This window comes from Malaclemys terrapin, chromosome 1, assembly GCF_027887155.1.
Source record: "Malaclemys terrapin pileata isolate rMalTer1 chromosome 1, rMalTer1.hap1, whole genome shotgun sequence".
In the NCBI taxonomy this organism is placed as follows: domain Eukaryota; kingdom Metazoa; phylum Chordata; order Testudines; family Emydidae; genus Malaclemys; species Malaclemys terrapin.
The window spans coordinates 196,985,623-197,057,711 of NC_071505.1; the positions used below are offsets into that span (position 1 = coordinate 196,985,623).

The window sequence follows — 72,089 nt, forward strand, 5'->3', positions numbered from 1 at the left end:
GCGGTGGGTCCTGGAGCAAGTGAAGGACCCGCCGCTGAATTTCCGCCAAAGACCCGGAACGGAAGGACCTCCCGCCACCGAATTTCTGCTGAGGATGGCAAAATGCTGCCCCGCAAATCCTGCTGCCCTAGGCGACTGCCTAGGGTCACCTAGTGGAAGCGCCAGCCCTGCTTAAACCACCATAAAATTCCAAACATGCATCTGCTTCAATTCTCCTGTTCTCTCAGTCTTGCTCTGCTCTGCTCCTGCTGTACTTTCTAGCCTGCAATGCTGCAAGCTGAGGTGCGGAGAGCATCTCATTCATTATGTAAACCCATTGATGAAAACATTAAGTGCATTGTGCTGCTGAAACTTGCTGAGCTTGTTTGAATAAATGCCAGGGATTAACAGTGTGTAAATTCACCAGTGGTTCAACAACAATGACATTATGCACCCCAAACACTGATGGGATTTGTTCAGTGTTCAGGACATGGGCTCTGAGGTGGAAAAAAGGGATTGCTAGTAATTTTTTAAGCCTCTTTGGCTGCACTGAGGCAGACTGTTGACATTATATAAATTCTTTAGATTAAAAAAAATCTGACTTTGTGTGAGGAGAGCTGATATTTAGCTTTTCCAATGTACAGCTGATCTGTGAAGAGGTTTGAAAATAGACAGAGAGCTGTACAATAAAAAGAACCCCATGCATTTAAAATAAGGAGGAAGTGGATCTAGGAGTGGAACTCTGTCTGATGCTAAGGGCCAGGAATCAAGCACAGGGCATGACTCTAACTGAAGTGATTTTCCAGCCTTGTCTCAGATCCTCAAAGGTATTTAGGCTTCTAACATCCATTGATTTCATTAGAAAGATGAGAGGGGTGAGGTAATAGCTTTTATTGGACCAAACTTCTGTCTAATAAAAGATATTACCTCACGCCCCTGGTATCTCTAATATCCCAGGACCAACACAGCGACAATAACACTGCATACAACATTGAGTTCACTGCAAGTTAAGAGCCTAAATACCTTTGTGGCTCTGGGCCTCAGGCCTGCTCTACACCTAAAAATTAGACCAACCTGGCTACATTGCCCCTGTAGCTGTAGCGAGGTTGATGGAAGAATTATTCCATTGACCTAACTACCGCCTCTCAGAGAGGTGGATTACCTACATTGACAGAAAAAACCCTTCCGTCGATGTAGGAAGCACCTACACTACAGTGCTACAGCAGCACTCTGTAGTTGTGACACTCTAGCCACTGTAGTGTAGACATGGCCTCAGTAACTTCCCAACCAATCTTCCCACAGTCCTATCTTTATGGAGTAAAATCAACTGTGAATAAGATTGTGTTACAAGTGGCCCCTTTCCTATGATATAAGAGCTGATAGTGCACCAAGCAGAACGGTGGAAGGCAATGAGGGAGATGCTTGACTTTGCTATCCCACAGGTCTCTAGTGATCTGCATCACTGTGCAGGAAGCCCAGGATCAATTACCTGTCCTGTAGTTCCTCCAAGCCATCAGGGCTAGAGAGTGCAATAGAGGCAGAGGTCCGGATCCTCAAAGGTATTTAGCCAAGAGCCTGGGCTTGCTCTGTAGTGACCTCTGTGGCTGATGAAGTAGTGGGGTTGATAGAATCCAAAGAATCCCCCTTCCCATCTGAAAGGTTGGTGATTGCAAGGCAAAGCCTTGTAGGGAGGATTCAAGTAGGGAGGTGTGTGTGAATTTGTAGAGTGCTGTGGGGGACATGGAGATCTCTCTTACAAAGAAATGGAAACCAATTTAATAAAAAATTGGACCTTAATGTTATGCTCTTAAATCTATATTTAAGCATCTAAGTAAGTGGCCTGACTTTCAAAAGAGCTGAGCAGCCAGCAGCTCCCACTGACTTCTTTCCTTGGATGAGCCAAGGTTTCTATTTGCCTGCAACAAGTAACACTTGTTGGTCCTGTGAAAGTGATCAAAACACATGCCTCCAATCCCTTCCTCCCAGGGGCGCATTAATGCTTCCCTGCCCACCTTTATTCCTGTAAATGTGATGCATGAATTCTGATAATATGCCCATGGAACAAGTGCTTTGTACAGAGGCACTGGAATTCAACATTGAGTGGAAATTGTTACCTGTTATTGCCTTTCTTAGTATTTAAAGGAGGCAGGGAGATGAGTGTTGCTATTATTTATCTCTCATTACAGTGGCCACTTCAACTCTATGAGTGTCCCAGAACAGATATGGCGACAGGCCCGCTAGATCCACAGGGGCAGAAAGGCTCACAGACTTTCAGTCCAAGAATGAGAAGAACTGTTCCTGGATGTGAACAAGGACTCTTTGTGACTACACAGACAAAGTTAGAAGAGCACAAAACAAAGCTCATGTTTCAGAGACAGGACAGCTTGAGGCAAGAGGACAGGGAAACAATGCAGGAAACTCTTTCCCTAATGAGAGAGAAATATGAGGAGGACAAACACTTCCAGAGGGAAATTTTTAGCAAACATTTAAGGACTCTGAAAGAATGACAATAGTGTTTTTGCAACTGGCTCCTGCAGCTATGTCTGCCCCCTGCATAATATCACCATTTATGGCCTTGATTCACGACAGCATTTTAAAAGAACAGCGAACCGTGGCCACTGGAAGCTGGGAGCAATCGTACTTGTGAACGCTCAGGTAAACAAAGCGTCTCACGGCCCAGCAGTGGCTTATCCTGAACAGGTCACGAATCAAGTTTGGGAACCCCTGAACTAGGGTAATTGCCAACAGTTAAAAGTTACCATGCAGCCCTTTCTAAGCAAGCCCCTTTATTATTAAGATGAAACCATTACAGAGAAAACACAATAAAAACAATAAAAGAACCTACACACTAATCCAAGAAGGACTCTGGTAGGTTTTAGTCCTTCAAACCCCACCAAGGGGATTTTCTGTGGTTATAAGTTCTTAATAGCTGTTAGCTCAGAACAAGCACCCCCATGAATCTGTGACTCCTTCCGTTATACATAGGGCCCTACCAAATTCACAGTCCATTTTGCTCAATTTCATAGTCATAGGATTTTAAAAATCATCAATTTTATGGTTTCAGAGGTTTACATCTGAAATTTCATGGTGTTGTAACCGTGGGGGTCCAAACCCAAAAGATGGTGGGTGGGGGTTACAAGGCTATTGTAGTGGGATTGTCACCTTTACTTCTATGCTGCTGCTGGCAGGGGCACTGCCTTCAGAGCTGGGCAGGGAGCGGGCTTTGCCTCCCAGCCAGGCTCTCTCAGGAAAAAGCAGCTCTGTCCCGCTCCCCGCCCAGCTGCCAGGGAGAGCAGCCAAATGTGCCGGGGGGTGGGAGGCGCAGGGAGAGAAGGACAGAGCCACTCTCCCTCTTCACCCCTGGCAGGCCAATCTGGGGGTACTTGACTCCAACATTACCCCTCTTTGCGTCGTCTTTGCTTCTCCTTGATGTTTCCCAGGAAATCCACTTCACATGTATTGTCCCAGAAGTTCAGGCTTGTCTGCCATATTGTTCAGTATAAACCTTTGATCATCCAGGCCCACAATAATACATCACTTTTGTATTTAATATAGTGGAGTCCAAGCATACTTAAACTTAATAAGTTTTTTCAGGGATATTGCAGGAAATTGCCATAGCTGTCTCACCTCTCCACTTCTGTTGCTGACAAGCTTGTCTCTCTCACCAACAGAGGTTGGTCCAATAAAAGATATTACCTCACCCACCTTGTCTCTCTAATATCCTGGGACCGACATAGCTACAACTCAATGCAAACATCTCCCCTCTAAAGAAGTAGGGGTAGCTAGGGGGAGTGACTCGCATTCTAGGGAAACCTACTGATTTATTTCCTGGACAGGTTTATTCCATGAATGGACTTTCATAATTTCACATTTCAACTATTCACATGATAAACATTGTTGCTAGCAAACCAGCCAACTTCCTTCAACAATCTGTACAGAGTCATTTCACCACCAGCCCATATACTTTCTCTCTTTAGCACCTATGGGGCTCTTGCCTACCCTTTCTTACCTTTGTCACCCTGAAACCTTTGGGTGCTTGAGACCTGGTCTTCCCACTCCCCACATGGCTTCTAGGGAGTGTGTCTAGTGTCCCTTTGTCCCTGAAGGGGTTGGCTGCCCCAGCAATGGGTCGAGGTCCCTCCCAGAAATATTTCACAGAACAGTTCTTTGGGCCAAAGAGAAAAATCTGTTAGGGCAGCCTTGCTGTGCAGTGGCTCACAACCATGTACTGCTTATAACAGTAGGTGAAAGAGGATGGGCAAGGGAGATTCCTCAAACCTCCCCCACAGCCAAATTCCTTTCTGCGCCCCACCCCTTTGGAGGCTGGGGTGGGGACTCCAAGGGCTTAACTTTAGCTTTTCTGGGGGCGCGAAGAAGGGGAGGAGTATCGATTCCTTACCCCACTGGGGTGGCCTTTTGTTCCCCACACACTGAGTCAAGGTGAGTGTCCTTCCTGTCTGTCGTCCTCCTCACTCACATGTATTTGTCTGTATACCTTGGGAAGGTAACTTGATTCCTTTCGTGTATTGGCAAGGGGGACTTGACCTCCCTCCTCCCTGTCTGCTACTTCATTTGCTATTTGGCTAAGGCAGGCCATTGCAGCCATGGAGCTAACTGAGGGAAGTCTGATTGACCCCTTCTGCTTTTAAAGCCATAATATCATTCCCTACCGCAAAGAATATGAACTATCTGACAATATCTCTACAACCAGCCCCTGACCATTCCTGAGGCTATATAGAAATCTGTGCTGTAGGTAGAGGGAAGGCTTTTACACCCGGAACTATAACAGGCTGCCTCACAGCCATTGCCTAACATTCCACGCCAACTCAAAACTGTCAGAAGGAAAACTGGAATCAGACTGAGATGCATTTTATTATCCTTTAGGATAATATGTCTATTGTCCTTTGTTGTCTGCATGTTAACTTGGTTGGGTTTTTTTTGCTATCACAGCTGGCCTGAAACCATTCCTTGAAAAGGAAAGCTTTGTGTAATTTGCACTACTGTTCTTTCATTTCAAAAGTATTACAGTTCACTTCTCCATATATTCCTGCATCAAAACCCACATACCTACTAAAAAAGGTCTATACAAATACATAAAAATGATCTAGATCAGTGTTTCTCTACCATTCAAGTTGGCAACCTTTTGTTCAAAGTAAAATATTTTCATGACTCACTTGTCTTTACTATAAGAGTAAAAAAAAAGTCTCAATGCTAAGCCTGTATAATTTATTTGTGTGTGTGTTTTGAGAGGCTGACTACGAATGCTGCCTTTGAATGGTGAAGGTTTAAGAGAGGTGGGGAGTGTGAGATTTTATTGCTCTAGAGTGTCATAAAGTTTGCAATGCCGTGTGAGTCCCTCCCCATCCCGATTGCCTTTTGTGATTCCCTGGGGGTTGTCACTTACCAGCTGAAAAACAATGATCTAGAGCAGCGCTTCTCAAAGTGGTGGTCCGCGGACCGGTGCCGGTCCATCAGCTGCCAGTCTGCGGTGAGTTTCCTCATAAGAGGGTCGAATAGGATAATAATATGGCACCGGTCCCTAGCACATTGGGGGAAAAAATTGCCGGTCCCCCACATCAGATAGCTTGAGAAGCACTGATCTAGAGCATAATACGACCATCACCTCAAAATCACGTGAAGGCACTTCCCAGTAGCAACAGCTGGTAATGACTGCCTGCTCAACAGAATGCCTTAAATACTTACTGTATTGTGTTTGAACTCAAGGTCCAGTATGGGATTTAAACCAATGATCTGGCCTAGAAGTGAGAAGTCTACAAGGTAAGGCATATTGACAAACTAATGACAATTCAAAAAATCTGCCCCTTGCCCACTAGACAGCTGTTTTACTCAAGGATGTGCTGTATTCTTTGGAGAGCACAGTGAGGAAGTATGTTGGCCTTCGCTAAATGAGGTATTTCTCACGTGTCTATCTTGGTGGTTTTGCATGGTAATTTAGATGTTCAAAAATGTCAAAGTGAGCTAGCAGCACAAGACCCCCCTGAAAGACCATTTGAATGAAAATCCTACTACTGCATCTCTTTGGGGGCATGATGCGTCAGTGTGTAACGAGAGGTATTCCCCAGTATACAGATGCTGCAAGAGGAGATTATTGGCTGCTTAAATCACCTGGTAAAATTGAAAATAAAACTAAATACATATAAACAAACCACTGATCTGAAAAATTATTAGTACAGTAATGGGTGAACCTGAAAAGGTTAATAAGCCCTACAAATTCTCCTTAACTAAGATATTTTAGTTTCTTTTCAGGCTACCTTTTCCCCATCACCAAAAGAAGGTGCTCCTGCCCTACAGCCACTTGCTCACATGGTTTACCCATATTCATGACCCCCTTCCTAGCAAAAGCAGCCAAATGATGGCTTTTCTTTCTCTCCTACTCAGCTGCCCTTCCCTTCCCTAGATCATCTCTGGACGCCTGTGAAAGGGGTCCAGTGTCCTGCGGCCCTTGTCACTGTGGTTATGTATTCAGCCATGAACCCTCAACTCAGACTAGCCCCCAGGTATGTTTTGGGAAGTACTGTGAAGTATGGGATCATTGCAGTGACAATAGTGGTACAAGGGAGCAACGGTCGCCATGTCAGCAAGTCTGTCATCAGAAGTAGGGATTGGGAGGGAGGAAAAGTCAGCTAGGTTGTGGGAGAGGAGGAGGAAGTGTTGGGGATGCAGCTGTAACATTTAGAACAGTCCGGCCTTCTGGGATGGTAAAGGCAAATGTGTGAAGTGACACACACTTTACGGTAACTTCTTACTAGGGTAACCCTTCTGCCAGGTGAAACTTGGCAGCAACAAGGGTTGGGTTCATTATCTAGGGGTTCCTCTTAACAATATGACACAGAACTGGCTAAAGCCTCCACCCAGTAATCTGGGAAACCATAACACTACCCCGGGTGTGTCTAAGGTCTGGTCTATACTACCCGCCTGAATCGGCAGGTAGAAATCGACCTCTCGGGGATCGATTTATCGCGTCCCGTCGGGACGCGACAATCGATCCCCAAATCGGCGCTCTAACTCCACCAGCGGAGGTGGTAGTAAGCGCCGCCGACAAAAAGCGGCAGAAGTCGATTTTTCCGCCGTCCTCACAACGGGGTAAGTCGGCTGCAATACGTCGAATTCAGCTACGCTATTCACGTAGCTGAATTTGCGTATCTTAAATCGACTCCCCGCTGTAGTGTAGATGTACCCTAAGAGGCAATACTTTCCTACTACTAAGCACTGAGTCTGTGTATAACAAAAGATAGCTTTTATTAAAAGGGAAAGGGAAACACACGTAAATTTGGGAAAACATCACAACCACATTCAAAAGCATGTAATCATAGGCAAACCTGACCCACAGTGTGTCGGGCAGTGTCCTTTGCCTGTTTCCCACCTTGCAGTGGGAAAGTCTGGAGAACAAATGTCCCTTTATCACATCACTCTCCACACCCTCCACTGCACCTTGACTCACAGTTGGCTGTCCTTGATTAGAGAAGACCCAGAGTTCAGAAGTGCATGCTCCGGGATTCACCTCCCACCCAAGAAAGGAGGGGGGACGTTGAGCAATATCTGTGTGGTTGCTGTGCACCTCTGCAACTCGCTGTTTGCCACTGACTCTGCTGCTTTTCCTTGCTGCCACTGGTCACATGCTACTGCTGTTGGACTCTCACTGCCATTTCTGCAATGCTAAGTTCTGAGGTTTCACTTCTTAATCCAAGTCTTTAGTGATGTCAGCTCTTACTGATTTCACTGGGTAGCAGGAAACCTTACTGCCAGTACTGCCTCTGCATTGTCTTTCATTTAACCACTGTCCCTACACCAGGTCTAAGGCATAGCCCCTAGATCTGCTTATCAGTGACCCAGCTCTGCTCATCACTGAACAGAAAATTGAGTCAAATAAGCTCTGTCCTTAAACGCTGGGCAGGGGAAGGTCAAATGGTGCCTAGGATTCTTTCAGCAGAGTCCACACCACCAAGTAGAAACACCTATCCCCAACCCCACTCATCTCCACTGGGAGATGGCATCCCTACCCCTACGTAGTGAGTGAGGTTCATTTTAGAGTGATCCCCTCAATCGGGGCAAGTGAAGCACAGTTCTGCTGCCCTTTACTCACACCATAAGCATAACAACATTTCATTATCTCTGCACTCAATACAAAAGGGATTTGTAACCCAACACCAGCCAAAAGGGATCATTTTAGAAGAGCAGCTCCACCATGTTGCGCACCTAGTCTTTTCTGCCAGCTCATCACCAGATGTCAGGGGAGAGCTCATTCAGACCCTGCTTACATTAGAACAGATCTAAAACTAAAAAAAAAAAAGAAAAAAAAAAAAAGAAAAGTCTGGTTGAGGACTATGTTTTGGACTGGTTCCAATATTTTACAAAACAGGCTAGGTCTTCACTGCAAATAAAGGGAGCATTTTTACGAGATAGCTATCTTGCTGTAAACTCATAGTGGAGAGACAAGGCACTGTCGTTTTAATCCTGATGCAGCTAGTGGAGGTCAACTCCAGGTGGGGGTATAGGGTTGAACTGGGCTAGCTACATTTACAGCAACTCAATGTAAAAAACACATCTCTTTCTGCAATGAAGACGAAGCATAGCTCTTTATATGAGCACCCACAAATCTCATTGATTTCGCATAGTAGGTGATACACTGCCTGAAGGCTCTGCTTCACACTGCCACTGGTGAAGTATGTAACCTGAATTAGACTAAAGTATTACAGCCCTCAGGAGACTGCACTATTGTGTGCCAGAGGCACAGAACAGGAGGGACTGAGGTGCACCAATGCCCTCAAAAATTAAAATGTTCTGTCCCACAAACAGTCTAATTGAACACCACAAGGCTCCTTAGAAATGTGTGTACCCTAAATAAAGAAACAAAATGAAAGAAAAATATTTACCATATTCCAACCAGTTCTCATATTGAATACACACACCGATACCCATAAACCTGATGGCAAGAAACAAGTCCCACTGAATACACTTAAGGGATGTCTACTCCACAGTTGGGAAGTATGATTGCAGCATGTGTAGGCATACCTGAGCTGGCGCTGATCTAGCTAGATCAAAGCTAGCTAGAGTAACTATAGAGACCTTTAGAAAATTCCCACAAGAAATTAAATTAAAAAGTCCTGTTTGAATTGCTTGTCTATGTTAAAAGCTAGAGGCTGTTTTCTCTCTGGGTAGAGGTAGCCCCAGACAGCATAGCATGCTGGAAAGTAGCTACTGTCCACAGATATCTGGCACTGATTCTAACCAGACTGTCGTTCTCAGGTCAGCCTCTGAATTTCTGCTGACCAGATTGCCTTAATCATGAGATCATGTCTTTCCAGAGAAATCCCACTAATGCCTTTATTCTGTGAAAGTAGTATATAAAGAGGGAGGCTTTCTGAGTCTCCACTGTGCAGTCCAGCAAAGACATCACTATCCCCAGAGACTGCACTGTCTTCTCTCTACCGTCGAACTTGCAGAAGCAGAAAACATGGACATTACCATCCAGCACCCCTGGTTCAAACGAGCTCTTGGACCCTTATTTCCAAGCCGTTTGTTTGACCAGTATTTCGGAGAGGGTCTTTTCGATTATGATCTCCTGCCTTTGTTCTCTTCCACCATCAGCCCCTATTACAGGCACTCTCTCTTCCGCACCGTTCTGGAATCAGGCATTTCAGAGGTAAGACTCCTTTACTGAATACCATTTACCTCTGCTGCCAATTCATTAATAGTAACAACCACCTGCTACTTTCCTTGATTCAATTAGATTATGTCAATTGGCTCTTATGTGAACAGGTGCAGGAAAACTAGCAGGTTTCCTGCAAAACACTAAGCCCACCTGACCATCACAGAAAATTATCACAGGAAATCTTAGCAAAGGAAATAATTTTTTCCCTTTAAGAAATCGATTTGACCTATAGTTTTTTTACAATACTGTAAAAAGATCACTTTATGACCCTGCCAGCAGTTTGCCGTGTGCTGGGGAAAAAAACAAAGCTTCCTCTGTTACATGAACATTCATATTCAGCTTACTTTTGTTGGGGATGGGACTCCAGGTATAAATTCAGTCTTGAGCATGAACATTCTCCTTTCTTTTCTTTTTTTCGCCATCTCATGACCTCCGTGTTACAATCCCATACTGGAAATCCCAAGAACAGTTCTCCAAAGACTATATGCAAAATGAACATTTTGTACGTTGGGCTGTATTCAAAACAGTCAGATCTGAAATGTCAAAGCGAGCACAGATGTTTGTTCTTTCTGCATTCTACTAACCTTCCCAAGGTTTCCTCCAAAAATCTAGCAGAAGCCCAGCAGAGCTAGAGCTGCAAGAATTTTATTAGACTTACAAGCCAGTCCACAAAACTGCAGATCACACTTTCTTCCTGAATCCATGCGGCTTTGCGGAGAAAGTGTGGTTTAAAAGAGAGAGTAAAAAGCAAAAGTGCTAGCTTAACAAAACAGGGGAAGCTGCATAACTGATATAACTTCACTGCTAGCTGCTGAGCACAACCCAAATGTCCAATAAATCTCTAATGATAGATTCTGAAAAATAGTCGAGTGATAGAGTGACACAATGAGAGCAATGTGAAGCGATGCAAACTCAAGGAGCAATAAGGATGTCTTAGAATTCTACCAGCCTTGCAATTACAGGGCCTTAGCCAAAGCACATTTACTTTATTGGAGAACCCTATTGACTTCAGTGGGCTTTGGATCAGGCCCATAACCATTCTCTAGCCTTCTTAAATCACTTCTGAGACAATCATGCTCAGGCTGAGACTGAGAATTACTTTGTTTTTGACTCAACAAATTATTGTTTAATTTTATTACCATATTAATTGCAGGTGAGGTCTGACCGGGACAAGTTTACAATCCTCCTGGATGTAAAACACTTCTCTCCCGAAGATCTGAGTGTGAAGATTATGGATGACTTTGTGGAAATCCATGGCAAGCACAATGAGAGACAGGTAAGCAGAAAAAGCATGCAACTTTGGAGGGGAATTATCCTGCTCTTTTCTCTTTCTGACTTTAAGGTGTTCCTCAGTTGGGGAAGTACAAAGGGGAAGAATAATGTTCTCTACTTTTTTCAGAATTATTTTTCAAAGGTTAAACCCAAGTCACTAAATGTAGGTTCCCGGCTCTGGCAAAGATCAAACCTGATTTCTGATAATAATGGGAAAATTTGTCTGTTGTTTATTTTCAGTCATGGTCCATAACAGTCAGATGACAATATGCACTGTTCAGTAATAACATCTGACTAGAAAAAGAATGAAGCTGTCAACGAATGACTGAGTTTCCATAATCCAGGATTACTTGTGGAAAGCCGAGTTTTCATATGCTGGGTTGGACGAGAAGAGCAAAACAAACAAAACCAAAACAACAAAGGGCCTAAGGCGTGGAAACTGAGCACATATGACATGGGAATTCAAGCGAGGATTGAAGTGTGAATAATAATAATAATAATACCAGTGGCAGGAGAGAGGAGGGGGCACAAACTCTTCTCATCCATGAAGACACTTGTTGGGAAAACAAAACTTAAGAGCCCAATCAGTATTTGCATTTGATGCTAGTTTGCCATAAAGGGAGAAAAAAAGCCACTTTAATGTCAATCTTTCTTTTTATTTCTCATTCTTTCAGCCAACAGCATCAGAGGAGCCAGGATTACAGCCTCTTGTTTCATTCAATGATGGTTCCAACATACTGAAATATAGGCATTGATTTTCAGAGCGCTGAGCACCTACAACTTCAACTGAAATAAGTGGGAGCTGCAGGTGCTCAGTGCCGCTGACAGTCATGCCCAGCATCGTATGGTAAGGGCCAAATTCTGCTCTGATTGACACCCTTTGTAGCTCAGTTGGCCTGAGTGTTGTGGCACAGGATATCAGCTAAGGCAGGATTTGTCCCTAATAAATTGTGGCGTAGAATAAAATGCATATACATTCATAGCCCTGCCTGAGACAGTGGCTTTGAAATAACTGTTTGGAATTCAGTGTAAACATGGAGTCACACTCTGGTGATGTAGATTAAAACATGCTACGGGGTGTGCCTCAAGTCACACCAGGCCCCGTTTCTGACCGAGCCATCTGTTCCCTCTGTCTGTTGTCAGGACGACCATGGCTACATTTCCCGCGAATTCCACCGCAGATACCGCCTGCCTTCCAACGTGGACCAATCTGCCATCACCTGCTCCCTGTCTGCTGATGGCATGCTGACTTTCTCTGGCCCAAAAGTCCAGTCCAACATGGACACCAGCTATAGCGAGAGACCCATTCCTGTATCCCGAGAGGAGAAGCCCGCCTCGGCTCCTTCTTCCTAGGCTGATCCTGCTGATGAAGCATCCAGGCGTCTGTCACCATTCGCAGGCCTCATTCACAGAGTCATTACATAGGTACCAGTGAATATCTAGAGGGGGTTATTTTTTGTTTTAAATTTTTCTTGGATGACTGAGGGGCTGGGTGAGAAGCTAGTGGATTTTGAAGCTTAAGCCTAAACATTGTGATGTCAGGATGACATGAAACAAGTGTGCTGCCAAACTGATGTATTTGCTGAAAAGGTCTTTAAACTGTCCTGGATTTTGGTAACATCTACCAAATATGAATGAGTGCACAATTAACATTAGCTCCCAACACACCCATCATTAGCACAAGGCTTGTATGGTGAAAAGCCCAGCAGACCTGCTCTAGCCTAAAGAAATTAAAGTCGGAGCTAAGTTGATTACTGTGAAAAAACCCTGAGAGACTGTGCACTTGCAATGAATGTGCCATGAGTTTCTTAGAACAAAAGCGAGAACAACAGTGTGTAATGTTTGGGAGTTGCAACATTTTTTCAGCAAAGTCTTTAAGTGTATCTGTTTACACCACTGCAGAGTCATCTTCCATTAGTGACAACTGATGCAAGGACAAGCACGTCTTTCCAATGTGTTTGTAGACCCTTTGGGGGGTCCATCATTGTGCTGAGGCTTCAAATCCCTACCGAGCTCTCCCCAGCCTGCATGTAGCACACCATCTTTGTTAATCTTGCTGTAATTCTAATATAGCTCCAACTGTTCTAATGATATCTGACACACAATCTGAGAACTCAGTCACTGGCAGTCAATAAAGAAAATGTGAAACAAGCAATTGGCATTTTGCTTATTTATTTCCTTCCAAGGTCTTTGTAGTTAAAATGTCACCCACTGTCTATCTCTGTTCAGAATACGTGTTCACTCCAAACAGAAATATCAACAAAAGACCAATTCTTACACTCTCCTGTTTTTCTCTATTTATCCCCCCCAGATATTTAATTCAGTTGCCTCAATAGAGACGACAATGAAGACCTTTTTAATGTAATAAAATATAGCGGATAACATTCCAAAGCTTTGATTAAATATTGTTGTGAGCAAACATAGATACATTCCCTTTTAACTCTCCCCACAATTAAAATGCATTAGGTCAACAGTTCTCCAATCAGCGTACATATACCGCTAGTGGGATGCAGGCTGCAATCAGTTGAGATGTGGGGTTTTTTTTTTACAGTGTCAGGATAAAAATCTGTTATAACTGCTAAGTATTAAAATCACAAATTTAATGCACAAAGTACTTTGAGTTTTAGATGTGATACACTGGATCTGAAAGTCTGAGACCTGCAGCACCAGGTGAACCTTTATAGTGGAAAAATCAGGAATGTTTTTGCTCATATATAGGGATAGTCCCTCCTAACTAGGGATAGTAGATGTCAAGAGTCTACTTAGATATTAGACCTATTAATGCTTGGTGGTAATATTCAAAGATCTATATACAACAAAGCAGATTCAAGAGCACATCAAGCGCATAGTCCTCTGGGAAGATCATCCTTCTATTCCAGGGGGTCTCAAACTTCATTGCCTCATGACACATTTCTGATAACAACAATTACTACATGACCCCAGGATGGGGGATCGCAGTGTGAGCCTGCCCCATCCCAGCTGCTCGGGTTAGGAGCCAAAGCCAAAGCCTGAGCCCCACAGCTCTGGGTGGGGGTGAGGGGGAAAAGCTGAAGGCCAAGGGCTTCAGCCCTAGGCAGGAGGCCTGTAACCTTGGGCCCTGCTGCCCAGGGCTGAAGCTCTCGGGCTTGGGTTTTGGTCCTGGGCCCCAGCACGTCTAACGCCAGCCCTGGCGACCCCATTAAAATGGGGTTGTGACCCACTTTGAGGTCCCGACCCACAGTTTGAGAACTGCTGTTCTATTCCTACAAAGGAAGTGGTAGAGCACTTCAAAAAGAGTGCTAGCTCAAGATCAGGCTTTGCCAGACAGAAATGCTCACCAGACTCTTCCTCTCCACTGTGGTTCACTTGGTAACAAAACAATTGTTCTCTCTTTTGGTATGTGTGAGATTAACTTCCTCCGACTGCACCTAGTCCCTAAAGCCAGGAGTTTGGGTAGGGGGTGAGGAGGAGCACTTCAGCTGTTAATCAGGTGCCATCAGAAGAGCCTTGGCAACTCGCCACCCCTCTCTGTGCTTGTGATTCCTCTCCCACCCTTTATCTGCCTTGAATATTTAGTTTGTAAGCTCCTTGGGGCAGAGATGCTCTGCATAAGTTTATACAGTGCCCAGCACAATGGGGGCCTTTGATATCACTTGGGGCTGATAGGTGCTACTGTACTATACATAATAGTAATAATCCATCATAAGACAAAATAAAGTACAGATGGAGACAATGAATTTGCTATTGGGCTCAATACAGCAAGATACTGAGCACCCTCAACTCCTGTTGAAATCTGCGTGTGCTGAGAGCACCCAGCATCTCACAGGAGCACTCTGCATCTTGCTGGGTCAATCACATAAAAAGAACGGTATTTGCTTCACCTCCTGTTTTAATTCATGGCCAAAATCTGTTCTCAGTTACACTGAAGTAAAAGCAGAGTAACTCAACTGAATCCCCTGGCATTGCTCTGGGTTTACATTGGTGTAAATGACAGCCGAATTGGGTCCTCTACACTAGCTTTGTGTTTGACATGAGCCAAGCCAGCCCTCTCACAGAACTGCATTTCACAGTACAGCACACATTCAAGCTGATGTTGACTCTCTGTGCTGTCTCCATCTTCACAGGTGGCTGATTCACACTTGTGGCTGCAGACAGGGAAGACTCAGGTGATAAAGACAGAGGAAGAGGAAGAGGGAGCAGTGTGCCTGGCACATTCCCAGGGTCAGGGCCGGCTCCAGGCACCAGCTTGTCAAGTAGGTGCTTGGGGCGGCCACTCCGGAGAGGGGCGGCACGTCCAGCTATTTGGTGGCAATTCGGCAGATGGTCCCTCACTCCGGCTCGGAGCGAAGAACCTCCCGCCGAATTGCCGCCATAGATCGTGATCGCGGCTTTTTTTTTTGGCTGCTTGGGGCAGCCAAAACCCTAGAGCCGGCCCTGCCCAGGATGGACATAGTGACACTTGCCTGACAAGCAGGGAGGAGCTGTTGCATGTGCAGTGTGGCCTGAAGCAGCCTGAAATCTGCTGCCACTAAAACCACCTGCTAAGCATCTGAGGAGAGAGGAACCATCTTCTTATACTGCCCTATGAGCTGTGCCTGAGGTGAACCCCTTCCCCTGCAGTGGCCTAGGCCCCAGGCGGTGGAGGGAGGAAAGAAGCTGAGACTGACACCCAAAGCAGCACTGTGCCCAGTGCCTTAAAGGTATGCTGCTGTCCGTCTGTGAGGGGCAAGTGAGGGTGTTGGGGGTGGGAAAAGCAAGGGGGAGCTACAAGGGGTGCAGGAGGTAAATGAGGAAGGCAGAGGTGTGAACGTTCTGTAATTCATACGTGATGGGGTGTCATGGATTTTATTGTCCTTTGCTTTTACTCACTTGGTTTTTTATTTCATTAATTATTGAGCGAGTCTAAGGGCTTTTTTCATTTCCTTTTTTAAATGAAGAGTTTGCTGAATTTTATTCTTGACGGAGGAAGACGTGAATGAATGCTTCCTGGAAAAAACAAGCTTATAACAACATGAGGCCTATATTAGAGTGATCAATTGGAAGCCACTACTGCCACTGTCCTGAGGCTACCCTAACTTGGACTGGGAGCTGAACTGGCCCCTGCTGCCCTCAGCACTAGTGTGGGGGTGTATAAAGGTAATAGAAAGCCAGCTACGCTCCCCTCCTCGTATGCAGCTCAGGCGCACCTGAGAAGCTGGCCTGTGATGTGTTCACAGCTCATTCCTGAGAGGACGCGTTACTCAAGCTGACCTGCCAAATGGAGGCACAACAAATGCCTACTTGCTAGTGTAATTAGTTGTGCAAATTTGCATGGGCAGGTGAGCAGAGGCCAGGTTCACTATTCCTGCTCCAGCCACTCTGCGTGACTTCAGTGGCAGAAAGGGAGGTAATCTGGCCAGCTGAGAAGTCCCCCAGTGGAGAAGAGCGCTTTACTGGTATAAAGTGGTATGGGCAGTTCCTGCACCAACTTCCCCCACCTCAGTGTTGGAGGAGGTGTGTCTGTGGTGGCATTCTGATGGTTGTCTCTGGGTGCAGGACCACCATAGCCAGCGGGTGTAAATTAGGGTAGCCTCTAAGCAGTTCTAACTTATGCTAGAGCTGGAGCTGGGATAGCCAGTGAAAGAGGTAGGTGTAACTGGCCCTCTTCCCAGCCTGCACCAACTGTATCTTCTGGAGTAATGAATCTATCAAACTGTTACTTCATGACTCTTGCAGCCTTTAAAAGTAATAGTCTTTTCACATGCCCACATACTAAGAGCCACAATGACTCACTCATGATTTTTCAAATATCTAGCCCAAATGGCTAAATCCTATATCATTCGATCTTTCCCACCTGGAAGCAGCTATTTTAATCTTTCATTGGAGACAGTACATCCCATAAAAGTTGGGGTTTTATGTCCTCTAAAACTAAGAAGATCTCTTATACCTTAACTGAAGATCTTCTTAACTGCTCACCAATTTGTAAATGCTACCAACACACAATCTTGTAGACCTAAGTCAGAGAATCTTTTAACCTTTATAATTTGATCTCCAGGTAAAGAGTAAAATACCACTCAATCAAATAGTATAGACATCTGACATCATAAATGAGCCAAGGTCTCTGCCTTTACTTTAGGGATAGCTTTGAAAAATCAGTAGATTTAGTTGACTTGTCCTGGGCCCTTCTACAATAGTTTATATAATATTCTCCAGCTCTGCATCCAGCCTTTTGCTCTACCCAGAGTTAACACCTAAATGCTCACCCAGCACCTGGGATCTTACTCTTACGTCAGGCACAACACTTCAAATCTCCCACCCCCCTCTCAGATCTCAGATCCAGAATCTTCCAGGAACCCCAGAACACAACCCCTCCCTGTCTCTACCTCATCAACTCCGGGAGCTCTGGGTACATTGCAACCCCAGCAGCTTAACCACAAAACCATCCTTCCTCCTGTCCCGTCACGTCACTATGAGAAATTCTATCCTCCTGCTCTGTGCACTTAACCCAGAAAAGATAATTGTTTTCCCTCCTTGGTGTAAATGTTCTTTTATTAGCTCTTGTCTCCCAGAGGACTCTGTCACAGTCTGTAACGTTGGAAACTGTTACTATTGTGGTTTCTCCAGAGTTGCTTGTGAAATTCATTTGTTAATAGAGAGTCATTAACATTTTTTAAGGTATAGTAGATCTTCAAAGTTTAAGTTTAGTAACTTAGCCAGGATTTTTTCCATGAAGAGAAATATCTGGGGACTTCATCCACAGGGGACTCTTAGGTTTTGTGATCACATTTAGTTTTTTCCAACATTTGAGGGTTTTTTTTATAGTAGTATATAGCTATGAGCAAGTGTTTTTATTTGGAATGGGTTTTCATTCATCCTGTTGTAGTGCATTTTTACCACCTTTTAACAGTACGTTGTAATTTCCATTCTGAGACTTCAACTCACTTGCCTATTTAGTATAAATAGCTTTTACTTTCCCTCCAACTCTCCAAGGAAGCCCGGAAGCTTTAAATTCATGTCCTGGATAGGATCAGTTTCAACATTCCTTTGACTAAATGACTCTGCACAGTGGCAGGGACTGTTAGTTTTGTGATCACATTTAGTTTTCCAACATTTGAGCTTTCTGGTAGAGTAGTATGGCGGCTTGAGTGAACAGTCTGTACCTCCACCGAATGTTTACAGCCAGGGTTAGGTTTTTCTCACAAGAAGAACTCTTTATTCAGAGCACTTTTCTTCCGTTTTGTTAGAAGTCAAAGACTTTTAGTGTTTCAGGCTTTGGGGATATGTCAGTGAGCATTCATCAGCTTTGGAATCAGGCTCTACCCCTCCCTCAGAAGACTTTATTTTTGAATAGCATATTACTGTCTGGGGAGCTGCAGAACCCAATGTGTTACTGGACAGGCTTATAGGGATCCAGAAGAGGCATGATATGCACCAGGAGAGGGACTGAGACCTCTGCTTGCTCATTTGCGGTAGTAGAGCTGGTCAGTGACTGTAAAAAGTTCTTCATAGATTCCAAGGCCAGAAGAGACCATTGTGATCATCTTGTCTGATCTCCTGTACAGCACAAACCATAGAAACCACCTCAAATTCATTCCTAGAGCAGATCATTTAGAAAACATCCAATATTGATTTAAAAATCATCAGTGATGGACAAACCACCATGACCCTTGGTAAATTGTTTCAATGATTAATTATTCTCACCGTTAAAAATCTACACCTTATTTCCAGTCTGAATTTGTCTAGGTTCAACTTCCAGCCTTTAGATCGTGTTATACCTTGCTGTGGTAGATTGTTCTTGTGAACATTCATTTGAATTCCAAATGGCTGTGAAGTCTAAATCACTTATCTAACCCTTTTTATATTTGCTAAATCCTTTTTTGGGGTGAGGGGACTAGAACTGAAACAGTACTCCAGGTGACTTCCATGGCAACATCATAATATTTTCACTATTTTCTACCCCATTCTTCATACATCCTGACATGTTTATCTGCTTTTCTGATCACTGCTGCACATTGAGCAGATGTTCTATAGCTGCCTGGCCTCCGGAGTGCTTACTAGATGTTGCATGCACCAGCATTTATTTCAAGTTTCTGTCACACTGCAGCAATTATGTCATGTGAAGAAGTGACTTGATTCCACAAGATGTCAGCCTTTCCTGTATTTCCAGCAAATGAGCTGAACTGTTGTAAGAAATTCCTCAGAAAGTGTTGCTGGATATGTCAGTTTTTTCAATAAGCTCAAGGGGGGCTTGCAAACTGGTATCATAATGCATACGCACAAAGGGACAGACTTAAAGTTGCATGGAAAACTATAATATTGGCATGTCTTGATTTGACTGACTTTGCAACTCAGACAACACAGATGTGAGGGTTGTTGTATATAATGTCCTCGTTTAAAAAAAACAAACCACATTCTATCATGTGCAACTGTAACAATCCTCCTTCGCTTGCATCATCAGCGGGGTTTGAGTAAAGTTCAGTGCAGCACAGATCTCTACCATTTGAGCTAAAGGATTATCTACATTAGCTAGCAGCAGCAGAAAGTTGTTATCTTCTATGGATTAGCCACTAGACAGTTAAATGGTGGGCTACATATGCACGCTTGGACCTAATTTCTTGCCAGCATATTAAAACGCATAGATTTGAAACTCTGTGGCTAAGTTAATGCCACTTGAGACTACCATATTAGAAAGCTGGGGTCTCCCATCTTGTGTAGCCTCCCACTAGGGCTGGGTTGTAAAGGGCACAGAATTAACATCAGTTAGATGAAGTGGTGAATCTAGACCTCCTAGTTTCCAAACCTGTGCACTTCCCTTTGGCCAAAGGGTATTTTGATGGGGAAATGCCTTTTGGTCCATACATATCCACATAGGGTATGTCTACACTAGCGTGTGTGGCCTTACTGAAGTTCAGGTTAAATGATTGCCAATAAACTTTTTAAAATGTTAACCTGGACATGACAGAAGGTTTTTTTCCCCACAACACAAAAGATGATCGTTTACTGAGTCTAGGGCAGCAACAGCAGGAGGATGAGGGGGCCTGGGAGGTTCAGCTCTGTGTGGAATGTTGAGGCAAGAGGCTGAAGGGGTGTAATTTGGCCAAATCCGAACAGATTTGCATGGGGTCAGGAAAAGGCACTTCCCTGACCTCAGGACTACCCTTCTGCCAAATGTCACAGACCTGGTGCAAACCATAGGTCCTAGAGCTCTTCAATACAACAGACTGAAGAGCGGTTAGACTGACAAATATTAGACAACCTACATACAGGAATCCTGGCTGCTCTCCCTCTAATAAAATATTATTTCAGGAAGCCCATCCATTCTGTAAAACATTCTATCTACAACCACACATCACTTTATCATTGGTCATTCTACCTGTTTGCACCTTTTTAGGGCCACACCATGCCAGCCCTCTGCGGGTACATATAGACCAGACTGCATTGGTACCAGCAGGGTTACTCTGCGACAGGGGGAGGCCATGGATAAGGAGTGGATAAGAGCCTCCTGCATTCCCCAGACAGTTGCTCCATCCGTAGCAGTAGGGGTGGACCGGTGGGGGAGGTGGGGAGGCAAGCTGCGTAAATAGGTGACTGTTGGTATAGTGACTTCAAAGGCAACTGCAGTGACATCCACAGAGTGCCCAGGGGGAAAGGTGTTGTCCCCACCCTGTGGAATAGCTCTGTGCCAGGTGTATTTACCATATAGGAAGGTACAGGAGATGACCTGAGCCTTAGAATGTAAGTTCTTTGGGACATTACTTATGTAAAATGCTGGGTACATTTATGGCTTTGTACAAGAAATGATAATATCTTAAAGAGATGATAAATCTAAATTACAATAATAAATAATCACCAGGCCTAATGGCCATTGATCAATATACCTAACGGGGATTCTTAGGGAGGAAAATCAATATCCCGAAGAACTGGATGTGTGCTTTTTCCAAACTGAGGTTTGTGCTGTTCAGCAGACTATGAGTCAAAGCACTGGTACATTTCTACCCAAACCAGTATTTACCTTAAGGAAATGGTGCCCCATTATTTAATTGCATTATTTCCCAACTTAGTACAAGCTGAGCTACTCTTTGAGGAATAATGTTAGAGAGCTGGAGAAGCACTAACTGAATAAACTTGTGATGTAATTTTTGGCTACAACATTTTGAGGAGTGATGCCCCTGGGATGTATGCCACAGCGTGGGTGCAAGCTGATGCCCCCTGGTAGGGTTTATCACCCGGCAATCTGTGTCTACTCATTGTCAGTGGCTTTCTTTCCTGGGTTTGCAGCTCTCGTAGTGCTTTGTCTGGGAGAATTTAAAATGCAGTCAATTGTTTGTTTCATTATCATTCTATTAAGATGATATGTATGTGACATACAACTTACTGAATACACCATCTCTCATCATAGCACATGTTTAAGACATCAGTGAAATATATATGTAAGGCATAATATCTATTAGTTTGCCTGTGTCATTTGTCTGGAGATCAATTGCCAGTATGATCTTGAGAAAGAAAGATGGAAAAAATCTTTTTGCTTTTTCTTTACTTTTTAAAATGTCTGTTTTGTATTTCAGCCTCTGAGCTGATGAATTCCTGTCCTTTCAACCTTCTATCAGAGCTGCTGCTGCTATGAAAGCCTGAAAGGATTTCAAGTCCTCCCCTGCCTTTGCTGTAGTAATATTACTATTGGATATGGCAGTTCTAGTGCTTGCTAATAGATGGCAGCAGTGACATGTCATTGGGATTTAACAGACCCTGCAGTTTAAAGGGAATATAGAACCTAAAAGGTCACTTTCCATTTTGTAGAATGCTGACTGTATGTTCTTTTTACTGATGTTTTTCCTCAGCAATCATTATTTTAGTTTTCTTTTCCTTTGACAATGTATTCGAAAGGAAGCTGGGCAGCACTATTGTCCGCTCTGTCTAGTATTTTCCACCCACTCAGGATGCTGTCAGCCTGCCACCACAGGAGTTAATGTACTGCAGTTTGCCCTCCAAATGGCTAATTACAATTTCCATTTTTCTCTGAAAAAGTCTCTCAAAGTATCAGCCAGAGCTTTCAAACCCACTTTCCTACTTACTGATCCAACTCCACCACTCCAAAATAAAAATGGATGCCAGAATATGCAACCTGCAGGCTGCGGTATGCTCAGAGCAGTAAATCTAAGCTGGTGTGACAGACCATTGCCACACAAGAAGACTGGAAACCACCTCCAGAGAGAGGTAGTGATGGTGCCAAAACATCAGAGCAACACAGGGCTGACTGATGGGGGGGAGGGACAGCTCAGTGGTTTGAGCATTGGCCTGCTAAACCCAGGGTTGTGAGTTCAATCCTTGAGGAGCCCACTTAGGGATCTGGGGCAAAAGCAGTGCTTGGTCCTGCTAGTGAAGGCAGGGGGCTGGACTTGATGACCTTTCAAGGTCCCTTCCAGTTCTAGGAGATAGGATATCTCCATTAATTTATTTATTTAAGGAGAAAGCTCCAAACCACCCTCACACTACTGAGGAGACAATCACCACTGAACATGTCAGCTTTCTGAACCTCTGGGACAACTGTGACTCTTTAAGGGGGATGCATTCCTGCCAGTGAAGAATGGCTATAGTGCTGGGCATATCACTGCCAATCAAAAGAGCTACTCCTTGAAATACACAGATAGGCAAACTCTGCCCTCCAGTGTGGGCATCTTCTTTCTTTCTTTCTCCTTCCACACCCTCTGGTGTGTGCATAGGGCATCCACCAGTTTCCATAATTTATTTCTGTCTTATGCTGGTCTGTTCAGGCTTACCTCCTCTTGGAACCTGCTGTGCACCAGTATGGTCCCTGGAGTTCGTTTCTGTAGTGAGTTAGTTCTACATGACAGCATTATCAACCCTATGCACAACCTAGGTCCACAGCTCCTTATTCATCTATTGGAGCAGTCCACATGTGGACATTCTCCCAGCTGCCACCTGTGGGATGTGCTTGGTAGCTTCTGATGCTCCGAGATGCCTCTCACATATTTATTAAGGATTGAGAAAGCCACTCCCATCTCAACCTCCTCCAAAATGAGGTTCCAGCTGCTCTTACCCCTTTCACCTTCTTTGTATATAAAAAAGAAGTGCTGTATTGCCACCACTCCCAGCCACAGCACTGCCAGGGTGCTATGGACAAAGGGAGACCTGCATTGTGCTCACAACCCTTGCACTGGCTCTGCTTCCATTAAAATCACTCAACTGAAGTCAGCGGGAGCTCTACATGCACATACCAGGACAGTATTTGGCTCAGTTAATATTCATATTAAGGTAGCTGATCAAGTATTCGATGCTGGTGCTAAAAGGTGATCCACAAAGAACTTCTCAAAAAATTGAGCTTGTGTCCTTTTCTGTCAAGCTGTCCTGCAGTGGTTCAAGAGTGCCAGCCTCAGAGCAGACTGTTAGGAAACAGGGCACAAACCCCAAATTGGTTGTGACTTCTATACTTAGTTATCAAGAGTGAACTTCTCCAGCACTGTAATAGTCTTCATGCAGACAGTCTCCGTGCTGATCTATCCTGCCACCCAGGTAAGCTTACCTTTGTGATAAATGGTCCAAAGATCACAGCAATATTCAGGTTACTCCCAGTCCCAAAGGACAAGTCACTTACCCCAGGTCAATTGTATCTTAGGTCTCACACCAAAGACCACGCCTGTATAGTCAATCCTATAATAAACTATCTAAAGGAAATAAGCGAGTTATTTACAAGGTTAAAGCAGGTAAGCGTGTATACACACAAATGAGTTCCAGTCTTAAGTTTCAAAAGGTAATAGAAGCTTCTATAATAAGCAAACTCTACATGTCCTTTAGGGCTAAACTAGGCCAAGCACTGGGGAAGCTGCTTAGGAATCCTTGCCCTTCAGAGTCCAAGCAGTACAAAAGATACAATGTCTGCTGATTAGGACTTTTTAACCCTTCCCCCCTTCTGCTCTGAATTGCAAGTTCAGCTGGTGGGAGGAATTCAGTTACACATCTCTTCTTCATGGGGGTGAGAGGAGCAGTCAATAAAGTCTTTTGTCCTCTGATATTCCACAATGGTTCATCTGGTGTTGATGGGTCTTCTTTTGCTGGGCAGGAGATAACATCTTGTAATGGGACATTCATCCCCTCCCCCCACTAGTCCTGGAGAGGTTAATATACGCACAAGAGACCAATGAGTCATAGACTGCACCTGGAGGGGAGCTAGGGCTCCTTGAGGCTTTTGGGGATGAAGCTCACCTAGGCATAGAATCATAGAATATCAGGGTTGGAAGGGACCTCAGGCAGACACAGACGGGGCTTCTATAAAGCCAGGAAGCTGGACCAGAGATTCCTTCAGTGAGAAGCCTATAGCTGATGGGGCGCGGGAGGAGGAAATGAATAGTAGGAGCCTGCAATAGACAGTGTAGGAAGCCACCCAGGAAAGGAGCAGTAACGGCTGGGAGAATAAAGACCTGAGCTGCTGGGTCGAGGGTCTCTGGATTAGAACCTGTTGTAGAGGGTAGGCACAGGTTTTCCTACAAGCTAGGGGAGTGGGAGTGGCACACTAGGGGCAGCCTACATGGGGACTTCTGGGGACAGTTTGGAAGGAGACTTTGATAATACCCCAGTAGGGGAGAACTTCAATGTGACTTGAGCGGAGGACTAAGCCATGAAGAAGAAAGCGCTGTAGCTCTCAGAGCAGGAGAGAGGTCATGAAGCGAGTGAGTGGGATGACGGGCTGAGCAACCGCCGGAAGAGGCATCTGACCATATGGTGAACTAATCCCAGAATGGGCCACTAGAAGGTACCCGAGCAATAAGAGAGCAGTCCCTGTTACATGCCTCCTGTGGAAAACTAGTATTTCACACATGTTAATGCCTCTATCCTGTCTGGTGACTTTCCGTTAGAAAGCAAACACTTAAGTATTACCTTATAACATGGGATATAGATATTATAAGTGAGATTAATGCATGCAGCAATTTACAAGCCTTCCGTAAAGTCTAAATGCTAAGCACATAAAAACTCTACCTATTTTAACAATACCAACACACAGGTGAGCCAGACTGGTTCCAGCTATGTACTTGTCAGTGTTCAGTTGAGACTTAGGGGCCTTAGCATGAGCTGGCATCTGGTCTGCCAGTGCCACAGCTTCTTTGTGTTGAATAAGAAAGGCCTGGATTTTATTTTCCTGCTTATTTTTTTACATTAAAGAAAACAAATCACGACTGTCTAATTTGGTCTTCCTTGGTTTTGCTGAAAGACCTCCTGAGGGTTTCAGAGAACGTGTAGAGTGAAATTTCTCACACTGTTAAGTGAAGGGATGGGCGTGTGGCATGTTTGTCAAAGATGTCTTTCCTTCAAAACATTTATTAAGAATTTGTCCATGTTCTCAGCTAATTTATAAACTACTTTAAAACACTTCATAATAGAGCGATATAGATCACTTGAATTATTTATGTGGTTCAGCAGGATGTAACAGCTACACAGTAAGAAAAGACAGCTCTCTCTCTATATAATATAATATATTTGTTTGAATATCGGGCTATTCCATTATTCCACTTGAGTTTCAAGTCATCTGCATATGCAAAGCTATCTGTATGACTGTGGTCACAAACTGCAATGTGACCATTCAGTTCTAACGTTTTGGTTCACCTTAAAGACTTTCACGTCTCATTGGCTTTTCAACACGCCACTTGAATATATCACCTGATTTTAATATAAGACAAATACCTTGCTACATGTTTAATTTATTAGAAATGCAGAAAATTGAATACAATTAACTTAATTACTGAGGACAGAATGATTCAATGGAATTTTGTGCATAGATTCTCTGTAAGGATGTGCAATTGTTTAAGAAAGACGATTTTATGCTAACAATAGAGACTAGCTTTTCACTCTGAGGGCTAATGTAATTCTACTGTCTTCATAATATTTTTTCCTATTAAATGTAAGAGAGAGATGGTTTGGGACACGGCAAAGCATACACGATACTAACAAGATCTCGTATAGAGGGCAAGCCAGTGAGTTTAGATCAAGAGTAAACTTCCCCCTTCCTAAGAAAAGCAAGACACCCCCTTGCTCCACCCTGAAGCAGACTGATCATTCTGACACAGCATAGCCAGTTAAAATAATGAACAGAGATCAAGGCTGTTTACGGTTCGAGAACAACAACAAACTTGAGACAACCAAAGGGTATGTATATTTTCATCTGGTTTCTCCTTTGGTGACATAGCATACAGAAAATATACTGAAAATATTGAAATATATTGAAATATTGCTCTCTAGCAAAGTATAACAGAGTCAGCATATGATTATTTTGTTGCTAGACTAGAATATAACCTACACCTGGAGATCATGGTTTAAGTATTGAAGTAAAGGGTTTTAATCATAAGCTACCTATTCAAATTTATAGCTGACAAATCGCAGAGTGCTGTTGAACTGTTGCTCTTGCATTTTGTACATTAACTGTACAGCTGAAAAAGCATTATTTTAACCAACTGATTAAAAAACAAATTCTGGTTGAAGATATTTTATGTGTAATTTTGAAGTAAGACAAACATTCTTTACTCATCAAGTACCTAACATTAAGAAAAAGCATTTCAATAGAATCAGTGATTGCGTTTACAAAAGCCTTTAATTACCAGTTATTATTAGAAGGATTTGTACAAGGAAACTTTGGAAGCAGGGAGTCAATTGATTTTTATTAATTACGCCCCTGAAAAGCTAGCATTCTTCCCCCTCTGGAATGAAATCCGTGCACAGTTTATGATAACAGAGTTACCCAACGCCCATGTGCCCTGCAGAGTGACGCCTGTCAATAAGGCAGATATCAATCCACACTTGTGAAGTTGCTGAGGAGCAATGCTTTTGCTACCTCGACCAAAACAGACACTTCGATACAGTATTTGCACTACTGTTAACTAGCTGAAAGTTAGAGACTCTCTCTTCTACTGCAAAATAAAAAATCAAGTCTCTAACCATTTTTTTTAATCCCTCGCTCTCATCTCTGCTAAATTTTAAGAAAAGAAAAGAGACTCTTGAAGAGATTGAAAAACACTGGTGTGAAATAATTAAACACCAATATTTTTGATAGACCTGATTAAGCGATTAAAAGCATAAAAATCTCTTACAAAAAATAAAAAGTTCCTTAGATGATTTGGAGTTCATAGAGGCACTCCAAAGAAAGTTCTCAGTGTATATGTGGCTGGCTTGGGCCCAAAAGAAATGGATTCAGAAACTGAATGAAGCTTCTCTGATCAGAGGTCTCCATATAGAGAAATAAAAGCAGCTAATATTTTGGCCTCCTACTCTGTTGTTAGAAGCAACACCAATTTATAAGCTAATGAGCTCTGGGTGAACGCTTAACCTTCTTCTATATCATGACATATTAAAATAAACATACAACCTAAGGGAAAAAAAAGTCTGACTCATACTATGACGGCTGGTTTAAAAATCCCCTAAAATTCCACATCTCAGGAGAGAAGTGGGAGTTTTAGGAGGAATTTACCCTTGGGCAGAGCTTTTGCAGGTGAGCTCAGTGACATTTTACCATGGGGGGGGGCTGAGGGGGGCTTGAAGGAGGCAGGGAGGTTATTGCATGAAAATGGGACAAGTGGGTGGACAATGCTGGGAATACTGCCCAAGTGAAGGGGTTGCGGCTAAAGGAAGGATAAGGGAGGATAAGTAGGCAGAGGCAGAATTATACAGCGTTATGAAGATGGTGACAAGAAGCTTAAATATGACATGTTAACTGTTAGGGAGCCAGTGGAGGGTACAAAGGAGAGTGAGATGATCAAGCAAACAGGCAAGGAAAGAGGACCTGGCAGATGGATTTTTTTTATAGACTGAAGGGGGCCAAGATTTAAGCTAGCTCGTGCCACGGGAATCCAACGACCCTGATTAGAGGCATAGTTTAGGAACAGCTGTTTAGTCACTGAAGTTCAGGAGAACAAAACACTGCAGTTTTTGAAACTCAGGGACTCAAGAAAACTGACACAGCATTTAGCTCTCGGTGAGTATCCTGATTTCTTTTCAGCTGGGGAGACTTTCCCAGAGGCCACTGTGCAGGTCAGTCAAAGCCTTTTAGTGCCAGCTGTGTGACTGGCACTGTACAATGCACCAGAGACAACCTCTGCATTGAGAAGCTTCCAATGATTTGCTTTACCCACAAAAGCCAGACAGATTTTTATTGGTAGGATGCTGATAATATAAGAGGCTGATAATATGAAGTCTCCAACTGGGCCAGACTGCCTGCTTCATAGTGGTGTCTTTAGGTTGGGTGGGGATGAAAACCCTCTCCCGCTCCATTTAAATCCTTCTGCACAGTAGGAAAACCAGCACTGGCCCGCTCCAGGGACACTAAGGATCCTCCCACTTAGAGAAATGCCTAAAGTTAAGGATGCCCATGCCCAGTAAGTCAGTGCCTAACTGTAGAAGTGCTACCAGTAGTCAGTGCTTCTGCCATGATTGTGTGTTTCTTCCCCATACTACCCCTTTGTGCAGGTAAAGCCTTTTCCATCTGGATTCTCCAAGCTACCACCCTCTCCACATTCAAATCCCTCCTGAAGACTCATGTCTTCTGTGCCACCCACAGGGGAGTCATGGGTCTAAAACCCTCCAAAAATTGCTCCTTTCACTGTCTCCTATCTTCTTTGTGCCTTTTAAATCTAAGTTCCTCAGAGCAGGGCCCATATCCACTAAAGGAGCTAATATAAATAATAATAATAATTCAAATTGAGCCATATTACCTCATGGGGAATAAATAGCAGTTGGGACTGCCAGGGTCAGGCAAAACCAGTCCTTCCACCTTTGATTTCAGGGATTATCACTGGTCCATCTGCTCTCTTCAGGCTAAACAGTTGCTTCCCCCTTAGCTGCAGGGATTTTCACCATCTCTCCATCCCCTCGTGTCAGGGGTTCCACCAAGTCCTTCACCCCTTGATGCAGAGGCTCCCTTTCTCCTGTAGCATGGGGGGCTGCCAGCAGTCCTTGCTGCAGTGAGGGTTGCTAGTACTGATGATTCAAAGATTCCAACTAACATCACTCTCCACAATGCTGTGGTCTCCTAGGTTCAACTTGCAATCAACAATTACTCAGGTTAAGAAGCCGAATCAGCCTGTCTGGGTCGAAACGACAGTAAGGAGGCTGCAGCTGAATAAGAGTAGAGTCTTTGGCTTATTTATGTAGCATTCATAAGTCACTGCATACTTGGAAGGCCTGTTCACCTCACAACCCAAATGTGCCCTAGAGTTGTAGATGCACAGTAGTGAGGAAAAGGTGCTTTAGGGAAACAGCCCTTCTAACCTATCAGTTCAGAGACTCATCTGGAGTCTCCCAAGTCATCTCCAGCATTAGAAGGTGAAAAATCTGCCTCAAGACAGCAAAGTACAAGTGGTGCTTGGGAAGAGAAAATCAGAGCCCCCTTCCCTCCCCATGGGAAATGTGCTGGGCCTGGTTTTGACCTGGGAATGTCTCTGAGGGCACAGCTGATGTTATGTCCGGCCTCTTAGTAACATTATTTGAACGAGAAAGAGAGAGGCTGGTGCTTAACCAATCTGGGCCGGTAAATTATTTAATTTTTGTGTCATGGAAGGTTACCGTCAAACTATTAGAACAAAACAGCTACTTTAGTAAATCTTGTAACCAGCCCCGCTGCAGGGTGTGGCTGCGTGTATTGTGGTATCTCCCTCCCCTCAAGATATTTGGTGGTGTGCTGGGTGTGCCATGAATTCAGAGGCAAGCGCTGTAGGCATCCAAACACTAGGCACTACAGGCTCTCGCCCTCAGTGGGTCTCCATTCACCCTGAGAGATTTCAGATGACGGGGGGCTCCTTTACCAGGGCTGGCAGAAAAGAAAGGGTGCCAATACTTAGGCACGGTTACTTCGTTACAACAAAAGGTCATCCAAGCAGTTCCTAATCCAATACACAGGGGTATCAAAGTAACCATCCTCAGGCCTAGTGCCAGGAATAGTACCTCCAGCCCAGCACTCTCCCTGAAGCATTGAAGTACCAACCTGCAGCTCCTCCAACCAGATCTCTGTTCTTTTTGTTCATGGTCTCACTGAAGCCCCTCCACACCATCTTGCTCTTGTCTAGGGTGACCAGACAGCAAATGTGAAAAATTGGGACGGGGGGTGCGGGGTAATAGGAGCCTATATAAGAAAAAGACTCAAAAATCGGGACTGTCCCTATAAAATCGGGATATCTGGTCACCCTACTCTCATCACACATGCAGTTGTCCCTTGCCTCCTCCTTACAGGCAACTGCCCTGTATGCGTCTGCTGCTACTGCTGGACTCCAGCCAGCAGCTGGTAACAGGCTGCTTCCCTGGCTGGTTCAGCCTTCTTGTCCCAAGTCTCAAGATGCCTCTGCACAGCCTTTCCTACACAGCCAGTTCTCCGCCTACTGCTCCTGCTTGCATGATGTAACCTCTGAATCTCTGCCCAGCCTGATCCCCCTGACCTCAGGATGTTACTTCCTTTTCCTGTACTCTGGGAACTACAGAGCCCTTTACTGGCAATGCATTGAATTGGGTAACAGAGGACTCTTCAAATGCTAAACCCTTTCCCTTCCAACTCTATTGGGGTATGGAAAAGGTACCCAGTAATGAATCAGCAGGTCCGTTACATTATATATATATGATTGATATATACACAAACACACACACGTTGTATATTGTGTGGAATACATGATATGAACCCATATCTTGAACAGCACTAAGCACATCATGAGTACTAAAGAAAAACTGCATAATATAAAGATGTATCTTTCCATACACACACAGAGCACATTTTCACTGTACTGAATTTGTGGCTAGAACCAGTGTCAACTATCGGACCAATCCTGTAAGATGTTGAGCAACTCCAGCGAGCATGAAGCACTTTGCAAGACTGGGCCCCATGAAACTTAAATCCTCCAGAGAAAATGAAAACATTGTGCCTATGCCCTTGATCCTCCGTGAAGCAATCTCAGATGCGAGTTTGCCACCGATGCCACAAACCTTGGCCAGAAACCCTGCCCAATGCCACTTCTCTGTGGGACATTCCTTCAAGCCACTGACTGGAAGGCACCATCCTGGAATATCTAGCTGGGTACTCTCCTCCCTAGAGAGAACTGGAAATAGACTGGTGCCGGAGTCACTGAAAATAGAAAAAACTAACAAAGACTGAAATAATATTTGTGCAAACAAAATCAAAACAAAACCTTGCCCCAAAGCCAGTGTTAATTATTAGAATCTCTGGTCTACAGCAAAGATGTTCAGTTTATTTTTAAAGAAATCAAGATGGATTTACTTATTTGGTAACTCTCTAGAAGGTCATTTTGATACTAATATTGGAATGAAATGGCCTTTGCCATTAAATATAATCTTATATACCATCTAGGTCTTCCCTTTCCCGACTCAGTATCCCCCTATTTAAACAAAAAGCCATTTTCTTTTCCCCTTTCCTTTTCCACCAGTCCTGGGCTCTGCTGGCGCTCAGGATGTTTCCAGTCTTTATTCTGGAAAGTGATAAACCTGTATTGTTTTTCAGCCAAGGAAAGAGAAACGAGTGCACCTTCAACAGTGCTGAACTGCTGACATTAATCAAACTATCACTTTACCCAAGTTCATGGGGATAAAGTGACACCGCCATGCTGCGAGGATTGTGGAAACCAGCAGGCACAAACAATTTAGCTAAGCCTTGTGAAATGCCAGGGCCTCTAGTCAGAATTTCCCTCTTCTAGCTAAAATCTACTGCTGAAAATAAACTTTGCTTCCAAAGGAAGGCCTTGTTAGAGTTCTCCATGTGCTTGCGGTATATAACAAATGGGGTTATGGATTCTGAGCATACTGAGAATAATATTTTAAGGAGAGAGCGAGCAGCAAAGACTATTCCTGATATTTTCGCTCTCTCTCTCGCTCTCTCTCTCACACTCACACACATGTCTGAAGTGATCAAGGTCTTCTGTAATGATTCCAGACAATATCCTTCCTGAGCTTGCAAAGTTACAGGCTGTCAATAATACTCTGGCTCTTGTCCAGGATTCCCTTCCAGACCCTAGTTACACATTTACCCTGTATGTAGGTTGTTCTAGTTAGCCTGGCAGCAGACATCCCCATTCTTAAAGAAGGCTAGCAGTCATCTGACACTTTGGGCAATCACCTTTTAAGAATAAAGGCCAAAAATAAATTCAGAAGCTATTTGGGTAGAAGAGGGGAAATAAACAGGCTGGCAGCAAAGTTGGAGATCTGTCCTGTGGCTGCATTTCTGGAAGGTGCAGACTGAGAGTTTTGCCATGGTTTCTGCTCGAGCTCTGGGGACACTGCGACTATCTCTACCCTACAGGAACTATAGCGGGGTAGCTATGGCAATGTAACTATGCTGGCATCACCCCGTAGTGTAGATGCAACCCATGGCTGGTGCGTGAACCACCGGCTGGGGGAGCCTAGCCCCCAGCCCCACCCCTTCCACCCGAGGCACCGCCCGTTCTGCACCCCCCCCCCACCGGAGCCCAGACACTCTCCCTTGGCTGCCAGCCTCTGCCCCAGACCAGCCCCCCCGCCAACCCAAGAGCTCCGGGTGGCATGCGGCCCCAGCCCCAGAGCACCAGGAAGGCACTGGGGCCAGAGCATCGGGGCCAGCACAGGGGAATGGAGCTGCACGCAGAGAGGGAAGGGGGAAGCTGGGGGCAGAGCATGGGTGGGGCCATGCCTGCTGTTTGGGGAGGCACAGCCTCCCCCAGCCTATGGTACCTGCCGCCCATGATGCAACCTATACCAATGGGGTGTGGCGTGGGGTTCTATCACTGTAGGAACACCACGTCCCTGAGTGATGGCAGGTAGGTCAATGGAAATATTCTTCTGTTGACCAAACTGCATCTACACCAAGTGGATTTTTCACACTCCTGAGTGCCATAGCTATGTTGACCTAACTTTTAAGTGTAGACTAGGCTTCTGTGTTCTGGATCTGAAAGGGTATTAGAACAAATGGGCTGGCTGAGTTCAAAACCCTACTGGGTTTTTAGGTTCAGCTGCAGAGTCTTGCTTTCCAGGCAAGTTCATTGTCTCAGATTTGCTTGAAAGGTGGGCCGAGTTCACTGAAAGGTTTGTGAACCTCAGTGAACCTTTGGGTTTGGCTGGCCTGTATTGCAGGTTTATAATAAAGTCCCAGCAATTCATTGTTGCTGTGTACCTTGTGTTAGTCATTTATGCCAAAGCAAAGTTTGTAAGAGTGAGTGCAAAACTCTCCCACGCTAATGTGATACCATTTTACAGCCATGTTGCACTGGTGTCAATGAGGCCATGAGGGATGTGGGGTAACAGAGAATCTGGGCTCAGATTTGCAGCATTTTCTATTAATTTTCTTTTTCTTGCAGGTTTAAGTCAGAGTCCCACCAAAAATGCACCTACCTTAAACAGCGTAGGTTTGGCTCCCAACTTTCTGAGCAGTTCTAGGATGAGTTTGAGTGGATCTGGGGCTCAATATGAAGCAAAACCCATAGACTCTTAGGAAGGTGAGTTATTGTCTTAAGTCAAATTAGACTAACCGTAGCTGCTTACAAAGAAAAATATAGTGGATCTGAACCAAAACCAAACTGGACCCCATTGCACCAGTGGGGCTCTGGTGTCAAGGGGCAATTTGTGCCAAGGAAGAACAGGAAGTGTTCAGGCCAGCGCTCTCCTCTTGGAGTGGGAGTGGAGTTCCACCAGCAGAAGGCAATTTAAAGTGAATTTCTTAGAATCATAGAATGTCAGGGTTGGAATTATAGACATGGATTCTATAGCTCTTTGTTCACAGAGGCTGCCTGGGGACATGCTTAATCAGTGTGTTCCCTGGATGACTAGGGGTATGCATCCTTCCCAACAAGGACCACATGCCTTGGGAACTGAATTGGCCAGCTGTGGGGCCCTGGTCAGAGGAAGGAGTGCAGGTGCCTTACCCAGCTACAGCCTTCCTTCCAGGCAGACTAACCATTACAAACTTAGAATAAACAGATAAACAGGAAAGGTAAACATGGATTATACTGGTTGCAGAAGGTAACTGCTTGGGGCACAATTCTGTCCTCTGATGCATGTGTGCAAGCAAGGCAGAATTTGATTATAACAGGGAGTTATTAAAATATGAATTGTTGACACGTCAGGCTACCATCACATCAGCTTTGTAGGAGTTAGAGATTGCACACTATAGCATGCCTGGAAACTGTAGTTCATGGATCATAGACCAGGTACTGTTGACACAAGCCTATAACAAGTTTTTCTTTGGGTACCATTGCCCTTATGAGAGGCTTTTTATCTCAGAAATAGTGACCCTATTAGCTTCAGACTCCTTTTGCACTGTAAGTCTGCATACTAAAATAATCCATTAGATGTTTTTAACTAGCAAAGAAAAAAGAGCCTCTTGTCCTGTAATCTAATGGTTTAAAGTCAATTCATTTTGGGGTCTTTTAAAATTTCCAGAGAGCATAGGATATTAATCCACATTATGGTTTCATTGCTTGCAAGATTTCAATCTAGCCCCCAAATAGAATTTCACATTATGGACTAATATCCTGGTACGACTTTGCATTGAGCATCCGGAGTTTTGTTTGAGCTATGCTATGACAAACTCTCATAGTCCCAGACTTAGTTACAAACCTCAGGCGTGGCCCAGGCTCGCCGAAAGGTTTACTGCCAAACTGCCGAGCAAGCCTGCGACAAGAACTGAGTGAGTCTGGGCTGAATTTGAGTGAAATCCACAGGATCTTTGGAAAGATTTATTATTTTAAATCATACCCAGAGCTGCTTTTGTGTGAGATTTCAAGCAACATGTAGGGAAGGTAAACCAAATCCAAATAAAATTTCATTGATCCCTTCCCCCATGTTTTATACAGCTTTGGCCATACAAGTTCATTTTAAAATAAGAACATTTGTTTTCCATTGGTATAATTCAGAATGGCCCAAGGGATCTGGGAAGGATTTTTGAAAAACAAAAGTTCTCCTTTGGGCTTTGAGCCATTCTATCAGGCTTTAACCCAGAGCAAATGTTTTTACATTCCAGTCATAAATATATACATTGCCAGCAGCTGAGATGGGTTTTTATTGCTATCTTCATGCTGCAGGTCCTGTGAATACCCACAAAAGCATAAATATCAAGAAAACTTTATATTAGCATTTTTTGAAAAAATGCAGTCCATGCAGCACCAAATCCTAACAGCTGGGAGAATTCACTAAAATCAGACAAACACCATTTTCAAAAGAAAAACAACAATCCCCAAACCAGAAAAAACACTGCCTCCCTTGGTCAGGAGTTTGAATTCAATTCAGGTCAGCAGTGATTGAACGTTGTCGATATTTGATGGTTGTTCAGTGCCCCATATGAAATGGATCCATGTCTAAATCACAAAAGCTCTACCATGGTAGATATTCATAACTAATACCCTCATTGGCTGCCTGAATAAAGGATTTGGCCCTTAGAGATGTGCCTTTAACTCATATTCAAATGAAGGATTTTTCCTCTTGTTTAAAGATATTTGAAAAACTCCAGATCTTCTGCTTCACTTCAACCAGTTGTCATGTATCCCATCCTCTCTCCTCCTCCCTAGGGAGCCCATTGCAAAACTGGTCTGCTGGTGACAAACTTCCTTACAGCCTCTCAGCCGTCCATACTTTCAACTGGGGCTGGGATTCATTTAAAGGATTTATGTGGCTCCCCATGAAGTATTAATCTAAACAACATTGTCTTACAGAAAATTAATTAATTTTCCATCTGTTGAAAGTTAAAAAACATTCATTAATCAGCGTGTTTTCTATCTGCTCTTGACCCTCACCTGGTTTATTTAAAAATAAAATACAGGCAAGTGTTTTGATTATCTATTGTTGAGAAACAATTAATTCAAGGAAATGATTGCAGTGGAAGGAAATTTAAGATTTAATTACTGGGCTACAGCCTGAGTGTCCGCAGAGCATACAATACAACACAAGACAATTTCAGAAGAGTGTCTTTCAGCCAAACCATAGCCCAAATTGCTTTGCAGAGCTAAATAATACAGAACTGGATCATTCCCTTCAGCTTCTGTGAACACAGTGGGACCTTGATCTAGCACACTATCTCCAAAATTGCAGAAGGGGAAGGAATTTTCCATGAAAGACCCTGTAGCGAGGCAGTGGGATACCCCACAGCCCTGTGGAGGGACGAGCCTCCCCTAGCACCAACGTGGGCGGAGCTAGTGGGTCCTGTGCCCGCCCCCCAGATGTCACAGCGCAGGACAGGAAGTAGAAAAGCCCCACTGCAGAACTCACTTGAAAACCGGCTGCTGGAGAGGCCAGGTGCCTGTGGCCTAGCTCCGGGTTGGGAAGCGCCGGGCCAGCCAAGCCTACCCCTCGCCAGCTACCCCGAGGAGCAGCCGAGCCTACCCCTCGCCAGCTACCCAGAGGAGCAGCCGAGCCTACCCTTTGCTAGTTACTCAGAGGAACCGATGGTGCTGGAAACCGCCGAGGACACTGGCCAAACCCAGGTACCTTACGAGGGGGAGTCCGGAAGTAGCCCGGGGGCAGCCGACCCTGGCCTGGCCGCAGCAGAGCCAGAACCAATGTCAGTGTGTTGCGGTCAGGATCCCCACTGACACTGCAGCGGGTCTTCTGCCGCTGTTAGGGCCCCGGGCTGGGACGCAGTGGAGTGGGTGGGCCTGCGTCCCCCCTGCCACTCACGGGTGGCAGTCTCCCCCTCGCACCAGATGCTCAGAAGCCTGAGCTCCTGACTGTGTGTTTGCTGCCCTTCCCTGACCCAGGGCTTGGGCCCATAGCGAACTATTGCGAGGCGGTGGGACACCCCACAGCCCCGCGGAGGGACGAGCCTCAGCCGAGCCCTTCTACAGACCCAATTATTCCTCAGACAGATCAGACCAAAAATCTAGTTAGAACAGCCTCTTCTGGTTCTGGTCCCAAAAGGAACCCAGAAGGACTAGGGCACACAAGTGGCGGGGGGGACGACAAACAATATGTTACCTGAATATTTTCCAATCTGCAAAAATAAGTAGTATTTCCTGAGGAGTGTTGGGGAAGGACAGGTATCTTAGATTTTGCAACATTCCTATCTGTATCTGGATTCCAAACTCCTCCAAAGTTCAGTGATGTTTTGATCCAGGATTTTGATTTGACTCATCATTGTGATAAAGGAAATTGTGAAATTCAGACCCAGTTTGGATTTCTAATATCCTCTTCTCTAACCACCATCAGATTTCAGGGATATTCACATCCTGGATTTGATTCACTCCACCACAGAAATAAAGCCATCTGCAAAATTTGGATCCCCATCTAAGGTGACCAGATGTCCCGATTTTATAGGTCCCGATTTTTGGGTCTTTTTCTTATATAGGCTCCTATTACCACCCATCCCCTGTCCCGATTTTTCACATTTGCTGTCTGGTCACCCTATCCCCATCGCTGTTTCAGATTTCACACCCACACCCCCCAAAAAGTCAATGGTATTTGTATCCAGGTGTTTAGAGATTTAGGTGACAAAGAACTAAGTGGATATTATTTTTCCACAAATGCCTTCTCACTTTATATCTTGTATGTATGAAGATTTAAAAAGTTCAGAGGAAGAAAACAGTGTCTTCAGTATGAAAAGCTCACCTTCTGCTAAGGGCAATCTGAAGTCCTGTTTATGAAAATCTTCTGCACTGTATCGCTCCATCGAAAGTTTGAACATTCTAAATCCAACAGGAAGTTTACTTAAATGAGGAAAGAAAAAGTACCAGCAGCTGACATGACAGTAAAGTTTGAACAGGTTTTAATTTATCTCGACAGCTCTGACATCATTGAATGCCTGAGGGACTGTATTACTAATGGATTGAGTGGCACACCAGAGCAGGTCATGAACCCTGGGGCACTCAGCCTATGATAACAGCACACTCCCCTTCACTGGGAATAAAAATATATAGTGCAGGGTCTCCATGTAATATTTCTGTCAGATTGAATAATTCTACAAGGTGAGCAGCGGGATAGAAATAAGAAAGTGCTGAAAATAAGGAAGATGCAAATTCTCTCAAGCCAGGAAAGGTCTTATAACACCCTTCTACGTAGGTCATCTACAAGGTTAGAACCTGGACCTGTCAGTGCCATTGCATGGCTCTCTAGCACTTCAGCTAAAGGAACATCTTAGAAGCAGCAGGAGGTTGTTATTCTTTAGCGACCATCCTACAAGAAGGCAATGCCTTAGTTAGGTACCGAAGGCAGGTGTCAAGTTCTGGGCCCAGTCCTGTGAGGAGCTGAGTGCCCTCCACTTCCACTGGATTGCACAGTGCCAGTGTGGTTACAGCCTCAGGGAGGTAAGGAATGTTAACCTTCTTGAGACAAACAGAGATCTTTATAATCCAGTCAGCAGAGCTCTATGTGGCAGCTCAGCAGTGACTGCACTGGGGATTTTGCCAGCTCAGCTATGTCGCTAAAGTGTGTGTTTTTTCATGCCTCTGACCGACATAGCTATGCCAGCAAAACTTTGTACTGTACACCTGGCCTTAGTTACGTACAGAAGGCAGGTGTCAAATTCAGGGCCCAGTGTGAGGAGCTGAGTATGTTTCACTCCCATTGGACAGACCTCAGTTCCTGTCCAGGGCCTTGCAGGGGAAGTTCATCATCTTGCCTACGCAGGCCCTAGCAAACTTTCCTGTGGGTCAGCAGGCACCCCCATATTCAAAGGCACACAAAAGAATCTTAACAACCCAGGTTACTCCATGGAAGTTTTAACACTAAACAAACACATAGTTTCTATTTTCAATTTGCTCAGCTTCTCCCCCTCGCTACCCCCCTCCCCCAACAAATAAAATGAACGTTATCAAAGACAGGAAAATACACTCCAAACAACTTCTTATGCAATCCACAAATCCGTACCTGGGCTGATTGCTCAAGTTGCCTTATTTGTGTCACACCTGCTTTAAATTGTGATACTCCAAATTAGATGGGAAAAAACATGCAAATACGGTGTCATTTTCTGGCAAATTAGCATGCAAACTGCACAGAGGTGAAGATTGCTAGGAGGAGAGCAGCACTAACATCATTTGACTGATTACTGAAGCAGGAAAATTAGGAGCAAGGGTGGCTGAAAAAAATGTAAGTATCAATGCAGTCATATATTCAGATTGCATAATGTTTGTCACATAGTCCCAAGAAAGTGTGTTTGCAACTCTTCTTATGATAAACTGAATGTAACAGTGACTGATACCTGTGATAGTGGAGATTACCTTCTAATTCACTTGGTAGACAACTGTACCTATATACTTTAATAAATATATAATGGGGAGAATGTGAGGCTGCGGCACGTTAAACTAATATTATGTACAAAAACAGTGTTAAGAAAATGTTGCAACATTTGGTACTCAGAATTGACAAATGCCAGATTTACTGTTGCCTGAGCAACCTTACTTCTGCCCCTTTGTGTGTCCGTCCTGTGTATCCAGTGAGGCAGGGTCCCTTGGAAAAAATCACCATGTAATTAAAGACTGTCTCATAATACCTACACACATGGGGGCCAAACTGTGTTTGCACAAGCAACCTTAATTCTGGTACTTCCTAACTTTTGAACACTGGACTTTGAAAGCTAAATAAGATTTTTAATGTCATTTGGAGTGTATAATTTCCCAAGGTTTGTGTGTGTGTTTTTAAGGTAAAAGGTATAAACAAATCCTATTATGTGTGTCATGCTGTTTGGAGTGGCTCACAACTGTACGTGCCCACCTCAGAGCAGACTGTCAGAAAACAGGGCAGACACCCCAAGCTGGTGGTGTGTTCTAGAATTAGATTTCACCAAGCAGCCATTACCAAATGTGAACTCCTGGATCCCAGTCTTACCATGGAGTCACAGGCAGTCCCCTTAGAGTCTCCAGTCTATCTTGCCACCCAGACAAACTGGACTTTGTGATAAGTGGTCACTTACACCAAAGATCACATCACATTCAGGTTGCTTCCAGTCCCAAGAGACCAGTAACTTACCCAGATCAATTGGTACTCTAAATTTTACACCAAAAACAACACTGGCAGACAATTCTATAGTAAACTAACTAAAGTTTTATTAGCTAAGAAAGGGAAATGAGAGTTATTGAGAGGTTAAAGCAGGTAAAACATATGCACAGGTGAGTCACAGTTTGTAATTCTAAATGGTGGCAGTGATGTAATAAACTGCCAGGCTCCCAAAAGTCTTTTCAGGATACCCAGATTTTCTCTGGGGAGCTTCACTTTGCACCTGGTACATTTCCCTGTAAGAATCCAAACAGTCCAGAGACCCAGGATCTTTCTTTGAATCCATTCTTATAGCTTCTTCTCACAGAAAACAAGCTGACAGTATCACTACCTACGTGGGCTTTTCCTTTGATGACAGAGAGTGAGGAATGCATTTTGAGTCTTGAACCTCTGATCATCTTGCTTAGAAATTAGCACTTTTCTGTTAAAGTTCTTCATTTGCTTTTCACAAGGTTTCTTTCTTGTTTGAGGAGTTATTTAGCTACAGGGCTACACACAATGTCAATGTTTGCTACTACATTATAATATGATACTGATAAGTGACAACAATGCATGCAACATCCCATTAGTTTTCATGAAGTTTAAACACCAAATACATTCTTATACATGTAACAATTACTTTGATCTACACTAATTATCAGGTGAATTGACCTGGGACTTCGGCATGAGGAGGCACCTGGTCTGCCAGCATCACAATGCGCAACTCTAACAATGTTCTGGTGGAAGCACAAGTGAGAGAAAGGAAAGAGCGATAGTTAGCAGCTCATATCTCAGCCAAACCCAAACAGAAGTTCATGGGACAAAGAAAAGGCATATTTCTAGCCTGAAGGCTTTCCCATTGCTGAATTTCAAAAGCCTGTTGCAAACAAAGGAGATGTTAGAACTTTTCAAATACAAGTTGCAAAAATCTTTTATAATGATAACACTTCAACCTCCCTGGCCACACAATAGCAGATGTAAAGGTAGCCATCTTACAGCAAAAAAACTTCAGGACCAGACTCCAAAGAGAAACTGCTGAGCTCCAGTTCATTTGCAAATTTGACACCATCAGATCAGGATTAAACAAAGACTGTGAATGGCTATCCAACTACAGAAGCAGTTTCTCCTCCCTTGGTGTTCACACCTCAACTGCTAGCAGAGCACCTCACCCACCCTGATTGAACTAACCTCATTATCTCCATACTGATTTATACCTGCCTCTGGAGATTTCCATTACTTGCATCTGAAGAAGTGAGGTTCTTACCCACAAAAGCTTATGCTCCCAATACTTCTGTTAGTCTCAAAGGTGCCACAGGACCCTCTGTTGCTTTTTACAGATTCAGACTAACACGGCTACCCCTCTGATATAATGATAAGTGTTAGTCAACCTAAGTATACAGTGTCACAATTACCAGGCTAACTGCTCCTCTGACCCCTCCTGGTCTCGTGGAGTGCAGCCTCTTTCAGATCTCTGGCCTTGAGCAGTCACCTCTCATAGGGCTTGTCTACACATACAGCGCTGCAGCGCCCCGAGAGGTAGTAGCTATGTCAATGGGAGAAGCCTGCCTGTCAACATAGCACTGGTGTTTGGTCGGTCTAACTGCGCCACTCAGGGGTGTGGATTTTCCACTCCTGAGCTACATAGTTATACCAACATCAGTTTGTAGTGTAGACCAGGGTTCAGAGTGGAATCAAGTGGATTCTTTCACTCTCAGACCAGGCCATGGGCAGCAGAACTCAGGTATTGGTTCTGTTTCTGTACTTGCAGTCCGTTCCCTCTGGGAGCAATGGCAGTGGTAAACAATGAGCAGACAGCTTCCTTAAAGCAAAGTGTTATCTATTAAGAACAAAAGCATTTCAGAGAAAATGGGTCTTAATGCAATAAATGTCTAGCTTACTCATGTCTAGCTTACCAGGTGCCTGTCTATCTTCCACATGGGAATCCTGGTAGCTCTAAGCTTCCCCCCTCCCAACCTTCTAGAGTTTTGCTTGCATAAGCTATTCCCTTAACTCACAAAACTTTCACCCCCTTGGCTTTCTGGGGCTCCCAGCTTCAGGGAGTGTCTCCTTTACAAGTTGTTCAGTCTTTTGATCCCCGTCCTGCTCAACCTGGCAAAACAAGGCTTGCACCTTCATTGGAGACAGGATAGAGATCCTCAAAGCTAATAGTTTCCCCCACTGTCTTTCAAGTGTGTGCCCAGAAATTCTTATCTGGGGAGTCTTTGTGTTGCCTTCCTGTATATTCTTCCAACAGCCACCATTGAATGGAAGCAATATAATAGACATTACACTATCCCAATATCAGTCACTCTGAATAATTAGGTTACATATCAGTAATATTAGATTATTACATAACTATTCCATACCTGTCACAGAGATCACTACAAGCTCTCCCTATAAGAACTGGACTGGAGTGGGAAATGCAATTCTTATTTAAGAACAATGTATGGTACTTAGGAGTGGAAAGTGAGGGAGGAGAAGAAGAAAGCAAGGGGGTGGAGATACTGCAGTGAACTAGTTTAAAGAATCCAGTTTAATCCTACTTACATCAGCTGAACTATAACAAAGAGACTATGGTCATTGTCTTGACCCAGGCACAATATAATCAGGTGCTTTGTCAGCTTCGCCATTCAGTTCCTATGATGTACCCATCTCCTACATTTAGTTCTTAGGGACAAGGATTGTCTCTTACTAGGTGTATATAAAATGTCTAGGACAATAGGGCCCTGATCTGGGTTGTAATAATAATAAGTAATAGTAATTTACACAACACTGGTTCTAATCTGGGGCCTCTGGTGAGCAGAGATAGTCAGTCATACAGAACTGTGGTAAGCGGTGTGGTAGTTTATTGTATAAAGCAGGGGTCGGCAACCTTTCAGAAGTGCTGTGCCGAGTCTTCATTTATTCACTCTAATTTAAGGTTTCGCGTGCCAGTCATACAATTTAATGTTTTTAGAAGGTCTCTTTCTATAAGTCTATAATATATAACTAAACTATTGTTGTATGTAAAGTAAATAAGGTTTTAAAAATGTTTAAGAAGCTTCATTTAAAATTAAATGAAAATGCAGAGCCCCACGGACTGGTGGCCAGAACCCGGGCAGTGTGAGTGCCATTGAAAATCAGCTCGCATGCCGCCTTTGGCACCTGTGCCATAGGTTGCCTACCCCTGGTATAAAGCAATGTCTGTCAGGGTTCAGACCACCCAACTCCTTTTCACTCCTGATTTAAAACAGGATTCTAATCCAGCTCTCAAGAGGTGAAAGGAAACACTAGTTCATTTTCTGACCTATGTATGCTAGGGGATTTGTTACCTGTGATGATGGAGATCGCCTGGCAGACCACTAGATTTTCATACCCCATGCTCACTATCTCCTCTTTAATCTTTAATGACACACTCTAGTTGAACAGGCCTCAGCAACTGAGTGACAAGGGCTGTTTTTCACAATTGTCTATTAAAATATTCAGAGTCTTATCGGATTGCCCAGTGCGGTTTGGGGGTTTGGATAGAACTCTACATGCGTAACTCTGAGACTGCCTGAAATTAAAGAGCAAATTTACAGGACTAAGTAAACAGAGCCATTCCTCAAGGAAGTGGTCACTGAGATTACATGGCACATAACAAACACCTGTGCCAACATCCCTGAAGCCAAACATGTGGATCTCGTTCTCCGCTCAAGTAGCATTTGTCATACTTGGAAGTGGAAAATGTGGGTTTGTGGAGCTGCCTGCTGTAATTATTTTGAAATGATTGTCTGGCTATGTCTTCATTTTAATATAACACGGCTTGATTTTTATTGGTAAAATATTTTAGAAGGTTTTCTCAAGAGGTCTCTTTTTCTGCATCTTGATGCAAGCAATTTAACATCCATTTGCAGTGGGCAAGGGCTGCTTTACATAACCTTGTCTTGGGTGGTTTGTTGTTGTTTGCAAAGCATAATTAGCATGTCACACACATGCAACCAAGTGCTAATGTAACACATGAGCTAATTTTTCTTCCCAGATATTGTTAATGGACCAGGCCTCATAGGTCATCCATGTCTAACGGAGGGCTTGTCTACACTACAAATGCTTTGCTAGTATAGCTATACCAACAGAGGTCCCTAGATGCAGTGTGTCCCAACAGAGGAGTTTTTCTGCTGCCTAAGTAATACCACTTCCCCAAATGACATTAGCTAAGCTGGCAGAAGCATTCCTCTGGTGGCACAGTTGCATCTACACTGGGGGTTTTGCCAGCATAGCTAGGACAGCTAGGGGGTGTGGGTTGTCCACATTCCTAGCCCATATATCTATACCAGCAAAAAAATCTTTGTAGTGTACACTAAGCCTGACTTTAATATGCTTTGGATCAAGCCCCTAGTTCTTTTTCCAAGCTCTTGGTCATTGTTGTTATCATGATAGCGCCTGGAGCAGTTCTGGTCATGACTGAGACCCTGTGAGGCTGCATAGGGTTACCATTTGTCCGGATTCCCCCGGACATGTCCGGCTTTTTTGAGTTAAAAATAGCGTCCAGGGGGAATTTGTAAATGTCCGGATTTCCCCCCCATGCAGAGCGTGCGCGGCTTACAGGGCAGCCGGCCGGATCGTGCCACTCGCACGGGGCTCTGGCAGCCTGAGCCCTTCCTCCACTTCCCCCCTCCTCTCCCCTGCAACTTGAGACCACTCCCCTCCTCTCTCTCCCTCCCTGCCCCCCTCCCTGCATTCGCAGATCGCCGGCCGGCCGTTCGCCTCGGGCCTCCGGCAGTCTGGAGCTCCGACCCTGCTCCCCTCCCCCTGCTGCTGAGTGCGCTGCTCTGCAGCACTCTGTTCTGAGCGGCAAGGTAAGGGGGCCAGGGGGTCAGAGAAGCAGCAGGGAGGTTCTGGAGGGGGTAGTCAAGAGACAGGGAGCAGGGGGGAGGGTTGGATGGGTCAGGAGTGCGGGGGGGGCTGTCTGGGGGTTGGGGGTGTAAGGTTTTGGGCAGTCAGGGTACAGGTGGGGGGGTCTCAGGAGGGGGCAGTTAGGGGACAATGCACAGGGAGGCTTAGGTAGGGGGTGGGGTTCTGGAGGGCAGTTAGGAGCAGGGGTCCCAGGAGGGGGCAGTCAGGGGACAAGGAGCGGGGGGGTGTTTGGGAGTTCTGGGGGGGGCTGTCAGGGGGTGGGGGTGTGGATAAGGGTTGGGGCAGTCAGGGGACAGGTAGGGGGTAGGGTCCTAGGGGGGCAGTTAGGATGGGGGAAGGGTCTCAGGAGGGGGCAGTCAGGGGACAAGGAGCAGGGAGGCTTAGGTAGGGGGTGGAGTCCTGGGGGGCAGTTAGGGGCAGGGGTCCCAGGAGGGGGCAGTCAGGGGACAAGGCGTGGGGGGGAGGGTTGGGAGTTCTGAGGGGGTGGGAAGTGGGAGGGAGTGGAAGGGGCAGGGGCAGGGCTAGGGCAGGACGGGGGCAGGGCTAGGGCGGGGCTCCTCCCGTCCTCTTTTTTGATTGTTGAACTATGGTAACCGTAAGGCTGCATATTGTACAGATACAGGGTAGCAAACTAGTGTTTTTTTCTCCAGTCTAGTTTTAAATATATCAAGACATGGTACGTTCACCACTTCCTTGGAAGACTCTTTCACAAGCAAATTAAGAAATCTCCCTGTCAGGGAGATTTTCCCACCCAATGACATACTCCAGATCCCCTTTTACTTTGTGTACTCCAATGTGTATGATATTGGAAAAGATTTTAGATGTGCAGGTTTGTTGATTTATTTTGGCTAATTAGCTATTATTTTTTCACTCTAAAGAAATATCTCATTTTCGTGAGGGTCCCCAGGCTTAAAAAAAATCAGATAGGGTTAAAGTCTCAAAAAATAGCCTCTGAATTTGCAAATGCAATTGAACATGCATTAAGATGGATTTGGATTTGCATGGTTGGGTAGCGAGGTGCCCAATGCTTATCTCTCTAGTTTGTGTGTGCAATTGCTATTTGCATAGGTGGACTTTTTGCATGCAAAATTGTGGGTGCAAAATTTGTGGCAAACTAGTGGGATCCCTTTGGATAATTTGGCATGCACCAATATTCTGACCTAGATCAATTCAGACACTGTAATGCAGGACACATAGGCAACAGGAGTATATGCTTTCATAGCTTTTCTCTGGATTAGGGTTACCATATTTAAAAAAATAAAAAAGAGGACGCTCCAGCGGGCCCTGGCCCTGCCCCTTTCCCACCCCCAGCCCCACCCCAACTCTGCCCCTTCCCCACCCCAACTCCGCCCATTCCCCGCCCCTTCCCCAAAGTCCCCGCCCTAACTCCCCCTCCTCCCTCCCAGCCACGCGAAAAGGGTTGCCCGAACACTACCGGCTTCACGGTTAGCCGGGCAGCCCCCAGACCCTGTGCCCCTGGCCGGCGCTTCCCCAGCACAGCTGGAGCCCGGGAGGGGAAGCGCCCAGCTGGGGGCGCAGGGTCTGGAGGCTGCCCGGCAAACCGTGAAGCCGGTAGCGCTCGAGCTTCGGGCAGCCCCCATGCCTCCGGACCCTGCGCCCCCGGCCGGGCACTTCCCCTCCCGGGCTCCGGCTGCTGTGCTCCTCCCCTGACTCTTCGGCTCTGTTTAAGAGCCGAGCTGCTGGAGTGCTACCGGCTTCGGGCAGCCCCCTTGCCTCTGGACCCCAGCCGCCGGAGCAGAGCAGCTGGAACCCGGCAGGGGAAGTGCCCGGCCGGCAGCTGGGGTCCGGAGGCAAGGGGGCTGCCCGAAGCCAGTAGTGCTCGGGCAGCTTGGCTCTTAAACAGAGCCGAAGAGTCAGGGGAGGAGCAGAGCAGCTGCGGGAGGGGAAGTGCCCGGCCGGTATTTTCCCGGACATGTTCGGCTTTTTGGCAATTCCCCCCAGACGGGGGTTTGATTGCCGAAAAGCCGGACATGTCCGGGAAAAACTGGACGTATGGTAACTCTACTCTGGTTAGCAAGGGTGGCTTTGTTCCCATCTATGCTTAACAGTGACCTGTACAGGGGAAAAAAATTGGTTCTTTTTGCTTCTTTTTTTTCTTTACTGGTCATCTTTAACAGAGTCCTTTTCTCATAGCTTTGCCATGCATTAACTCTCATGACTTCTTGTTTATTTCCATTGCCTTTGCCTTTGGCAGTTCCAAGTAATACAATAATGTCATTCTTCCATTAGTCAGATCAGGGTTTGTATTGTTTCATAAGACCCTCCTAAACCAAGAGCTAGCTTGTGAGGGTATGTTTGGAGGAAGAGAAAGCTTGGGGCTGCCTGGAGAGGGGGGTTGGTGATGCGGTAGTGGGAGCTGGGGAGAGAGGATGTTGGTGGGAAAGGATAGCCAAGGGAGAGGACTACTGGATCCAGGGGCAGCCTGAGGGCATAAGGCAGTAGGAAGGGCAAGGAGTAGGAGAGTGAACTGGAGTGTGTGTGTGTGTGTGAAGTGTTGTGTCTGCCACACCCACCTCAAGCCAGATGCTGTGTTGCACTTTGTGTGGTCATTCACACTAATGCAAAGTGGGTATAAAATGCTGCCTTTCTGAGTTAGGTGCATTTCACACCTGTTTTGCTCAGGTGTAAATGACAACACATGCTGCACAGTGACAGAAACCCAGGGCCTGTAAGTCTTGGGCCTTGGCTACACTTGCGAGTTACAGCACTGTAAAGCTGCCCCCAGCACTGTAACTCACTCCCCGTCCACACTGGCTAGGGTTACCATACGTCCGGTTTTTCCCGGACATGTCCGGCTTTTCGGCAATCAAACCCCCATCGGGGGGAATTGCCAAAAAGCCGAACATGTCCGGGAAAAATACCGGCCGGGCACTTCCTCTCCCGCGGCTGCTCTGCTCCTCCCCTGACTCAGACTTCGGCTCTGTTTAAGAGCCAAGCTACCCGAGCCAGCGCTACCGGCTTCGGGCAGCCCCCGTGCCTCCGGACCCCAGCCGCCGGCCGGGCACTTCTCCTCCCCGGCTCCAGCTGCTCTGCTCCTCCCCGGACTCAGACTTCGGCTCTGTTTAAGAGCCAAGCTGCCCGAGCCAGCTTCGGGCAGCCCCCGTGCCTCCGGACCCTGCACCGCCGGAGCAGAGCAGCTGGAGCCGGGGAGGAGAAGTGCCCAGCCGGCGGCTGGAGTCCGGAGGCACGGGGGCTGCCCGAAGCCGGTAGCAGTGCAGGATTAAAGTGAAGGAGCTGCGGAGTGCCTACCGCAAAGCCTGCGACACAAATGGCCGCTCTGGTGCTCCCCCCGCGACCTGCGGATTCTACAAAGAACTGGATGCGATATTTGGGGTTAACCCCACTTCCACTCCGAGCACCACCATGGACACTTCAGAGCCGGTGGAGGAGGAGGAAAACGGGAGTGATGGTGGTGGGCCAGATGGAGACACCCCAGAATCCCTGGAGCCATGCAGCCAGGAGCTCTTCTCGAGCCAGGAGGAAGGTAGCCAGTCGCAGCGGCTGGTACTTGGTGGAGGACAAACAGAAGAGTAGGTTCCCGGTAAGTGTTTTTTTTTTCGGGAAGGAATTTTTTCTGTGCGGGCTCTTTGGGAGAGGAGGGTTAGGCATGCATGCCTAGATGTGGAATAGTGCATTGATGTGGTTTATCACATCGCGGTAATCGGCCTCGGTAATCTCCTCGAATGTCTCATCCAGAACATGTGCAATGCGCTTGCGCAGGTTTATCGAGAAAGCCACCGTGGTCCTAGTCCCAGCCAGGCTAACGTGTCCGCGCCACTGTGCCCGAGGGGCGGGGGGACCATTGCTGCACACAGGCAAGCTGCATATGGGCCAGGGCGGAAGCCGCATTGCAGTAGAAGACCCTCCCTTGCTTCCCAGGTCACCTCAGCAGCGAGATATCATCCAGGACGAGCTCCTGTGGAAAATGTTGGAACGGTGTTCAGTGTAGGTGCCCCCTGAAGCTGTTGGCTCTCCCCAAGGCACAGAAACCCAGAGGCCAGTGCAGCCCTGAAACAATCAGTCCCCCTTACTCACCATTTTGAGGCTCTCGTGGGATATGTGTGCTCTGTTTCGGATGGGAAAATTATGCAATTGTGTAGACCCTGTGTGTTTTCTACTCCTTAAGTGCGGGGGGAATCATTACTCCGTCTGGTATAAACAGTGCTGCCTCTGTTAAATGTTGCATTTTGCCTATACAGCTGCATCAACCTTGAGACCTCAGCCGTCCCTCTTATTGCCTGCTCAGAGACTGCAAAGACTCAGGAAGAGACCGTGAAAAAGCAAAGGAGACATGCTGCAAGAAGTGATGCGGCAATCTATTAAAGAGAACGAGAAAGCACAGAACTGGAGGGAGAGAGAAAGCAGGATCCGCCAGGAAAACGCAGCGCACCGGCGGCAAAGCATGGAGCACCAGCAGCAAAGCACGGATCGGCTCATAAGCATCCTGGAGCGCCAAGCCGACACTATCCAGGAGCTTGTAGCCATGCAGAAGGAGCAGTACCGCAAACGTCACCCCCCCTACAGTCCTTGTCCCAAAACTCTTTCAATTGTGTCCCACTGTCACCTCCAACCCATTTTCCCCAACTTCCGTGTTCTTCACGCCACCAGCTGCCTCCAACACCAGTATCTTCACCACCCAGCCCTGAAAACCACAACCCTTACCCTCTGCACTCAACCCCCATTGCCATGCAGTATAGCTATCCTGAAGTGCAGCACTCACTGCACAGCACACCAGACAGGACATACGCGAATCTGTGATTGTATCATTCCCCACTCCACTCCCTTGTTTCTTTTCAATACATACATTTTTTTTCTTTTCAATAAATGGATTTTTTAGCTTTGAAAACATTCTTTATTATTGCATAAAGTAAAAGACTCCTTAGCCCAGGAAATAAATAGGCACTGCAAGTCTGCTTGTCTGCTTAGCAAACACTGATTCCTAAAGATTGGAACTACTGCACTTCACTCCCGTGCAGGGCACCAGATATCACTGCTGGTTTTCAGCCTCAAACTGCTCCCTCAAGGCATCCCTAATCCTTGCAGCCCTGGGCTGGGCCCCCGTAATAGCCCTGCTCTCTGGCTGTGCAAATTCAGCCTCCAGGTGTTGAACCTTGGAGGTCCATGCCTGAGTGAAGCTTTCACCCTTCCCTTCACAAATATTATGGAGGGCACAGCACGCAGATATAACCGTGGGGATGCTGTTTTCGGCCAAGTCCAGCTTCCCATACAGAGATCGCCAGCGGGCCTTTAAACGGCCAAAGGCACACTCCACAGTCATTCGGCACCAGCTCAGCCTGTAGTTGAACTGTTCCTTGCTGCTGTCAAAGGTCCCTGTGTAGGGTTTCATGAGCCACGGCATTAACGGGTAAGCGGGATCTCCAAGGATCACAATGGGCATTTCAACTTCCCCTACCGTGATCTTCCGCTCTGGGAAAAAAGTCCTGGCCTGCATCTTCCTGAACAGCCAAGTGCTCCGAAAGATGTGTGTGTCATGCACCTTTCTGGGCCAGCCTGTGTTAATGTCAATGAAACGCCCATTGTGATCCACAAGCGCCTGGAGAACCATAGAGAAATACCCCTTCCGATTAACATACTCGGATCCTAGGTGGGGTGGTGCCAGAATAGGAATATGCATCCCATCTATTGCCCCTCCACAGTTAGGGAACCCCATTTGTGCCAAGCCATCTTCTATGTCCTGCACGTTACCCAGAGTCATGGTTCTTCTGAGTAGGATGCGATTAATGGCCCTGAAAACTTGCATCAACATGATTCCAACGGTCGACTTTCACACTCCAAACTGGTTTGCGACCGACCGGTAGCTGTCTGGAGTTGCCAGCTTCCAGATTGCAATAGCCACCCGCTTCTCCACTGGCAGGGCAGCTCTCAATCTCATGTCCTTGCGCCGCAGGGTGGGGGCAAGCTCCTCACACAGTCCCATGAAAGTGGCTTTTCTCATCCGAAAGTTCTGCAGCTACTGCTCGTCATCCCAGACTTCCATGACGATGTGATCCCACCACTCGGTGCTTGTTTCCCAAGCTCAAAAGCGGCGTTCCACAGTGCTGAGCATGTCCGTGAATGCCACAAGCAATTTCGTGTCCTACGCATTACGCGGCTCGATAGCATCGTCGGACTCCTCACTCTCACTCTCACTTTGGATCTTAAGGAATAGTTCGACAGCCAAACGTGACGTGCTGGCGAGATAAGTCAGCATATGCCTCAGCAGTTCGGGCTCCATTTCCAGCAGACAGATCGCGCTGCACAGAAACCGTTGAAAGATGGCGCCAAAAGTGGACAGAAACAAAGGGATTTCTGGGATGCGAAGCGATGCATCATGGGGCGTTGGGACAGGACCCAGAATGCCCCGCACCCACGCCCCCTTCCCACAACCCGCTGCGCCAGAATGGGAAGAGGTGCTCTGTGGGATAGCTGCCCATAATGCACCGCTCCCAATGGCGCAGCAAATGCTGCAAATGTGGCCACGACAGTGCGCTGGGCAGCTGTCAGTGTGGACAGACTGCAGCGCTTTCCCTACTCAGCTGTACGGAGTCAGGTTTAACTCACAGCGCTGTACAGTTGCAAGTGTAGCCAAGGCCTTGGCTGGCACCAGCTCCTCACTCCTTGTTCTCATTGTGCTTGCAGCCTGTAGAGAGGAAACATGCACACTATGCTATCTAATGGAACCTTGACAATGTTTCTTTTTGTTGTTTTGCTAAATCTCAAATAGCATTTATGCAGACTGATAGTACAAGGGTGTGCTTTGTGAATGCAAAAGCATAGTAAAATTGAAGGGTGCAAAGGATCCCAGGGGAAAAAAAATCACCCAAGCAAGTGCACACATTCGTGCGCACACACACGCACACAGGCACACACACGCACACACAGAGTAAAATCTCCATGGGGTGCATGGGTTACACTTTATTTGGATGGAGAGGGCACAGCTCAAACCCAAATGATTGCACATTTTAGATGCTCTGGGACTGGAAGACATTTGTGGTTGCTATTTCTACCAGTATAGATAAAAAAGAGAACACTTTTTCCACTGCAGAAGCTTTGGCAGCCTGACAAACATTAATTTACATACTTTATGCCTCCTTTCTTGCCAAAAAATTTCCCCTTACTGTGTTTAAATTGCTTTCAGTCCATGTATAATATCATACAGGACCCTTCAATTCACAACTGCTGTTTAGTAAAATGGCTTCCCTAGGTCAACACACTTTCATTTCAGGGTAGTTAATCCTGAATACATTCTCTGCAGGAGGTAGGAATGTGCTCTGCAACTGAGAGATGTTTTGTCAGGGTAATAAACTGAAAGCTGGAGTTAGATGAAATTACCTAGCAATGGTGCCCTTTGCCTTAGCCTTTTATTTTCAGTGCTAGTCATGTTTTCAATAAGGGCCCTTCAAAATATGGGTCAAAACTATGTATTTTCTAGCATGAATCAAAGGGAACAGATTGACTTGGTTTTCATGCATGAAAGAAAATAGTTGGAAAACAGCAGATATAAAAAGAAAAAAGATTCATAAAAACGAAAATGACTCCACTCTTGAGTTACGGTAAAAGAATTATGCTTTGGTTTTGTTGCACTTCACACCAAAATGATCTCTTATTAAGCCTTTGAAAGAGAAGGTTGTACATTTGTTTATTTTCGTAATGCTTACAGTGGTGCATTTAAAAAATAAAATTGTTCTGTAATAGAGAATGTTCCTGGCAAAATATGAATCATTGTATTGAGTAGCGTATAACAGAATTCCAGTTTGTGTGTATGTGTGTTTGTGGGGGGGGGGGGGGGGGAGTGGAGTTACTTAAAAGGCCAGGCTTGACTTGATATTAATGAGTTCATAATTTCTTGATTGCTCTTTTCAGCAAGACTACATGTCTAAATACCACCTTTCCCATTTATATACTCTGCAAAGGGATGTTTGTAAAGCAGTTTGTTCTTCAGTTTCCCCTGAGATGCCACCCATCCACCTCTGGATTCTTGCGGTGCTCAAGGTTCACGCTGATTACACTTTCACACAGGATCAAAAGAAAGCAACATCAACCCTTAAATGGACATACATCCTCCAGGAATTGTCCTATGGATCAAAGGATCTGCTCTTCCTACATTATTTCATTACAACTGGCATTGCCCAATCAGAAATTCTTAGGCCCCACAAAAATAAACTACCTTTGGATTATCCAGGGTTCTATGCAATCCTGTTGATTGGGCCCATAGATTTGATGCAATGTACTAGGATCCTAATGTTTGGTGTAGGGTAAATAAAAGGAAGACCGCTGAATTCATCATCACATTATCTGAGGAGCTTTAAAGAGATTTGAGAACCTTAATCCTTCATGATTTTTGGGCACCTTTGGGTATGTCTACACTGCACACTAAGACCAGGCTCTGACTCAGGTTTCAGCCCAAGCCTCCCCTATAGGTCCACACACAAATCAGTTTGACTTGGGTCAGCGAGCACTCAGGACCTGGGTCCCAGGACTCTGCTAGGGGGGTGAGTAAGAGCCCAAGTCCTGCTGTGACTGAGGTCCAAGCCCTGTGATTTTGCAGTGTGGATGAAGCTCAAGCTGCAGACTCAAGTCAGAAAGTTTGTGTGGTAGGACGACCAGACAGCAAGTGTGAAAAATCGGGACAGGGATGGGGGGGGGGCAATAGGAGCCTATATAAGAAAAAGACCCAAAAATCGAGACTGTCCCTATAAAATCGGGACATCTGGTCACCCTACTGTGTGGTGCCGTATGGATGCGTTAGCATGGCTGTGAGGCCTGGGTCCAGCAATTGTAAACCCAGGTTTACAATGCGGTGTGGATGCTCAGGCCTGGGCTTAGAAACACAGCTCTTACTAGCTAAGGAGCAAATTCAACCCAACCCCACTTATTTGGAAGGCCCAATAGACAATGGGATCACTGTAGTTCCGCTGCACACTGCAGGCACTTGATGCAGGGAACCCACACAAGGAGTTCACAGCTTTTACTTACAACAGATCTGTGGCCAGTAGATCTACAGCTATATCAATCCATCAGCTGAACCTCCAGTAGAAGAGGGTGCAATGGCTGTAGATTCTGCTGCCAGCCAGGGGCTGCATATGTAGCCATATAGCAGCTCCGCCGCCATTCTGTGGCCTTGGGGTAAAATTTCACACACATACCCCACCCTCGCCAGAAGTCCTGCAGAACCTTTCTGTTCTATGTCCGTTGTTGCCAGGCCCAGATTTGGCCAATGGCAAGTGGCAGGTTTTCCTTCAGCTCCCTTGATAGAATTGCTGTTTGCAAATGGCTCTGGTTTAAGTCTTGACTGAATAAGCCATGCATGCAGTGAGTCAGTCTGGCCATAATAAAATGGGAATGTGAATAACTGAGCATTTTCAAAGTGTCTGGCCATAGGTCACCTATTCTGTGTTGTGTCAAAACTGCAGTAACAACTCTGTGACCATTTAAAACACGTGACAAACACCTATTGAGATATTATACTTACATTACTTCAAGTGGGAGCTCTTTGTGGCAGGAGCTGTTTGTTGTGTGTTTGTACAGCACCTAACACAATGCGGTCCTGATCTCCGATTGTGGCTGCTACATACAAATAATAATTATAATCATTATGATACACTTTTAACATAACATTTACTATATAGATTTTCTTAAATCTGTTTTTTATAATATATACTGTTTCTCAGAGGTAAGGGGCACAGGCTGAAATAAATCTTCAACAACATGTATGGGTCATGCCTGCTGTCTGATTTCACTTCCTGTCAACCTTGACTTTGCCAACGTCAGTTCAAGATTCTTTTACGTTTCAGTGAAAAGCTAATCTGTGAAAAAGGAGGGAAGAGAAGACAAAAGGAACCAGGATCTATTGACAGAAAAGCCATCTCAGAGAGAATGCAGACACTGATTTCTTAACAGTTATCATAAGAAGAAAATGAAAGTCAATATTGAGCAGGGGAAAGTCAAATGTTGCACAATGCCCAGTGTATTTATCAATCAATAACAAAACCCTTTACTTTTAATATTTCACCCAATAACGTAGCTGTTACTCCTGCAGGATGCCTTATTCTCCACTCTATCTGGGTATGAGTCACAGCAGTTTATAACATTATATGTGCATTTTGGAGGGGGGAAGGAAATCCATTATTCATTCTGTTGAATAAGCTTCCATGAATTACGACAAAGGAACAATTTAAACTACGAAATAAGAATATTATGCAAGAGAATGGTATCTACTGAAATAAAATGAACAAAGAGCAAAATAAAAACCTTCCTTGCTTAGATCAAGCAAATACAGAAGTCCAGGAATGAATGGAAGTGCGACAGTGCTAAGAGAAGTCATGGCCAAATCGTGTGAACAAAAATATTTTGTTATTTTTCACTAATTAATGACTTTGGGCCAATTCTGCCTCATCAATATTCATTATTTGTTAAGAGCTGGCAGCGTGCTCAGCTTTATATAATGCATGAATAAAGATAAGATCCTTCTCCCAGTGATTTTATGATTTGTTGGCCCCTGGACCTCATCCTCTGCTTTATCTGTGGACCAAAAGGATCAGGAAAGCGAAAGCTGACGGGTTTAAGAATTAAGATTAAGAATTAACTCACATGAGTAAGGTTTGTATATGATTGGGCCCTTGTTTACTCTATTTAGGACTTCACACACCCCTACAGCACACAGCTCTCATGCCAATATTTCTAGCTAGCTTGTGCTCAGATGCTGTGTTTATCAGTGCTAAAGAGAAACCTGCAATGGAGGATGCTAGAGGAGTCTTGAATAGTTAAAGGATTTTTGATTTTGTGTCATTTAACCCCACTCAGAGCTGCACCTGTCGTGAATGATTGGTGTTAATTTTCCAAGAGTTCAATTTCTTCTTAAAAACAGGCTTACTGGGCTTGCCAAGGGTCTCAGTCTGATTGGCAAAAGATGAGGAGCACTTATGGAAACGATGGTGGTGACGACTGTAGCACAAAAGAAAGCAACTCGCGCTCGTTATATTTTTACTGCTAGGCTTGTCGCATGTCTGAATATTGACTGTTTTTATTAATCACTCCTTGGATGATTTCCTTGTCGCACTTGCTGAGTTTGCTTGTCAAAACACAGGTGTTTTCATTGTACTCTTAGCACAGCAGATCAAATGAAGTCTCTTGCCCCTGGCTTCATGTAAAACGAGCAACCTTAATAGTTAGTGAGGAGGAGAAGGGGCGCAGACAAAATGTTACATACACACACCCCAGATGTGGAGGGACTTGCATATGATAACCTTGCAGCGCCATGTGGGAAATACATTTATCAAGCATCTCTGACTACCTCATCTGCAGGCGGCTCACTAATTCCTCTCTACAGGGATTTATTCTAATTTTTGAGATACCTGAATCAGTCTTGGGCCAGAGATAACTTGTCTAGACACAAAAATGTCCTGGGTTTAAGGTGTGAGCAATACTTTGTAGCCTGGATAGAAACAGGAGCATTATACAATTAGGAAAGGGAGACCCAGCACCCCAGGACACAGCAATAGCCCTGTAAGGGCTCATGATAGTTGTCTTTAAAAGGAGGTGACATTGCTATGGAAGGAAAGGGTAACATGGGTCTATTTTGGAGGTGTTTTACATTTATTAGTCTTAATTGTTCTTTCTCTGAGCTTTGTAGAGTTGGACTCATGGTAACTAAGGCACTAGATTTAGGGCTACATTAAGTTTTGGATAGGCACATTACTCACAAATGGCAAAGTCCTAATCAGCTACGCAGCTCATCCCAAACAAGTGCTTATCAATGCTTCATGCAATACCATAACATTGCGTGGTCTCCATATACCACAAGTGATGCAGAAAAACTATTTGTTAGGAAGTTTTAATTTTTTTTTTAAATGGGACAATTTTTTCAGATTGAACTGCTTGTAAAGCCAGGTGCCTTAGTTACCACGAATCCCAAATGTTCCAGGATTAGAGGGAGCCATAAAAGGTTGTATAACTACTTACAATAAGGATATATAAAAAATATAACAGCCTTAAGTGTGATGACTTAGGACTCCCAAGGCTAGAAGGGCTGGGTCCCACTGAGAAGCTGGGAATTCCCCCTTTCCAATGGTACAAGATATTGGACTTTAAAATCATCGGGTGAAATCTTGGCCCCACTGAAATCAATGACAAAACTTCCATTGACTTTAGTGAGACCAAGATTATGCCCATGAAATTCATTTGTCATGTAGTTCTGCAATTTATCAGACAGCTATCACCCTCCCATGGCTATCACCCCCACGTATGTTATTTTAAGTATATATGTACACACTCATCCTGTTAAACTATTTACGTTAGTGCCTGTTTGGTTTTTTTTTAAAAAGAGGCAGTTACATATCAATGGTCCATTATTTTCAAGCTCCCAGTTAGCCTTTGCTGCAGCGTGATATCACTTGCTTGGCTCTAGAAATAACAGTTATACAATGCGTTTGGCTAACGTTTCAGACCTGAGAATGTAGAAAATATTGATAGAAAATGTTTCCTGCCTTACAGGCCAGACGAACAGAGAGATGGAAGCTTTTTACTGCAGGCCGGAAACTAAACAACAAATTAGGTTTCTTTACCAACCAAAATGTGCTGAAAAGCTGTTTCTTTTATTTATTTTCCTTTAGCCGTGACTCTCTAATGCAAAATGTATTTGTAAAAAGTACATTTTGTGAGAAGGGCTAAGAAAGCAGGACAGCCTGGCACGTGCCACACAAAGCTGATTGTTCCACACCAGCCTCAAGTTTCTAGTGTTTATGAGTATGTACATCTGTAACTTCTGCACTGTGCACAGAGACAAGGGATTGGCTTCCTCACAGAAGTATGTTATTAGGCGCAATTATTACTCTTTGGGAAGCTGATAATTAGCATCTTTGTATGGGGCATTTCAGGAACATACAGACCTCAGACAATTGAATACAACTAGGAATAATGATTCATTGATACCAACAGCTGAGCGCCATTCACACATGTCTGTCATTGCAAATGACACAGTACAGGGGCTGCTGACATTGTGGCAAAGAAGTTTCAAACTATTATTTTACAAATGCATGTTTTTCCTCTCCTAAGCTTATCCAGATATAAGCAGTAATGACTCTTTCTTTGCAGATAAAGCTCTCCTCCCCACCCCATATGGGGACAAATGTTTTCCGAAGCGCCCCGCCTAAATAACTAGGGCTGGATAGTGGGGAAGTTTCTGGGGCAGAAATCAGAGAGGAGTCCTTCTGTTCCCCACTGCAGAGTGGCAGCTTTTGCCCTATGGTTCGCGACTTATGTTGCAGTTTGAGGAATTAGGCAGAAAAGAGATTGTTCACTCGATCTCAGGAGTATTTCTTTTGAATTTGTTTTCTCCTGTTAACAGTGTCATCATATAAACAAGGATGGAACTGACACAGTGCTTCACGTTTGAATCACTGTTGAGCCCACCAGTGACATGAGTCATGGGCACGATGACTTATTTAGCGTGATTGAACCTCATGGGAGCCTTGTGATTAAGCAACCACTGGTGCTCAGGAGGTGCTGTGACTGCTCAGACACCTAAAGATAGAAGTCTGTGGTGAGACTGATGGAGGTTGCAGATAATTCCATATGCAGCACCAGCCCACAGTCTAACAGCAGAAAAGAATGGTTTTAAAGAGGTACTCCCCGACCAAATTTGGCCCTAATTTAGAGTCTTTTAAAAATATGAGTATTTTTAAAATCACTCCCAATATAAATGTTCCCATGATTTTTTATTCTTAATTCTATTGGGCACAGTTTGTAAAACACAAACATTCCCCTGTAGTATTTGAAACCCACATAACCCAGCTTCTCAGGTGATAGGAAAAATATAAAAATTAGAATAGACAAGTATGGGGGCTCCCACAGAAATTTTTCACGTGGGATGCACAACTGAAGCGTTCTCGTTTTAACTTAGCATGGCACCACTCAGCTTTGGCCCAGCAGCCCCTCTGTTGTGATGGAGGGGTCACTGGGCCAAATTTCAGTGATTGGCCTTGCGACCTGGCATGACAGGTTGATTTGGGGGCCCTCTTAAATGGGGACCGGCAGGGGCGGCTCTATGTATTTTGCCGCCCCAAGCACAGCAGTCAGGCGGCCTTTGGCGGCGTGCCTGCGGGTGGTCCACGGTCACGCGGATTTGGTGGCAAGTCTGCGGGAGGTCTGCTGGTCCTGCGGCTTCGGCGTACCCGCCGCCGAATTGCCGCCGAAACTGCAGGACTAGCGGACTTCCCGCAGGCACGCCGCCGAAGGCTTCCCACAGCAACCAACAAGCCGCCCCCCACGGCTTCCTGCCCCAGGCACGCACTTGCTGTGCTGGTGCCTGGAGACGCCCCTGAGGACCGGGGCAACCTGCCCCATTTGCCACCCCCACCTAGGGTTGCCAACCCTCCCGGTTTTGCTAGGAGTCTACCGGAATCAGGCCCTATCTCCTGGAAGCTACTGAAGCCAAACTGGGAAATTTTAGGCACTAAAACTCTGGCGGCGCAGCAGGGCTAAGGCAGGCTCCCTGCCTGCCCTGGCCCCAAGCCGATCCCGGAAGCGGCCGGCAAGTCCCTGCGACCCTGGGTGGGAATGGAGGAGGTGGGAAGGGGGCACGGGGTCTCTGTGAGTTGTCTGCACCCTTTGCACCGATTCCTCAGCTCTCATTGGCTGGGAACTGTGGCCAATGGGAGCTGCGGGGGCGGCGCTTGTGGGCGCGGGCAGCGCGTGGAGCCTCCTGCCCCCCCAGGGGCCAGATATGGCGGCTGCTTCCTCAAGCAGTGTGGGGCTAGGGCAGGCAGGGAGCCTGCCTTAGCCCCACTGCGCCACTGCCCAGGAGCCACTCGAAGTAAGCGCCACCTGGCCAGAGCCTGCACTCTGCACCCCCTCCTGCATCCCAACCCCCAGCCTCAGCCCCTCCAGCACCCAAGTGACAGAGGGAGGGGGGATGGAGAGGGTGGGGCCTCAGCGAAGGGGGAGGGCCTCAGCGAAGGGGGAGGGCAGGGGTGTTTGGGTTTGTGTGATTAAACAGTTGGTAACCCTACCCCCACCTCTTGACAGCATGTCACTGTGCATAACATGAGTACAGCTCCTCTGAGGCTAGGGTGACCAGACAGCAAGTGTGAAAAATCGGGACAGGGAGTGGGGGGTAATAGGAGCCTATATAAGAAAAAGACCCCAAAATCGGGACTGTACCTATAAAATTGGGACATCTGGTCACCCTATCTGAGGCTCCTCTGCACAGGTATATAAATAGCACCTCTATGCTAATGTATGAGAGTGTGACAGTGAAAAAATTGACCTGGAAGTGAAAACTGATTATAAGGAAAATGGAAACTGACAAATCTTATTTGTACAGTGCCTAGCACAATGGGGCCCGAGCCTCTAGATGCTACCAGAATATAAATAAATACAAGAAGTCTATTTTAATTGTTCAAGATGAAAACTGCAAATAAATAAATACATAAATAAAAGAAGCAAGCCATACAACTAGTGAAAAGTACATGATATTTACAAATATTTTAAGTTTTAAGACTTTACTGTGGAATTTACAATATAGATAAGGAAATGTATTTTTGAAAAATACAGTCTTCACTCACACTAGCTTTACTCTGGGGAAGCTCAATTGATTTCAGTGATTTACACCAGCGTAAGTAAGAGGAGAATCAGGCCTCACATGATTATTAACTTGACAATGTCCCACTAAAAATGCGCTGAGACTTACGCACACTCTGAAAAAATGAAGAATCGTCCTGTCAGTATTTAAAAGCAGCAAAGCAGTTTTTCATTACCCATTTAAACCTATTGTGTGCAGGACCTCCACATTTCTGCCCATAAGGTCTTCTTCAAGCACTGGGTTTTGCTCATGCAGTAAAATATATACACCTCTACCCCGATATAACGTGACCAGATATAACACTAATTTGGATATAACGCAGTAAAGCAGTGCTCCGGGGAGGGCTGCGCACTCCAGTGGATCAAAGCAAGTTCAATATAACGCAGTTTCACCTATTTTTTGGCTCCCGAGGACAGCGTTATATCGGGGTAGAGGTGTATTTAAAATTTGCTACGAACTACAGAGAGGCAGGTTTCCATGTTAATTGCTGTCTGCTAAATGAATTTCAAGGAGTTTTCTGGGCCCAGTATAATTAATACTCACTTCCTTTGTTTCCTTGGAAATGGAGATCAGATTTTCATATGGTGTAAATCTGCATATAGAGCTATATGGATTTACACTAGCTGAGGATCTGCCCATAGGATGTTGTTAACAGTAATTGGATGTATTTCCCCCATGTTGCTTGCTTTCTGTGCAAGGGTTGGGAAGGGAGGAGAGAACTGAATTAGGCTGGCTGAGTTCCATGGGGATGATTTCTCAACAGGAGAATTGATTTACTGTGAAGAAGAGTGTGAATGTGGCTTCCCTGAAAACCATAACCCCTTCCTTCCAGCTCTTCTGCCAGAGACACGGAAGGCTTTTACAGTGACAATTATTACAAATATAGTCAGTCATTCTCTTATGTAGCAAATTCCATCCATGGTGCAGTGCATCTCAGTCATCTCAAGGAATCTGGAGTAACTCCACTGACTTCAGTGGAATTATTTCAGTCTTTCACTGGTGTGGGATCAGAATTTGGCCTTAGCTAATTAAGCCTAGATCAGTATGATTGTCCTTGTTTTACAGATGGGGGAATAGAAGCAGAGAAAGTTAAAGCAGAAATGTTCAAAACTGTCCAAGAATTTTAGGTGGCCAATTTGAGACACCCATTGGCCTGATTTTCAGAGACATCCAAAACACCAGTTAAAGTTAATGGTAGCTATGGGTGCACAGCCCTGCTGAAAATGTCTTCAGGTGGGCTCCCAAAATGGGGAGGTCACAAAATTAGTTGATGCTTTTGAAAATACTTGCTTAAGTGACTTGCTCAATGTTACAACAAGTCGGTCAATGGCAAAAATCAATAACAGAATTTAGGAGACCTAACTCCCCGCCTTCTGCTCTAATTGTTAGAAAAGACCTGACCCTATGACTCTGATAAACTTCTGCACTCCACACATTTACCAGATTCAGAAGCATTTCACACATATTTCAGCACTATTGCAGAAAGTGGAGTCCTTTAGAAAATGGTAAATAATTGACGCTCTTCTCTGCTGGCAATCAGGCCCCCCGACAAGCAGCTGGGTTTTGTGCTTTGTGTCACAACGGAGGCTCTAATTTAGAATTTACAGTAACAGATGCACAAAGGGCTGCCGGCCTTCTCCCTGCTTCTTGAATGCCTATTCCCTGCTGCCCTACACAATGATTAGTGAGCAGTGAGTGACATTTCTTCCCCAGCAATGGGTCTTCTCTTGGCCTCATGAAGAGGGGGAACAGAACCTTTTGTTTGCATTCCTCTGTTTTATTTTTTGTTTAGACTGGGAGGAGGCGGGCGGGGGAATCTCCAGCACAGTGATTTAGCTGCATGACTCCCATTAAAGTGAATGACAGTTGCATAGCTAAATCTGTGCATATCTTGTTCAAGATTGACCCCGGGGTATTGTCATTTTACAGAGATTCTTCCCTTTTGCCGCAATCATCGCATGGAGTGAAAATTGGAAGCTTGTGCACAAATTGACTGAGCAGTTCATTCCCCAAATTGAGATTTGCATAAAGAGAATGTTATTAGGGGTGGGCAATAGGGGAAGTTTGAATTGAGAGGAGATACTCCAGCCTCTTCTTTTCTCTCCTAACCCATTGCAATACCCCAAGACAGATAACATCTCCTGATACACTGCACAGTTCTTTGCTATACAAGGATTAAAAACAAGCTTGGGAGAAGGATTTTGAGCTTATTTGCAAAATATAATTTGTCTAAAAGCTACAAAAATTATATATGATTTCCTTTGACAATCCAAGTTCAAGTTCTGGAGGAGTGTTAGGAGTGGATCTCTCGAAAGCTGACCTGTTCTATACACTCCCTCTAAAGCTCTGGTACTGGCTACTGTCACAGACTGATCTGACCCAGTATGGCCGTTCTTATGTTATTAATAGGTGTTGGTTTTCCCCCCATGCAAGATAAAGCTCATCTTTGAGATCAGAAGTGTTTGTGGTTTGGTTACCTATAGGAACATCTCCTGCGTTTGTAGCCCCTGCTATGTAGCAGCACAATACAAATGATGCAATTCGGTAGGGAGCTTATATTGCAACCTCCTTGAAGGGCAGAAATGCCACAGGAACTCTCTTTCTAAGGAAGTGTCTATAAGAGGAAGTCTCAGTCTCTCTGATATAGATTCACAGATTTTAAGGACAGAAGGGACTGTCATGACAATCTAATCTGACCTCCTGCACAACAGGGCATAGAATCTCACCCCGTACTATTTATAACAAACCCATAACTTCTGTTTGAACAACAGCTGAATTTTTTAGGAACATAGTCTTGATTTAAAGACTGCAAGTAATGGAAAATCCACCAGGTCCCTGGGTAAGTTATCCAATGGTTAATTATCTTCATAGTTCAAAATGTGCATCTTATTTCTAGTCTGAATTAGTCTAGCTTCAGCTTCCAACCATTCAATGTCGTTATGCCCTTTTCTGCTACATTACAGCACTATCTACAATCAGAAATCTCTTCCCCATATAGGTACTTGTAGACCATAAGAACGGCTGTACTGGGTCAGACCAAAGGTCCATCTAGCCCAGTATCCTGTCTTCTGATAGTAGCCAGTGCCAGGTGCCTCAGAGGGAATGAACAGAACAGGTAATCATCAAGTGATCCATCCCCTGTCGCTCATTCCCAGCTTCTGGCAAACAGAGGCTAGGGACACCATCCCTGCCCATCCTGGCTAATAGCTATTGATGGACCTATCCTCTGTGAATTTATCTAGTTCTTTTTTGAACCCTGTTATGGTCTTGGCCTTCACAACATCCTCTGGGACCATGATCCAGTAATCTCAGTCTTCCCTTGGATAAACTAAATAGCGTGAGCATTTTAGGTAGCTCACTATAAGGCAAGTTTTCCAGGCCTCGTATCATTCTTGTTTTTTTCTGAACCCTTTCCAATTTTTTATCTTCCTTTTCAATGTGTGGACACCTCCCTACTCCTGCTTGATATTCCCTTGCTTATGCATCCAAAGACTGAGTTTGTCCTCTTAGCTACAGCAGTGCACTGGAAAGTCATATTCAGTTGGTTATTTACAATTAGTTAGTAAGACCCAGTGGTGCTGGAACAGTTTTTATAGTGGAGGTGCTGAAGGCAGAAACCACGTATTTGGGTTGTGATTACTACTTCAAGCCAGGGAGTGCAGCAGCACCCCAGCACCAGTGGTGCTGGAACAATTTGTACAGTGGGGGTGCTGAGAGCCGCTGAATCAAACTGAACCAAACCCTGTGTACGATGGACACCACTTTCAGCACCTAAAAGTATGAGCTTGTATTTGATTCTGTTAAAGTACATGCTTTTCAAATGAGCCCACTCTACCAAGTGATCCATGGTGGTCTGTATAACTGTCAGGGCTCCATTGTTATTCACTACACCAATTTTTATGCCATTAGCAAATTTTACCAGCCCTTTTTTTTTTTTTTTTATTCACATCATTGTTAAAGTTATTGAATAGCACTGAGCTGATAGGTTAATCTGACCCTGGCCGTGGCGGCCCATTTAGAACTTTCCCATGACCCACTGGTGCGCTGGGACCCACCCTTTAGGAAACACTGCATTAACCAGTTTTTAATCCATTTAATATGGGCATTACTGATTTTTCATAGTGCTAATTTTCTTTTTAAATCAAAATGTCATGAAGGACTAAATCAAATATGATACGAAGGGGGCACTTTTCTCAGTCATTTCAGTGTCGTTATATCTTTGGTGGACACTTACACTCATGCAGAACTCCTTTCACGTCAAAGGGACTAGACCAGGCATGTGGAGCTGATTGCAGGAACAGGATCTCAGGTCCTAGGCTTTGGTCCTGCTCTCATTGAAGTCAATGGCAAACACCCAGTTGATCCTAATGGTGCAGTACCAGGTCCTTAAATACAGTTACTGAGCAAAAACGTCTTCATGCTGTTATTATTGCCAGTACTAATAAGTTCTGGTATGTGGCACTTTGGTATTGATCAACAGCAATTTCCATGGGGAGACCCACTGAAATTCATAGATTCATAGATTCTAGGACTGGAAGGGACCTCGAGAGGTCATCGAGTCCAGTCCCCTGCCCGCATGGCAGAACCAAATACTGTCTAGACCATCTCTGATAGACATTTATCTAACCTACTCTTAAATATCTCCAGAGATGGAGATTCCACAACCTCCCTAGGCAGTTTATTCCAGTGTTTAACCACCCTGACCGTTAGGAACTTTTTCCTAATGTCCAACCTAGACCTCCCTTGCTGCAGTTTAAACCCATTGCTTCTTGTTCTATCCTAAGGCTAGGTCTATACTACCCACCTGAATCGGCGGGTAGAAATCGACCTCTCGGGGATCGATTTATCGCGTCCCGTTGGGACGCGACAATCGATCCCCGAATCGGCGCTCTTACTCCACCAGCGGAGGTGGTAGTAAGCGCCGCCGACAGAAAGCCGCAGAAGTCGATTTTGCCGCCGTCCTCACAATGGGGTAAGTCGGCTGCGATACGTCGAATTCAGCTACGCTATTTACGTAGCTGAATTTGCGTATCTTAAATCGACTTCCCCCTGTAGTGTAGATGTACCCTTAGAGGCTAAGGTGAACAAGTTTTCTCCCTCCTCCTTATGACACCCTTTTAAATACCTGAAAACTGCTATCATGTCCCCTCTCAGTCTTCTCTTTTCCAAACTAAACAAACCCAATTCTTTCAGCCTTCCTTCATAGGTCATGTTCTCAAACCTTTAATCATTCTTGTTGCTCTTCTCTGGACCCTTTCCAATTTCTCCACATCTTTTTTAAAATGCGGTGCCCAGAACTGGACACAATACTCCAGCTGAGGCCTAACCAGAGCAGAGTAGAGCGGAAGAATGACTTCTCATGTCTTACTCACAACACACCTGTTAATACATCCCAGAATCACGTTTGCTTTTTTTGCAACAGCATCACACTGTTGACTCATATTTAGCTTGTGGTCCACTATAACCCCTAGATCCCTTTCTGCCATACTCCTTCCTAGACAGTCCCTTCCCATTCTGTATGTGTGAAACTGATTTTTTCTTCCTAAGTGGAGCACTTTGCATTTGTCTTTGTTAAACTTCATCCTGTTTAACTCAGACCATTTCTCCAATTTGTCCAGATCATTTTGAATTATGATCCTGACCTCCAAAGCAGTTGCAATCCCTCCCAATTTGGTATCATCCGCAAACTTAATAAGCGTACTTTCTATGCCAATATCTAAGTCATTGATGAAGATATTGAACAGAGCCGGTCCCAAAACAGACCCCTGCGGTACCCCACTCGTTATGCCTTTCCAGCAGGATTGGGAACCATTAATAACAACTCTCTGAGTACGGTTATCCAGCCAGTTATGCACCCACCTTATAGTAGCCCCATCTAAATTGTATTTGCCTAGTTTATCGATAAGAATATCATGTGAGACCGTATCAAATGCCTTACTAAAGTCTAGGTATACCACATCCACAGCTTCATCCTTATCCACAAGGCTCGTTATCCTATCAAAGAAAGCTATCAGATTGGTGTGACATGATTTGTTCTTCACAAATCCATGCTGGCTGTTCCCTATCACCTTACCACCTTCCAAGTGTTTGCAGATGATTTCCTTAATTACTTGCTCCATTATCTTCCCTGGCACAGAAGTTAAACTAACTGGTCTGTAGTTTCCTGGGTTGTTTTTATTTCCCTTTTTATAGATGGGCACTATATTTGCCCTTTTCCAGTCTTCTGGAATCTCTCCCATCCCCCATGATTTTCCAAAGATAATAGCTAGAGGCTCAGATACCTCCTCTATTTGCTCCTTGAGTATTCTAGGATGCATTTCATCAGGCCCTGGTGACTTGCAGGCATCTAACTTTTCTAAGTGATTTTTAACTTGTTCTTTTTTTATTTTATCTGCTAAACCTACCCCCTTCCCATTAGCATTCACTATGTTAGGTAAATGACTTGAAGTGACAGGATGCATATGCTTGATACAACGATAGCACCCAAGGTGTGTGTTTTCCTGAGTGTACATGGTTCAGCACAGAAGAGGTTGAAGGCATCATTAAAAGGATGAATACAAACCAACAAAGCAAAGAAATGCAAAGTCGGGGCTGAAATACCGGCTTTACCCCTCAGCGCCTCCATTGCAGGCTGCCCTACCTGCATTGTGGCATTTCAACACCCAGTTTACAGCATATATCTTAGACCCTTGCAATTCCTGTACAAGACAAGGGTAAAGAAAGAAGACACCCAGTGAATTGAAGACGGAGTTCCAACTGCACAGGAAAGCTGACAAAGTTTAAGGCCTGATTGAAAAAGCCCATTGAAGACAGTGGAAAGACTCGGCCATTGACGCCAGTGGGCTTTGGGTTACACTTTAGAAAAGACCATATTTGACCTGTTTATTTTTTAAGTTTCTTAAAAGCACCCAGTTCATCGTCTCTGGGAACACATAGAATAGTTAACATATACTGTGATTTCTAAAATCAAAAGTCAATAACAATCTGCCCTAAGCCTGCTCCTGTAACAATACCGCTACTAGATGCTACTGTCACAAGCTGTGGTAATGTTTTGGGCCATGACTACATATGGGGGCTGGTCCTAAATTTAATGGGGCCTTGCATAAGTCAAAATGTGAGGCCCCAGACAGAGTTTCATAACCTACACATCTGGGTTAAAATAGCAGTGAAGACGCAGCAACTTGGCTTTTAACTCAGGTTCACACCTCAAATTCAACCTCAAGTTACAATATAGTTTTAACTCGGAGCTGCTAACCTGTGCTAAAAGGTGAGTTGCTATCTCTTTTTCCTTTCTGATACGAAATTACTCAAGATAGTTAAGTCCCAGGCAGACTGCGAGGAGCTACAAAAAAAATCTCTCAAAACTGGGTGGCAGTTGAAATTCTATGTTGATAAATGTAAAGTAACGCACATTGGAAAACATAATCCCAACTATACATATAAAATGATGGGGTCTAAATCAGCTGTTACTACTCAAGAAAGAAACCTTGAGAGTCATGTGGATAGTTCTCTGAAAACATCCACTCAGTGTGCAGCGGCAGTCAAAAAAGCGAACAGAATGTTGGGAATAATTAAGAAAGGGATAGATAATAAGACAGAAACTATCATATTGCTTCTATATAAATCCAGGGTATGCCCACATCTTGAATACTGTGTGCAGATGTGGTCGCCCCATCTCCAAAAAGATATGTTGGAATTGGAAAAGGTTCAGAAAAGGACAACAAAGATGATTAGGGGTATGGAACAGCTGCCATATTAGGAGAGATTAATAAGATTGGGACTTTTCAACTTGGAAAGAGACAATTAAGGTGGGATATGATAAAGATCTATAAAATCATGACTGGTGTGGAGAAAGTAAATAAGGAAGTGTTATTTACTCCTGCTCATAACACAAGAACTAGGGGTCACCAAAGGAAATTAATAGGCAGCAGGTTTAAAACAAACAAAAGGAAATATTTTTTCATACAACGCACAGTCAACCTGTCAACTCCTTGCCAGAGGATGTTGTGAAGGCCAAGACTATAACAGGGTTCAAAAAAGAGCTAGATAAATTCATGGAGGATAGGTCCATCAGTTGCTATTAGCCAGGATGGGCAGGGATGGTGTCTCTAACCTTTGTTTGCCAGAAGCTGGGAATGAGCGACGGGGGATGGATCACTTGATGATTATCTGTTCTGTTCATTCCCTCTGGGGCACCTGGCACTGGCCACTGTCAGAAGACAGGATACTGGGCTAGATGGATCTTGGATCTGACCAGGGCCGGCTCTAGGAACCAGCAAAGCAAGCAGTTGCTTGGGGCAGCCCATTTGCAGGGGCGCAAGAATCCAGCCTGGGAGCTGAAAACGAACAGGGGGCCCTGGAAGCAGTAGTTCCTTGGTTAGCTCCCTGCCTATAGAGCCAGCCCTGGAGCAGGGAAAGAACTACATTTCCCAGCATTCCCTCAGCCGCAATTAACAGGAAAGGGAGGGGGAAGGAGTGTGGAACAGAAACCTCATGCTGCAGCTTGCTGTGAATGGTAGGGACAGAGCCAGCTCTAGGTTTTTTGCCGCCTGCCACCCCAGCCCTGGGCTCCCCCCCGCACCCCCATGTTGCCCCAGCCCTGGACTCTCCCCCGGCCCACATCCCCTGCTGCCCCAGTTCTGGCCTCCACCTGCACCCCCCTGCTGTCCCAGCCCTGGGTTCTCCCCCCACCCGCACCTCCTGCTGCCCCAGCCCTTGGCTCTCCCCCCCTGCACCTCCTGCGGCCCCAGTTCTGGCCCCCACCTGCATCCCCTGCTGCCCCAGCCCTGGGCTCTCCCCGCACCCGCACCTCCTGCCGCCCCAGCCCTGGGCTCTCCCCCAAAGAAAGAATTGGGTGGACTAAATGGACAGTGCACCTCTCTAGCTGAAACCTAGCAAGGGAGATCCCACTAGAATTTAAAATGAAAAGTAAGGGAGGGGAGGCTCTACTAGGACCTGGGCAGCTTTAGATACAGTACCAGGCATATAGGAGGATTTACACTTCTGAGCCATGGAAGCAGAAATTGACTTTTCTTTTCCAGATTTAGCTAATATTCAGAAAGGGAATCCAGCACCTGCCTTCCAAATTTGAACACTCTCAAAATTCAGGAGTGCTCAAGCTCAATTTGGGCAGCTATTACTTCATTTCTCCCAAATCAAATATACTGATCCACTGTAACTTGCTGTAGAAAAAGTAGAATAAATTGAGCAAGAAATGCTTCCCAGTGGTTATTAGGACTGGAATTGCTATTTTCAACAGCCATTGCTTATTTTTTTTTTTTAGTTTTAGTTTTATTTGTTTAAAAGGAAGACCGTGATATTGCATTGGCAAATTCCCCATAGAAACAAAGAATGGAACAAAAGAATAATAAAGGCACCTCAACTTTTTCTCATTTATGAAGGACAGTCTTATAATATGCATCCAGATATCCTTCAATCACACAAGCTGAAAATTGTTCCACTTTACTGCAGTTCTGTAACCATATGGGAACCAATCCTGTCTGTGTTCTGTGCGCATCTAAAATTCCTGCTGAATGACCTGCCCTGGGAGCAAGTTACCAGTGACTCAGGGCTGGGGCGGCAGGAGGGTGCAGTTGGGGGGGGGGAAGAGGGGGAGGGAGAGAGAGAGAGAGCCCAGGGCTGGGGGGGGCGGCGGGGGGAGCAGCCAAAAATTTTTTTGCTTGGGGCAGCAAAAAACCTAGAGCTGGCCCTGGGTCTGACCCAGTATGGCCGTTCTTATGCTCTTCGCTGTTATTTTAACCCGAGTTAGCTAACCTGAGTTAAGAACACACTGTTTTTGCAGTGTAAACATACCCACGGACTCCTAAGTGACTTTGGTGCTTTTGAAAATGGGACAGAGATGCTTTAGAACATCTTACCATTAAACTCTGCCTCAGCATCCCCTTCTCTAAAATGGGATTAATGCTTACCCATCTACCTAATTCACAGGGGTGCTGGAAAGCATTGTCTAGCTATCATTGTTATTTAGAAAGGACCCGCTGTTAATATTAATAAGCAGCTGCCTAAAGTCTACATAATTTACCTTTTCCCCGGCATGCTGTGTACATTCAGAGGATTGCCAGTTTTTTTCCATCTTCTTCAGGGTTCTCAAACTGTGGGTTGGGACCCCAAAGTGGGTCATAACTTTGTTTTAATGGGGCTGCCAGGCCTGGGGTTAGACTTGCTGGGGTCCGGGGCCGAATCCCAACCCCCACTACCCGGGAGTAGCGGGGCATGGGTGGGCTCAGGCTTTGGTCCCCTCTCCTTGGATTGGGTAGTAATTTTCATTGTCAGAAAGGGGTCACGGTGCAATGAAGTTTGAGAACCACTTTAATCTAGCTCCTCAGCTTGTCCCGTTGCTACTTTAGGAGCTGTGCCGGAGAGGGACTGTGTGTGGCCAGCTAAGGAGGTAAAGAAATGGGAGGAAGTCAGCAGCATGTGGGGCTCAAGGGGCTTCAGAAGACAATTCAGTTCTTACTTGGCTAAGGAGCCCTGCATAGCAAGTGCCGCCTCCTGCCCTGCAGCACCTAACTCATGCAGGACTCAGAGAAGAGCTCTGCTCTGACAGGGCTGAGGTGTCTCAGATGACAGCTGCTGCCCTCCTCTCCCCCAAGGGAGTGCATGATGCAGCCCTTTCTGCTTCCCAGGCTCCCAATTTAGGAGACACATATTAACAACTGATTTCAGCATTGCCTGCCATTGCAGCATAGGGCCACGGTAGCACCCCTGCCATGCTAGGTGCTGCCCACTGCACAGAATGGCACTATCACTGGGCTGCAGAATACCCAGGGCTTTGTACAGAATTATGAGCATTACAGTGAGATAAGAGAGAAGGGCAAAGTGACAGGAAGAAGGATGGGGAGGGAGGAGAGAAACAGAGGAGAAGAGAAGAAAACAGGAAACCAAAATCCTTCCCAGTTTCTCCTTTTCCAAGTCCATGCAAACACAGTGGCTTTGTGCTTGCACCTGAAGGTGGGATCGATTCTCTCTTTATGGATTATTCAGAGGAGATTGCTCCAGATAGGCTAGCGATGCACAGCCACTGTCTCCTCTCCTCCCTCCCCCGCCCTTTCTTACAATCAGGAGGAGCTGACATTTGCCAGGCTGCTCCTGGCGTCATGGTGAGAGCTCATTAAGGGGAGCACTGACGCAGGGAGAATACGAGCTGCAGTCTGCAACCTTCTGCTTTTAACCAACTCCTGATGCGGCACCTCCTTTGGGGGTTGGATTCCCCCACCCCCAGCCCCGCATGTCCTTTGTCTTCTCTGTATTTTTTAAAAAAATCCAAAGCAGCATCCCCCTGGGCTGGAATTGTTCAGGGTAAGATGCTGAAAAGCCCAGGACAATGGGCTGGATGATGAAGGAGTTATCAGTGTTTCCCCTCCTTTGCTGCCCTGTCCAATGCTGTGTCCGCATTCTTTGGGTCTAGGCTTAATCTTGTAAGTGTATTAAGTGCTGCTCTCAAGCATATGTTGACTCAAATAGCAGCTAAATCACTGTACTCTCTCTCTCTCTGGACATCCCCAATCAAATGTGTAGCCATCCTCTAGACAAAGGGATTGAAGATGAAAAATCCAGCCATGGCTAATGTGTTTGTGACTGAAAACATTGCTTGACCTCTGTTTCCAAGATGCACCGGGCTGCTGTTACGTAGATAAGGTGGCTGAACAGAAATGTATCAGGTTAACATTTTGACCTGACCAGGAAAAGCAGATAGTGATTGAGTGGAGAAGTTCCAGAAATTCACGGATAGTGGGTGGGGGTGGAGGCACAAAGCATAAAGGACGATTGTAAGGGACATGCTTTCCAAGC

The 72,089-nt window shown here is 45.2% G+C and overlaps 1 protein-coding gene across 1 annotated transcript; it reads left to right on the top strand.

Moving 5' to 3' along the window:
* The first annotated feature begins 9,399 nt into the window (after positions 1–9,399).
* On the top strand, positions 9,400–13,036 carry CRYAA (crystallin alpha A). Its single transcript, XM_054005194.1, has 3 exons — positions 9,400–9,643; positions 10,806–10,928; positions 12,068–13,036. Exons 1-3 carry the CDS (start codon positions 9,455–9,457, stop codon positions 12,275–12,277), a joined length of 522 nt encoding a protein of 173 aa, XP_053861169.1. The 5' UTR covers positions 9,400–9,454; the 3' UTR covers positions 12,278–13,036.
* Positions 13,037–72,089: the final 59,053 nt, after the last annotated feature.

Coding starts and splice junctions, on each gene's coding strand:
- CRYAA (XM_054005194.1), top strand. CDS start 9,455: ATGGACATTACCATCCAGCACCCCTGGTTCAAACGAGCTCTTGGACCC. Junction 9,644..10,805: donor TGGAATCAGGCATTTCAGAG/GTAAGACTCCTT, acceptor TATTAATTGCAG/GTGAGGTCTGACCGGGACAA. Junction 10,929..12,067: donor GCAAGCACAATGAGAGACAG/GTAAGCAGAAAA, acceptor GTCTGTTGTCAG/GACGACCATGGCTACATTTC.